At 37.3% G+C, this 72,089-nt stretch overlaps 2 protein-coding genes across 3 annotated transcripts; both read right to left on the reverse strand.

Moving 5' to 3' along the window:
* Positions 1-15,846: 15,846 nt before the first annotated feature.
* Positions 15,847-22,467, reverse strand: LOC133807411 (non-specific phospholipase C4-like). The gene is made up of 3 exons (XM_062245729.1): positions 21,539-22,467; positions 16,521-17,104; positions 15,847-16,397 (listed from the first exon to the last, which is right to left on the reverse strand). The coding sequence occupies exons 1-3, from the start codon at positions 22,165-22,167 to the stop codon at positions 16,036-16,038; spliced, it is 1,575 nt and encodes a 524-aa protein (XP_062101713.1). The 5' UTR covers positions 22,168-22,467; the 3' UTR covers positions 15,847-16,035.
* Positions 22,468-34,810: 12,343 nt separating this feature from the next.
* Positions 34,811-36,152, reverse strand: LOC133807412 (uncharacterized). Of its 2 annotated transcripts, none has more exons than XM_062245731.1 (3): positions 35,880-36,152; positions 35,568-35,636; positions 34,811-35,409 (listed from the first exon to the last, which is right to left on the reverse strand). In XM_062245731.1, the coding sequence occupies exons 1-3, from the start codon at positions 36,123-36,125 to the stop codon at positions 35,170-35,172; spliced, it is 555 nt and encodes a 184-aa protein (XP_062101715.1). In that variant the 5' UTR covers positions 36,126-36,152; the 3' UTR covers positions 34,811-35,169. The 2 variants fall into 2 exon arrangements, with proteins under 2 accessions (XP_062101715.1, XP_062101716.1); XM_062245732.1 differs by having other exon boundaries at positions 34,811-35,337; positions 35,880-36,144.
* Between the last annotated feature and the right edge of the window lie 35,937 nt (positions 36,153-72,089).

A 72,089-nucleotide genomic window follows, 5' to 3' on the forward strand; every position in this document is an offset into this window, starting at 1 on the left:
GCTCTAATAAATATTAGATTATTAATCAAAACTCTTTGATTAAATAATTACATTTATTAATCTCCTGATTACTCTACTATAAATGTGAGATTGAACTCTTGATAATTATAGATATATATTTACTGAGAACAAAGTGTCCATTGATATAATCATTACATACAACATTAATAATCTATTAATGGTTCATAATTAAAAAGGAAAAAAAAATACTAGTTTTACCCTTTTAGCTATATCTTGTTCTTAGGGTACCATTTACTTTACTAGTGAAGCTTATGTCACAACAAGTTTGCGACGTGATCGCTCATAACCTTTTCAGTTCCAAAAGTCAACCCAACAGGGAACCATTATTCAACCTATAAGAAGGTATAAATTCTATATCTATTTAACTATGTCCCCAGTCATATATATCATTGAGTCCCCAAAACAATTGTTCTTAGCCTGATCATTCTGACAAACATCAACACATGAATCAAATGATCAGATGACATATATAGGAGTTCATAACAACCTCAAGATTAAGATCATCGTGTATATAATCATCATTTGATGTGTTTGATTAATACCATGAAATGGTGTTTAAACAAGTATTAACAAATCACATCTGGTCCAGCTCTATATATCACTATATATAAAGCACCTTCACTAAAGTGTCCTACTACACTAGTGACCCGGATCTAGGTCAATTGTATTCATAATACTAGCAAACCGTACTAGCAATAATTAATCTAAAGATTCCATAACTTTATTTTACTGCGAACTGTTTTAAGTTTATTATCTTAATCTCGATCCTCTCATACCAATATGAGATTAAGACTACACAGATAAACTTTTGAATTTTCTGATATTAACTTAATATTATCAATATAATATCGGACATAGTCTATATATATAATAATTCAATTCAATTATTTATTTCATTTAAAACATTTTTCAACTACAATTGCTTTAAGGGCATTATTCCCAACAATAATATGAATACAAGTGACCTAGATCCGGGTCACTAGTGTAGTAGGACACTTTAGTGAATGTACTTTATATATAGTGATATATAGAACTGGACCAAATGTGATTTGTTAATAATTGTTTGAACATTGTTTCGTAGCATTAATCAAACACATCAAACGATGATCATATACACGATAATCTTAATCCTGAGGTTACTATGCACTCCTATATATGTCATCTGATCCTTTGATTCATGCGTTAAGGTTTGTCAGAATGATCAGGCTAAGAACAATTGTTTTGGGGACTCAATGATATATATGGTTGGAGACATAGTTTAACAGATATGGAATCTATACCTTCTTATAGATTGAATATTGATTCCCTATTGGGTTGACTTTTGGAACTGAAAAGGTTATGAGTGCTCACGTCGTAAACTTGTTGTGACACAACCTTCACTTGTAAACTCAATGGTACTCTAGGAACAAGATATAGTTAAAAAGGTACAATGGTAATTTTATTCCCTTTTAATTATGAACCATTAATAGATGATTAACGTTGTATGTAATAATTATATCAATGGACATTTTATTATTTAATAAAGTACTTTGTAAATATATGTCTATAATTATCAAGAGTTCAATCTCATATTTATAGTGGAGTAATCATGAGATTAATAAATATGATTATTGAATCAATGAGCTTTGCTTAATAATCTAATATTTATTGGAGCTTGATATTATAGGTCCATAGGTCCCCAGGGTGGCTCTATCAATACCATATGAAGGTAAGAGTTGATACAAGGATAAAACTGTAATTTTGAAATTTGAGAAGAATTTTATTCTTCGGGTCAAGTATACAATTATATGATAATTGAGATTGAATAATTAATTTGGAATTAATTATTAAAATTTTGAAAATATGTTTATTAATTTACATATATAAATAAATTAATTAATTTTTGAAATTAATTATTTTATTTGAGAGAGAAAATAAAATTGGTAATTCAAAATAGTTTTTTATTTATTGAGTTTTAAAATATGATGATAATGATGATCATCAATTTGAATTTTGAATTTTGAAATATGGTTGTAATCTTTTCCTTAAAAGATATACCATATTTTGTGAAATGATTGATTTTAATTAAATAAATAAATAAAAGAAAAATACAATATCCTTGAAAAGGGAATACTGCTATTCACGCATAACACAGTCCAGTGACCATGCCATGCGTGTAGTAGTATACAGATAATGTATCTGTGTTGTTTTTATTTTATTTATTTATTTATTTAATTAATAATTTAAAAATAAATATTTTCAAATTTGGTAAGTTAGATATTTACCTAAATCAATTCCTATCATCTTTATGATATTATTATTATATTACTATTATTATTAGGAATAATATGCTAATACATAATCTCTATATATATGTTATAGAATAACAAGAATAAAATGGAGAAATACAAATTAGTAAGAATTAAAAAAAAAATTCAGAATTTTTGTTAGACAAGAAATTGTCATCTTATTCTTTTATTCTAACATTTCTCAAGCCATAATCTAAGTTCTCATGTGTTGAGATATACTTGTGATTTCTAAATTATAAAATCATGTTCTCTATGTGCCCACACACATCTTGAGGTGTAGAGAACACTTCGAAAGATCGTGGTTTGAGCTCAAAGTGTTGAATAGGAAAATCGATATATATATATTTATATGAAAAGACTCAAGGACACTTGATAGGCTTTAAGAGGTAAATACTTTTGTTCTTGAATATTTGTGTACATGTGTATATGATATATATATGTGTATATTTATATATATGTTGCATGATTAATAATATTGTATACTAATGTTTCTGTTTGGATGTTTTCTTGAACATATAAACTGTTTATATGAGAGATGGGAAATTTTTTTGTGTTATATACACTGGGCCCACCATGCCCATTTCGCTGCGCACTCTGGTTGTTTTTCCAACAATTGGTACTAAAGTAGGTCATTAATCTCTGCATATTATTAATTATTGTGTGAGATGGCAGAAAAAAAAAATCAAGGTTGCATAGAGTTTCCACTATCTTACCATGCAATGCATCTAATTTTTTCATTTCTAATTTTTTTCCGCATAAATGATTGAAGAATATAGAAACATTTGTCAAACAATCTCGAACTTTTTTCAGTAAGACTAATTGGATGGCAAGTGTAGCGGGGTAAATCACATTCTGGGAAAGTGTCCATGTCTATATACTCTTTATAATATAACACACAATCATTCAAACATGCATGAATCTTCTCATACTTCAGCCCTATGCAATTTAAAGTTTACTTCAGTTCATACGTAGACTCAGGGAAGCAATTATTTGATGGAGAAATCTCCTTAAAAGTAGCTAAAAAGTTGACTAAAATATTTATCGCTCACTACATTTTCTGCTTTTATGTTGTAAAATTTCACCATCGTTGGTAATCTTTGATTCAGACAACCATTGAATAATGATTTATCTGTATCTCTAACCAATTTATCGCATTTTGAAGGATCATCAACAAACTCTTGTTGTGCTTCATCAAGAAATTCCGTAGGATGATTGTCAAAATCACTATAATCCAAATCATCAACACCTCGCCTCCCGAAGTGATAGGGACTATTATTTTTCAATGATTCCTCATGCCAATACCATGTACGATAACTTGTATCAAATCCCTGAAAAAATACATGAATCTTTATCATGGTAATATTTCCTTTTGATCCATTACCACAATCTATATATGGACAATGAATTATTTCCGGATCACTACAATTTATTTGGAAAAATTCTAAAAATTGGTTGAATTCGTCTTGAAATTGTTGCGTTTCTCTATTCTCAAGCATCCATGATTAATCCATAATGATAATATCTACCTAATTCCTAAGTGAATATTGAAAAGAAAATTAATATTGTAATTGAACAAAAATATGTTCAATTAATAAATTCTAAAATAAAATGGGCAGAGTTTCCTCTATTTTTATAACATATCCAAAATTCATATGTATTTACAATTTCAACATAAACAAACATAATTATTACATATACTAACCTATAAAACATGTTCAATAAATATATTAATCTTAAAAAAAATTGAGCAGGGTTTCCTCTGTTTCTATAGCATATCACAAATTATTACTACTTATAAATTCAATTTAAATAAAACACAACAATCAACATGCATAATTTCGTCCATAAACCACTGCAGCACACATAATTCACAGAACCTACTTCACTATGACACTCATGTTTTCAACCTTCTGTTATCTCCGAAACATTCAATTTTATCTCAGAAACCTACTTCACTACGAATGAATATCTAATATATTCAAACTCCTCTAATAATAGTTTGTATAATATAAAAAATAAAAATAAAACATTAAGTAGTAATTATTACTCACCTTCAAAATTAATCTTTAATAATTTCAACACACTTAAAATTCAAACAAGTATTTCCTACAATAAAAGTTTAAACAATGACTAGTAAATATGGTAATTTGTATGATTTAGAGTATTTAAAATTACTTATTAAATTAAAACAAGTAAACTCAAATTTAACTAGTAACTTTCTAATAAATTAGTTAAATCACTAAAAAAAAATTAAATTAGTGATAAATTAATAATAAATTTGGATTCCTAAAATAATTAACAAAAAATAACTTAAAAAAAATTCATTATGTAAATAATATAAAAAATTATGTAAAAAACAATATATTGTAAACAATTAACATAATTAATATTAAAATTATTAAAAAAAACAAATAAATTAGGTAAATAATATAAAAAATTCCTAAAATCTAAAATATTAAATAAAAAACAAAGTCAAGTTTAAGAGATCATACTTGTTTTGAAGCATGAAAATGTCTTCTAATCCTCCACAAATATTAAAAAACAATCAAAAATTGTAAAAAAAACCAACCTATAAACATACATTAAAACCCCATTAAACCCACTCAAAATTTCTTCATTTTTTCCCTAAAACTTCAAAATAAATCATTTTTATGAATATATACATGATTTAAGCATTAACATGGAAGAAAATTAAAAAAAAACACACATAAAAATGGTGAAGATTGTGATTACCGTGGCTGGGGAAGATGAGTTTTCCATTCTTGCGCGCAACTAGAATGAGAGACTGAGGGAAATGAGGAGAGTGAAGGATCGGGAATGAGTATATAGGGAAGGGGACTTTTCTCAGTGTTTATTTTGAAAAAACTGATAGACTTGAGAAAAGTAGTGAAATTTTTCTTTGCAGTTTTTTTTATAAAAACTACGGAGAAAAGTCTCCGATTCCCCACACTTGAAACTTTGCACTATGTTCTTTTTTAAAAACCGCAATAACATAGTATTTTTTTAGGCAGGTATTAAATGTGATATTTGAGAGTCATTCAAACATTTTCTCTACGCTTTTTATTTAAGTTTGAAAAAAAAAATGCTGAGAAAGCCTATATTTGTAGCAGTGTGAACACCATTATGTAAAAAAACTGGAGTCTACATATGTAAAAATGTACGATTCACCATTATAATCGTGCCCTATATATATATAAATATATATACCACATCAACATGATCATAAGCCATATAACTTATAGGGTCAAGTATCCATTTTTTCTCTTATTACACTACAAGAAAAAACGTTTTTAGAGACGGAAATATTACCGGCAGACCGGGTCCGCCGGTATTGTATAGGTCATTAGCGGCGGAGTACTGGATCCGCTACTAATAATGGGGAAACTAAATTAAAAAATTAATTTTTTTATTAGCGACGGACTTACCCATTATTAGCGGCGGGTAGTCCGCCGCTAATACAATGCCCGGGAAAGGAGAAAGAGAATGGTTTCAAATTTATTAGCGACGGGTATTTTCCATAATTACCGGCAGAATACCCGCCGCTAATAACATTAGCGGCGGGTCTATATCCGCCGGTAATAACCCTTGTCCCGGTGGGTTATAGTGATAGCGGCGGGTCCCGCCGCTAATAGTGTATTACCGGCGGGTGAATATTAATAGCGGCGGGTCCCCGCTGGTAATAATGTTATATAGGAAAAATTGGTTTGTCCGTCCCTTCCGATTCTCCTATTCTCACTCTTCCCCGATCTCTCAACTCCGGTCTCTCTCTCTCTCTCTATCACTCACAATCTCAAACTCTCATAACCTCAATTGACAACATAGGCTTCTGCGTTTGGTAGAGAAGTGCAGCGAACTTATGAGGTAATTTCAGTATTTTTGTGATTTAGTTTTAGGTATTTTTCTCAATTTGAAATTGGATTTGTTTTATTTGCTTTTCACGGGTTGTTCTCCAACTTTTAATATATTCTTATAGATTGAGGATTGGAAAACTCTATCCAATACGGGTTCTAGTTTGTTTGTCTAGCAATATTTGTGATAATTTTTTTATTTTGTTTCTTTTCTTTTTTTTTTGGTGGGAAAGCTTTATTTTTATTGAGATTTATTTGTTATGGGTTTGTGTTACTCTTCAGTAGCAGCGAATGGGTTGAATATTTGGGAATTGTTTTGGCTGTGTAATTGTTTGTATGAGTAGTTGTATATTTAGTCATTATATCTTGTTTTTTTTGTTACAATTTTGAGTAAATGTTTTCCTATTGAAAAGAATGAAGAGTGAATGGAGCAACTAAGATGGCGTGTTGAAGTTATTGGTTTTTATGATAAACTAATTTTATTTTTTTACAAATTATCATCAATTTTGATTGCGTTTTTAGAAGGTGAATGAATGAATGATGTGTATAGTGAGGTAGACCATTACATTTTGGACTGAGTACTGCCGTTTTTGGTTTCTATTTCTTACTTTCTATGTTTGTAGAACTTACAAGTACAAGAATTTTTTTACTTTGTTTCTGTAACAAATTATCATGATTTTTGCTTTCAGTGTCACTCAAAATTGTTGTTGAAGCTTTCTTGTTTTGTTTTTTTTACTTTGTGTTTTCATGTTTTTTTTATCTTTGACAGATAAAATAATTAAATGAACCTGTTGAGGTTAGAATTACAGAGTGGAATACTGGAGGCCTTCTAACAAGAATTGAGGTTAGCGTGTTGGGTTTCTATGTATTTGCTTATTCATTTAATTTCTTTTGTTGTCTAATTGGTACCACCTTGGTTATGTATGAAAGACAATAATTTGATGCTGACCATCCTTATTCCTGGTCCAAAATCACCAGGTAAGGACATAGATGTATTTCTAAGACCATTGGTCGATGAGTTGAGGGTTAACGAAGTTGTTACGAGAAATAGTACGACCAACACTATGTTCAAGCTGTGCGCAGCCCTTTTATGGACAGTCAATGATTTTCCAGCTCGAAGTAGTTTGTCTGGATGGAGTGGTCAGGGATACAAAGCTTGTCCCACATGTAATGAAGACACATCTTCCATTCGAGTGATCGGTAAGACATCTTATGTTGGTCATAGAAGATTCTTGTTCAGTACACATCGAATGAGAAGGGACACTGAGTTCGATGGCCAAATTGAGAGAAGACGTCCTCTGAGATGATTTACTTGTGAGGAAATATTAGAATAAGTGAACAACCTTCCACCCCAAGTTCCTGGAAAACACTTGCAATTTGGAGGTGTGAAACGTAGAAGAGTTGCGGAAGACAGAAATTGGAGGAAAAAAAGCATCTTTTACGAGCTTGATTATTGGTGTACAAACATTTTAAAACATAACATTGATGTCATGCATGTCGAAAAAAATGTGTGTGATAGTCTCCTCGACACAATCTTGGACAATGACAAGTCTAAGGACACCACTAATGCAATATATGATTTGAAGAAGATGGGAGTAAGGGAATCATTGTGGATTTATGAAGATGAGAATGGAAAGTGGATGAAGCCGCATGCTTCTTACGTGTTAACTCTTGCTCAAAGACAACAATTTTGTCAATTTATTAAAGAAGTGAAATTTCCAGATGGCTTTTGTTCAAATTTGAAGAAAAAAGTAATCGAGAATGAAACAAATATCATTGGGTTGAAATCTCACGACTGTCATGTTATAATGCAACGATTACTGTCAGTGGGTGTTCGCAAGTTTCTCCCAAAAGATATATCGACCACCATTTTTTAACTATGTAATTTTTTCAGGCAAGTATGTTCGAGGACTATAAATGTTATAGATATGGAGGAAGCACAAAAAGACCTTGTTCTGATATTGTGCAAGATGGAGTTGATTTTTCCTCCGGCTTTTTTTGATATAATGATTCATTTGGTCTTACATTTGCCTGAAGAAGCGATTTTGGGTGGACCGGTATTTATGAGGTGGATGTATCCTTTTGAAAGGTACATGAAAAAATTGAAGAACTACGTGGGAAATAAAGCTCGTCCTGAAGGGTCGATAGCTGAAGGCTATGTTGCTGATGAGGCTTTGACATTTTGTTCGATGTATTTCAAAGGGGTTAAAACAAAATTTAACCATCTTGATCGCAATGAAGATGAGGTGTATGTCCCACGACACCTTACTGTGTTTCAATCTCAATGTGACAAAGGGAACTCTCAAGCCTCTCGACCTTGCGACTCGTGAAATGGCTGAATGGTTCATACTTGAAAATTCTCCCGAAATTCAGGATTACTTAGAGTAAGTTTATTCCCTTTAAAGTGAAATTTATGTTCATTCCAAATTGTTTGATCTAATGTAGTCAAATCATTCAAATTTACAGCGAACACCTAGTAGAGATCAAACTAAAATACCCAGATGGTGATCATAATTTTTTACACAAGAAAAATTTTCGCCAGTGGTTTCATAAGAAGGTAAAATTGAGATTATTTTTAAACCTTTATTTTTGTAATGATATTTTTGTCATTCTAATATAGGTTTATTAATTTATTTAGATATATGACTTGCACAAACTTGGATCTTTAGAGAATGGTGATGAGTTGCTAGCTTTAGCATCTGGGTCAAATCACTTGGCAACCTACTACGAATATTGTATAGTTAACGGTGTTCGATTTATCGCTTATGACTGAGATCAAAAGCGCACCACACAGAATAGTGGAGTTTCTGTTGCGGGAACTGAAGGTTTTAACTATTATGACACGCTTCAAGAAATACTGGTGTTATCTTTCACTGGTGCATATTCAGTTGCATTGTTTAGGTGCAAATGGTTTAACACTGATCCAAGCAAGAAGAAAACAATCATTGAAAATAATATCACCAGTATAAACGTCAGTAGCGAATGGTACAACGATGAGCCTTATATACTTGCTAGCCAAGCTAAGCAAGTATCTATCTCGATGATCTACTTAGAGGCCGACACTGGAAAATTGTTGAGGATGTCAATCATCGTCAAATTTGGGACATCGAGGACGGTGAAGTTGATGCAGATGTTGATGTTGTACATGACAGAAGCTCATCAAATTTTGTGTTGACCGTGGATCTCGGTCAGTTGGTTATGGAATCTCATGAACCTGCAACATATATTGGCACTATACAAAATTCACCTACTAATTAATTGAATGATAATTTCATAAATGACGACTTAGGCGAAGAAGAAGTCGGTGAAGAAGATGAATTGCTAGTTGATATTTGTGAAGATGATGTTAATCATGTGTCTCTGATTGATGTTAATTTAATTAATGATGAAAGTGATAGTGATTATTCTACATAGTTTTTATATTTTTGTAATAAAGACAATCGTTTAAAATATAATATATGGGACTTGTAATCATTTTTTTCATTTCCATTGGTGATATTTGATACTAACTAATAATTTTTGTTCCTAAGTACAATGTCAGCGGATATAGCCACCTCTCACGGAGAAGATGGTGGTGGTCTAGACCCGCCAGATCCTAGTAGAGTACCATTTTCCTGCGAGTCAGGTTAATAATAATTTTCAAATTTTGTTCATAGCTTGAAAGTCAAGCTCAACAAATGTTTAATATATATTAATATTTCAAATTTTGGTTATTGTTGAAAATGTGGATAGCTGAAGTGCCGAGAAGAAAGGGTCGTGGCCTGGCTAATAACATACCACTTGAAATTCGAAGGCGGAATGCCGGGAAACCACTAGATCTTCAGCTTGATCCTAGGACGGACAAAGTGGTTGGCTTGGAGGACCAAGCTTTTGTCCACAAGATAGGCCTCCAAGTCACCTTGTTGTTGCCAGGACATTACTTGGATTTTGCTGATGTACCTTAACAATTTAAGGAACAAGTCGTACAAAAGATGAAGGTAAAAATTTAGAACAATTCTTGTGGTATAATTTTTTTATTAAAATCATTTACAAACTAAACTAACGTGTTATTTTTTAATGTAGCATTTTTATAATGTTGATGGTCATCCAGAACTCGAGAGAGTTATGAAAACTATCTACACAGAGATGCGCAAAAGATATTCTGAGAGAAAAAACATCAGATATACTCACTTCAAAAAATATTACTCTAAGTCGGAAGATTTGGAGAGTATTCTCATTGCCCCACCTGACCATTGCACCAAGGAGAGTTGGAAAGATATTGTTCAGTTTTTTTTTAGTCCAAAATTTATTGCGCGATCCAACCAAAACAAGAAAAAAAGAAAAGAAATGAAGTATACATCGACGCAAGGCACAAAATCGATGGTAGCTAAGCGTTACCAATTTGTAAGTAAAAATATTAATTTAATTTAAAAAAAATTTACATTATAACTTCATATCTCTACACTTGTATAGGCGAACCCTGATGAACATGTTATTGATACTTGGAAAGATAGCCATTTGAGAAAATCGACAAAATTTTTTGTCAACGATGCAACTCGATAAACTTTTGTGTTATTATTTTCATTAAACTATGTTATTGTTGTGTTTCTAACACTTTTTATGAACAGGAAAAAATGACGGAAGAGCTTGAGAGGGCACGACTTCAAATCCAGTCTCAAGGACCGACGGTGTAATGCCCCGAATTCTCCGATGTATTTAACGGCGTGAACAGTAGGCCGGGAGGGCCGTACTTGCTTAATTATGTTATTAATTGATTAAATGCATGTATATGTTGATTATATTATGATATGATGTGAAACGCATGCATGTGAGTCCATATTTGTTATTACAGGGGTGTGATGGTAATTTGGCCCGTTGAGGGTAAATTGATTATTTATTCGCATGTTGGTAATATAATTTGAGACCACATTATGATGTGGGTTTGTTCGAGCTATTTGGCATGAGACGATCAAGGAATGTTTAAATGTCGGTTTGGTCATAACGGGCTTAAGCTCGGGGCTCGGGGTGAGTCTCGGGGTGTTTTAATGATTGGAGTGTTACCGGGCATTAATGGGTAACGGGAGGTGAAATATTGGTGTTTGAGGATATTGAGATTAGCGGGAAAAGGGAAGCGTTAATTATGATCAACGGGTTTGGTAGAAAATACCAAAATTACCCTGGAGTTGGCTTTAGAAACCTTTAAAGACCTAGGGGTATAATGGTCATTTGTGTTTTGGATATATATGATGTATAGATGGCTGTGAAATAGAACCCAAAACAGAGTTCCCTTCTTCTCCTTCCCGTACCTTCTTTTTCCTTCATTTTTCTTGTTTCTTCTTTGGAGTTTTTGAGCTCAAGGTGTGGAATTAAGCTAGGGAACTTGGAGGTTGAGGTTGTAGACCTAGCTCAGCCATTGAAGAGGGTTTGGTTTCGAGTTTGAGGTGAGTTTTATCCATTGTTTTACTGGTTTTGCTCTGTTTTCGTTCATAGTTTTCAGCTTTAGAGTTTGGTATGGAAAGTTGGAATCAAGGGGAGTTCTTGGGATGTTTTACTTGGGTTATGATGAGGGATAGTTATGGGTGATGTTTGGAGGTTTAAATGGGTGTTTTAAAGAGGTTTGGGTGGTGTTTAAATTGGGTTTGAAGGGTTGGTTCCGAGAGAAAACGCAAGGGAAGAAAAACAGGGGTTTTGGCTGAAATGGGCGTTGCGCCGCGGCATGGCAAGGGTGAGCCGCGGCCTTTGGGGGTTGCTGGGTTTAGGCGCCTTTGTTTGAGGGGCGGGCCGCGGCATGGCCAAGGAGGGCCGCGGCCCTTAAGGCATTTTTGGCCAGAATTAGCTTTTTAGCATGGGGATTCAAGCCTAAGGCCTCGGGATTGAACCTACTACCCGGTTGAGTAGTGTTTGAGGTCCCGGAGGTTAGGTTTTGGTTTGGGAACTTTTTATTATTCATTTTATTGATGGAATCCCATAATTTGGTTATGACCAAGTAACCGCTAAGGGACCAAAAGGTCGATCGTTCTCAGGGTCACTCTTTTATTTGTTCTTGCTCGAACCGAAGGTAAGAAAACAGTGTATGAATACAGTTGCACCCTATAAAGGTATATGACATGCATGGCTTGATATTGAGGCATGTTGGTTGATTTATGTGGACATAGATTGCATGTTAAATGCTAGTGAACGCTGATTACCTGTTTGGGACACTAACTAGTCAGGGACCGACTCTAAAGTCGATGATCACGCATTGAGTGGCTCTATGGAATTAATGCGGGACCGACCCTAGGGTCGAGGAACTTACAAGCGCTTGCCTGGTCTACGACCAGATGATTATAGCCAAGGTATATGACCCCGGTGACTGTTTGTCACAAGGCTAAGGGACGTTGTCCATAGTTTCGACTCTAGGGTCGTGAGGAAGGTTATGTTGGTGACCAATCACCATGCACCTGTCCTGAACAAGCTTATGAAAGAAATCACCTATCAGTTAAGCCCTGATGACCCTATCGTCACATGGCTAGAGAGAGCGATGCTCATTATTGTGACTTTTGGCTATTGTCACCTATTTGTTGGACTGATAGTCCTGAATGGTTATTATGAACGTTGTTGATATTATATCATGTCTTGCTATGTTTTCTTGCTGGGCCTTGGCTCATGGGTGCTATGTGGTGCAGGTAAAGGAAAGGAAAAGCTTGGCCAGCCTTGAGTGGAGAGCTTGGGCGATGTGATGTACATACAGGGCCGCTTGACTGCCACGGTCAAGGAGTTCTCAGAGGGACTAGGGGTTTACCCTATTTTTGCCGCTTAGGCCAGCGGGGATTGTATATTTGGAACTGTAGCGACTCTTTTGCAATACAAACTACATGTAAACATTTTGAAAGGCTCATGAGCGGTTTATTTACTTAATGAAATGTACCATTTCCTTTTTATTGGTTTTTCACCTTAACCTGTTAATAGTACCTAGATCACGTTTTTAACCAAAGGACTCGGGTAGCGAGTCAAATTTCCGGTTCACTGTTCACCGTAACTGTTCTGGAGTAACCAGGGCGTTACAGACGGAGGGATCTGAAACTGGATCTGCTGCTGATTCCTCGTCGATTAATCAGTATGAGATTATGAGTAAAGTACTTGGGGAGAGGTCTGACTTTCAAAGAGGAGTAGGTTACAGCAAAGGCAAAGGGAAAAAATCAGCTTCCAGCTCCACAAGTCAAAGTCAGTCACAGGCCTAACCTGCTCATACGCCTCAAGAAGACATGGCTACTATGGCGGAAATGATGAAGTCAATGCGTGAAGAGATCCGGATGTTGAAATCTCAACAAGGTCCATCTAGTAATCCTCAGCATACCAGTACAGAAACTGAGTCGCGGTTTGAAAGCCTTCTGCAATGATATTTACCATCACAACCTGAAGGTGGTATATTTTCTCAAAGTCCACCTCCTTGGTCGATGCCACAACAACAACAACATTTTCATCCACCTCAACAGAATTATCCAAACATGTATGGACGCTCCTCCCAGTCCCCTCCTTTTTATTACCACGACGTCCCTACAGGATCTCAGACGTCACATCCTAGGCGTCATGATTTTGGGGATTCATCGCAGCAGCAGCAACCACAGCAGATATATGTTCAATTTGTGAGTTCGTCGCAGTAGCAGAGGTATGGTCAGTTTGAGAGTTTATTGCATCAGTCTCCCTCGGCGTGACCACATACTCGACAATTTGGATCATCTTCGCAGCAGCACTCTGGTTTTATTATGCTGCGAAGATGAGACAATTGATATTTTTATTATGTTAATTTTATGATTAATTATAATGCTATTTTTGTTTGATGAATATTAATTGTGTTATTAATTTTAATTTATGTTAAATATTATTATCTTTAAATAAGTATTATATGTATATTTATTATGAAATAAAATAAAATCAATTATTATACTTTAATATTAGTAATTTATTACCGTCGGATTAATAGAGGCGGAACCCGCTGGTATTAAATGAGTCAAACGAGGTTGACTGTGTTATTTTACATTGGCGGAGTCCCGCCTCTATTAATCCGCCGGTATTAATATAATACCGGCGAGTGTGTCAGTCGGCCGGTAATTCCGTTAATTACCGACCGATTATTACTAGCGGCGAATTACCGGCGAACTGCCGCCAGTAATATACATTACCGGCGGATACACCTATTATGACCGGCGGAATCCTCCGCCCGTAATACTACATTTTTTTTGTAGTGTTAATTCTCTTCAAAACATGCATTAGGGGTGCACATTTGGACCCGAAAACCCAACAACCCGTAGGACCCGCCCGACTCGCACCCAAGACACCCGAAAAAATAACAAAACCCGCAAAGTCGGGTTGGGCTAAGCCCAAGGGCTGCATCAGGTCGGGTTTGGGTGGCTAAATCAAGAAACTTCGGGTACCCGACCGAATTTTTTTAATTAATTTTTATTTCTTCAATTTTTTTACTTTTTTTAGTTTTAGTTTAGGGTTAAATAAAAAAAAAAAACTAAAAGCCCCCAACCCGATGTTAATAGGGAATTTGATGAAAGATTTAGGAGAATGGGGTGGAAGTGGGTGGGTTGGGTATAATGTTAAGATAGCTAGAGAAAACATAGATACATTCTAGTTAAGGTGGTGTTCTAGCCTAGGCCTGCTGCCACATTTCCATAATTGTACGTTGAAACTGACACATACACAATGCACTGACTCAAATAAAAAAATCTCTCTACTCTGTGTTGCTTTAACCTTTTTCAGCATTGTCATCACCAGAACCCGACCCGACCCGACCACTTCTGACCCTATTTTGGTTGGGTTCAGTTACACTTCTCCAACACCCGAACCCGATCATACCCGCATCTGACATTTCCCCACCCGACTCGATCCGAACCTGAAGAAAATCCAATAGTAATTCGAGCGGGTTCAGTATTAATTTCTTCCACTCGAAACCTGACAAACCCGAACCCGACAAACCTACTCGATGTGCACCCCTAGCATGCACGCAACATTCAAAACCAATAAAAGTGTTAATAAGAATATACTTCGCTCTTGAAATGATATCTCCCAAGCTCTCTCTCATTCTGTTGGTGTAGAAGGCATTGCACACGTTAATTGGGCGAAAATCAATGGCTCTAGTCTAGACGGCTCATTAACTTTGGGGATTAAAGTGATTAGTGTTTCATTAACAGAGGAGATGTCTTCACTTCATTATCATTTAAGAAATCCAAACAAGCCTTGCAACCATCGATATTCACAATGTCCTAAAATTTCCATATATATATAAATAAAAGCCAGCACTCACCCCATTTTTTCAAGTACGTACTCTTATTTAGGGGGGCTATTTTATAATATTTCTAAATATGATATTATTGATCTTATAAATATATCAACCATAATAATGTGTATATGAACATTATTTTGTTATTTATTTTTAATATTATATATTAATAAGTAGAAAAAAATTAATCAATTTAAAGCCTTTTGTTTACGTTTTTTATTTATATGTAAACAAAATATAAAGTGATTTTGATTCCCAGCTAATTAAACATCATCATACAAATAACAAATAATGATTCTCATGCCATTTCTCTCCACTATTTTTATATTCCAATTAATGCTTATCATGGTTTAAGTGATGCCACAAATCTTATTTCATTTAATTATTAATTAACACAAATTAAAGTCATTGTCCTATTTTAACTCGTGACACAAGATATAAGTACTACAAAAAAATGTTAAAATATGTAACACATGCATGCACGTGTTTATAAATTTGAAATAGAAGATTGATCCGTCATCAGAACTCAATTACAAAAAAGAAATAATAAAGAGAGAGAATGATAAGATTTTAATTTGATAATTAAATTCCAATATATCAAACCTTAATGAACTCTGCAGATCATCATCTATTAATGATCGCAAATTAAACAAGAGAAAATCTTTTGAGTAAAAGACTTATTAGAGGAGGGTCGTTTTGGTGGTGGTGGAGATGTTGATGAGGTAGCAAGGCAAACAACAATGTGGGATGCATCCATGCCACTCTGCTTGGCTTTATGGCACTCGTCCATGAACATGTTAAACGCTCCATCGCAGTACTTAACAGCCTCCGAAACAGTAAGCTCGTCTACCAATTTGTGATCAGGATACACATCTTTGGAATGGTCTCCATTCAAGGCTGCAGCCATCTGAACTAGCTCCGCTTGGAACGAACTCAGTTTGCTATCTTCTTTTGCTTCTCCATCACGTAGTTTCGGAGGTTCTGGTAAAGTAACTATATAACATGCACAAATATAAATATAAATATATAATATTCAGGATTATTAATTATTTATCTTTTTGTCGTAAGATAATTAGTCCTAACAAATTATACATACATACGTACGTACGTACGTACCTGGACAATCTGTTCTGGGAGTGGTTCTGGTCAAGAAGACAGACTCAAAAGTTCCAGCCCATTCATCGCGCTTAGTCAAGAAGTTCGGCAGACCAAAAATCTTCTTCACAGTTGCTGGGATTGAGGAGTGTTCGTATTGAGATGTAGGGAGTGGTCCTGTTGGATCATGCACAACGGTTCCTCGCTGTATCCATGGAGATATGAAGATGGCAGGAACCCTTACACCAAGACGATCGAAGCCAAAGTTGTAAGGCGCCGGCCCAAGAAGACCATCGGGGGAAGGGACTCCGTCGACAGGGGTTGGAACATGGTCGTAGAAGCCACCGTGCTCGTCGTACACAATTATGAACAACATTTCATTCCACTGAGGGCTACCTCTGAGAGCTTCGTACACATTTTTGATAAACCTTTGGCCTTCCGAGACATCGTGAGAAGGGTGGTCGTCGTTTCCGGGAATTGATAGTAAGTCGAAGTATCTTTGTTCAATCACAACGTAGTTTGGTAGCTTTCCCTCTTCGCAATCTTTTTTGAAGTGAATATCGAAGTTATAGAAGTTGTCTAGTTGTTTTAATTTTCTAAGGTTCCTGCCCATGCATATAATAATAAAAGGAATAAGTATAATTGCATAGATATATACTTCCACTCATAATTTAATGATCATATATGAATAGTTGTTTTTATATTTATTTATATATATATATATAAATTTTGTTTCTGGTTCTTCAAATTATGTCGGAATTATTGTATTTAATATACTATAATTAAGTCGAGTATGACTCAACATATCCAAAAAAGTTGTGAGTTAGTAATCTAACATGAGACAATGTTCCATATATATGTGAAGAACAATTATATAAATCAAAAGTGATAGAACCAAATATATTCCTCCTCACATTTACTTAGAAACTTGAAAAGAACATGAAATGTACATATTCAATATAATGGAATAAATTTCAGAACTTTTGAGGAAAGCATACTTTCCATTTCAATTTTTTTTTTTTTAAATTAAGAAAAAATATATATATATAATTAAGAAAATATAGGATTTCGGACTCATGATTAAATTGTCCATGCTAGCATCCGTGGTCAATATTGTTTGCAGTACTTATACAAATGTGTGAATAAATATTGGTTAAATATTTTATATTATAGGAAATTTCTTTAGTAGAGAGTTCAAAAAGAGCCCTATCGGTAGGGTTTTTGTGTTCTCAATCTGTGAATAGTTTTCGGCGCGATTTTTTTATGACTGTGTATATTGTAGTTATTTAGAGCATCCTGCAAATTTTCAGAAAATTCTGAATAATTTACAGTGCCGAAAACTAAGTTCAAACATGCTATTTTCTATGCGCATAAAAAAATTAGTCACGCGTGCAACAACCTGTTTTTATAGTAGTTTTCGGCACTGTAAATTATTCGGAATTTTCTAAAAATTTGCAAGATGCTCTAAATAACTACAATATACATGGTCATAAAAAAAAATTGCGCCGAAAACTATTCACGGGTTGAGAACACAAAAGAGCCCTACCGATATGGCTCTTTTTGAAGTCCCTACCATAGAATTATCCTATATTATAAATAGTTATTTCTTGTTATGTATTTTTTTATAACAAAATTAATAAATTCATAAACCATATTTTTGTTTTTGTTAATTTTATTAGTGCTACTTCTTGTTTGCTTGTTGAATACTTGAAAGGTGAAATATGATTAAAAGAAGAAAGATATAGGGGTGTAAAAGAGAAAATATAACATGTAAAGCAAATAAATGAAAAATGATATTTACGCAGCAGGGTTTATTACATAAAAAAGGAAAGGAGTAATTTAAGCATACTATTTTAATGAATAATCAAATGAGACTTTTTTCACATTTGGATATTTCATATGCTTAGTTTTATTTTAATTAATAAAAAAACATAACGCTGCTTCGCACAAACTTTTATAATAATTAAAAAATACATATTTTTAAATAAATTTTGGGAGATTTTGTAGTAGGGATTCCTTATTATCTTATTTGTATAACATCCTCCTTATATTATTTTCATTGTATAGCGAACTTCTGCAGGTTTTTGAGAAATTCTGAATAATTAAAGTGTTTAAAACAAAGTTCAAACAATTTGTTGTATGTGGACTTTTATTTAATATTATTTTTTTATATGCTTGCGTGGTTTTTTTTTATTAATAATAAGTTTAAATTATGTATAAGAAAATTAATGTTTTATGTAAGAGTTATTTTGGTCGATTACCCGTTTAAACTCTTTATTTTTAAAAATTAATTTTTGGACCTCGTGTTTTGTCAAAAGTTTAAAAAGAGGAATATATATAGAGATTGATTATTTGAACATTGTATTTTGGCTGATTACCCGTTTTGACTGGGCTCAAAGTATTATTTTGTTCTATTTTGCAAAACACAAGGTCCGAATTATTATTTAACAAAACAGAAGGTCTGATCGATAAATTTTGCATAAGATCCAAAATAGTATTTACCCTTATAATTATAATTAAAATAAAAATGAGAAAAAATAGAAAATATATTGAGCTTTTTCTTAATTAATTAATAGCTATAAATTAGAGAAGTAAAATAAAAAAAGTAAAAAAATGAAGTTTATTATTATATTTATATTTATAGTTTTATTAAACAGTCAAATTTGAATTCAAAATATATATATGTTGTTAAGATATATTTTGTAAAACTATTTGCATTTAAATAATTAAATTATTATAATATAGTTATTATTATTAAAATTAATTTACTTCTATTATAAATTTTATAAATTATAATTAGATATTTTAATTTTTTTCTTTAATTATTAACTAATAATCATAAATTAAAAAGTGTGAAAAAATAATAAAATAGAAAGAATATTTTTGAGCAATTTTAGAATGCAACATCATCTTTTGGAGACTTTCATTTATATAAATACTAGATATAAGTAAAGTGCAATGCACATTTACTTAGTTTTATTTATAAAATTTATTAATTATTTTGATTAAATTTGTATCATTGTCATATAAACTTTAAATAAATAAATAATATCATATATAAAAGAATGACATAAACATTTTAAATGAAAAATTAAATTAAAATATTGTTTATAATTTTTTTAAATATATATATAATATGATAACTTTTTTTAAACATGATAATTTTTTTTAATAAAAATTAAGATTATATATTATATATTATTATATAATGATATTTTATAATATTTAAATTTATATTAATATAAGTATCAAATATCTAGTTTTGTATTAAATATTATTATAATATTTAATTCATATTAATATATTTAGTAAAAAATTAGGATTATATAATATATTCATAATAATATTTTAAACATTTAAATTTATATTAATATAATTATTAAATATCTAGTTTTGTATTATATATTATTATAATAATGATATTTTATAACATTTGAATATAAATTTATATTAATATAATTATTATATATGTAGTTTAATATTAAATATTATTATAATAATGATATTTTATAATATTTAAATTTATATTAATATAATTAATAAATATTTAATTTTAATTAATTTTAAAAATATATTTTTTTAAATATTTAGAAAGTTAAAAAAAAATTGTTATATATATATATAGATTATAATAGGGCAAGTCTCGGAGCAAATCCCGCCGATTATAATTTATTTGACTGTTAAAAAAAGAATAAAATAATAAACCAATTAAGAACTTCTAGATTTTTAATTAATTAAAAAGAAGAGAAAGTAGTTGTTGAATTATTCCCACGATTACTTAAGCAATCCTCTACCACCAAAATATATATATATATATATATATAATAGATACAAACAACTTTAATATACAACTTTAATATGCACATTTTTATTTATAAAATTTATTAACTATTTTTATTAAATTTATATTAATGTCATATAAATTTTGAAATAAATATTCTATTTTAATTAAATAATTTATTTATTTTTGTTTAAGTTTATGTTTGTTTTAATTTTTGAATTTGGGAATAACAATAAGAGATTATACATTATATATTTAACATAATATTATATATTATACGTTGATTTTAAATTTAAATTTCTTACTAGTTTTTTTTTTTTTTTAAAAAAGCAATTTGTTGCTAATTCAAAATATATTATATTATATGTTTAATATGATATTATTCTAATAAGTGAGTTTAAGTTTAAATTTAATTAAATTTTATTTAAGTTATAAAACGTATGATTTTATTATTTTTAAATAATTATTATTGTAAAATATCTCAAATATATTATATTTTAATTTGTTTAATTATTTATTATTTTAAAATAATTATCATTGTAAAATATCTTAAAAATATCTTATTTTAATGTGTTTAATTATTTATTATTTTTAAGTAATTATCATTGTAAAATATCTCAAAGATATCATATTTTAATTATTTATTTTATTTTATTTAAATTTAAATATTTACAGTTAAATATAAAAATATTTTGTTAAATATAAAAATATTTCATTAAAATTAATATTAAAAAAATAAAAAACGGTTAAAACTATAATTTTTCTCATCTACCATCTTACAAAAGAAATATATATATATATATATATATATTCGTATATTTGACATAAAAACCCAACTTTATACTATACGAATATATGAATATTCTTTTGCCTTTTTATCTTATCATATCTATTAGTATTCAGTGCATGTGCATCAAACACCTTAACTTTTCTCGATAAAGCTAAATATAAAGTTTATATCATAAAAGATATATTATTAATTAGTCAATTCATCTTTATATTCTTCCTTAACCTCTAACTAATAATAATAATAATAATAATAATTAATAAAGAAAATCAAGCAAAAAAAATCATTTGTCTATAAGTTTTATGTCCCATTAATTATTTAAAGATATTTTATTTATTTATTTAATATATATTTAAATTATTTATAATTTTTTTTTTTCTAACTATACATAAATGTGTAGTGTCTTGTAATAATTGGTGAACAAAATTGGGGACAGCAGGTAACAACAAAGAGAAGAATATACGTAGGTACCTGTAGAAAAGAGTAGAAGGAGGGTAAGCATAGTAAATCCCGAAAGAGAAGCCAGCTTCATCCATGGACTCAAATATGGTTTTCTGAGGAAACCCTTCTATCAATTGCTTCCTGTCGTTCCCCGTCAGCCCATATGACGTCGCCGAGTGCACGAACAGCCTATTCGGCTGCGTCTCCGCCGGCACAGACGCGAACCATCGGTCGCACACCGCGAACTCCTTTATCAGCTCTCGGAAAACCGGCACTGACTCCGCCTTGAACCCGTTCATTACAGTCTCCGCCATCCCCGGTTTTGTTCGCTCCGCGTTCTGAGCGAACCCCTCCATGGTCGGAGGTAGTTTCTTGGCGGCGGAGGCCTCCGTCCAGGGCTCGCCGAAGACTTGCTCGTAGATGGCCTGGATTGAGTGGCCCGGGTCAGGGTCCACGTAGGCCGATTGGTCGCCGAAGAAGATGCGTTTGGAGTTGGGATCGGAGGTGGATATGGGATTGGACTCGGAGCCGGTGACGCCGTCGATCTCCGGGTTGACTAGCTTCATCCAGCCCAGCATGTGGTCGAAGGAGCGGTTCTCTTGGACCAAAACGACCACCGTTTTGATCGGGTAGCCGCCGCTGCTAGATTCCGCAACCATTGTGGTGGTCGTTCGTTGATACTTGATTAGTTGAGAAGAAGAAGAAGAGATATGAATGGTGGGTGGGCTCAGCTCAGCTGTTTATATTGGAATATTAAGGAAGAAGAAGAAGAAGACAAGATAAAAAGAATTAATAATAGAAAATTAAGTCAACAAAAGTGAAAGTAGAATTATTTTCTTTTACAGAAAAAGTAGAATTATTATTTGATTAATTAGGTATCCAATCCAATGGCTTTGCTATTGCTAAATGCTAATCATTTTATTAGCACATTGATTAAACTTTATAATTATAAAATGTACATTCTTTGATGTACTAAGGCAAGTGAAACTCAATGTGTTATATTATAATTACAATATTATATATATTAGATGGCAGGGTGCATAAGAGATATAAATTAATTAATGTATTAGTTATGAAGAGAGTTCTTATTGGAGTGCATGAATTTATGCAATGATCTGCTATATAATTATTTAAAAAATTTATAGTGGAACTCCACTATTTAAAAAATCATTTTAATATACTTAAAAGTGCACTGTTTTGGCAGCTTGTTTTAAGAAAAGGCTTAAATTAAGAATAATTATTGTGGGGCAGGTGAAACTCAAGTGAAATATTCAAAATGGTACAAATTACTTTGGATGTTATACCAGTGGTTCACAGACAAAATTTTTGGATTAGGTGATAAGACTATTATATATTAAAGGAGCAAAAGTACTCAAATTATTATGTTTGTAGCACTTAAGTATTCAAATTATTATTTTACCGGCTAAAGTACATTTTGTCCTTGTTTTGTTGTAGCTATCAGTTCCAACCATTAAGTGTGTTTGTGACATGTTGATGAAAGTACAAAATTAAATAAATATTTGTGGTGAAAATACATAATTTAATAGATTTGTGCATCCAAAGTACTCAAGTTATAAAATATTTGCAGCAAAAAGTACTTAGGTTATAATCAAATTTGATATCACGTAGTGGATTTAATGGCAAAATATGGACAGGATGTATTTTTGTCGGCAAAAAAATAACTTAAATATGTGCTACAACTATAATAATTTAAGTACTTTTGTCACAAATAACCTTATATTAAACAATGATATATCCCGTTTTATATAGTTGGAAAAAAAATTAACCAATAAAGAAAAGTAGAAATTTATTTTCATTTGTAAGAGTTTTATATCTCTCTCCACGTATGGATATATATAAAAATATGTTAGTTGAGATATAAGAAGACTTTAAAGAAAGTGGGATACCAAAGTTATTTTGTGTTTGTGGACCATATATGACAAATATGTTTTTTTCTAAAAGAAATGGATAACAAATATGGTTTAGGGGACAAAAGATAACTCGTGTACAAACCTATAGAATGTAATACTTAGCATCTTAGTACAATTAAAGTGTAACTTAAGGTTAGTTAAATTAATTAATTACTTTAAAGCAAGATTTTGATGAAGAATAGTAAAAATTGTCCTTGTTTCTAATTATTTATAGGGTTATGTTTTCCGATCGTACTAGTTTACAATCTCATTCTTATTTAATTTTTTAAATTGATTATTTATATAAAAATAAAAAGACTTAAATCTTTCCCACTTAAAATCTAACACCTCATCGAGTCTTGCCCAACTCATATCTCATATTTAAGCGATATTAATTTTAACACTTTCTGTTTATTATATTTGTTTTCTTAACAATTTAATAAAAGTATTATTTGCTTAATGTTTTTTGAAAATATATTTTTATATTTTTGAAAAAAAACTTGAATGAAAAATTAATAAATATATTTATAAAGAGAAAAATATTTTAAAAGTTTGTAAAAAATAATAAGATTAAGTAATGTGAAAGAAAAAGTAATGAAAAAATAAAGAGAGAAAAATTGAGGAAATAGAAAGTGATGAAAAAGAAAATGAGGGGAGAGAAAAAATGAGAAGAGAGAAAAAAATGAGGAAAGAAAAAATGATGATCAAAGTGAGAAAATCATAAAGTGATGAGAGAGAAAATAATAATAATAGAAGGAAAAAAATTAAAAACTACAAAAAAACAACTTTATATTGTTCTAAAAAAATTTGTTTTTAAACATTAATATATGTAGTTTCTCTCCCCTTTTACTTGTTTTTAGAAAATAATTTTTAGTTTAGGAGCCAAACATACTCTTATTTTCCTTAAATATACTCATATTTCTCATTCTCTCTCCTCCAAACGTGTAATTACTCTCACTTTTATCTCATCTTCCTTCTCTAATCATTGTGTAATTTCTGTTACTCTCTCTCTCTCTCAAAATCTCTCTTTTTTTGGGTGTGTTCGGTAATGTTTAGTATTTTTAAAATATAATAATAAAAATAGTTTTATTTTTTGTTTTATAATTTTAGAAAATAAAATTATGTTCATTAAACGTTCGAGTATGTTTCATATTTTAAAAATAAAATAAAATAAGCAATGCCAAGTAGCAAACCAGAGAGGAGGAAGATGGTGAGGCTGGAGAGTCATCGTCAGATTTTGAGAACAGTTTTTCCAACGACAACCATGGCGACATCGACAGTAACGACAAGCGACAAACCAGAAAGGAGGAAGACGATGAGGCATAAGAGTCGAAAGGAAGGAAGAATCGATCGTTGATCTGGAGAACACCTTTCCCCAGCAACCATGGTAACAACCTCAGTATCGGCATCAACGACGATGACAAAGGAGTAAAAAATGAATGAGATCTATTATGTGGAGGAGAAAAAACGAAAAAAAAAATGAAAGAAAAAAAAGTTGTTTAAAAAAATTTAAAAGTTTAAAAACCTTGTTAAATTTTTAAAATTTTAATTAAAAATTAAAAAAATATAAAACAAAAATAGTTTACGGAACAGAATTCTCAATTTTGTTTTCAGTATTTTAATGAAATAAATAAAAAAATTACTTTTTTAAAATTTACTGAACAACACCTTTGTTTTTTATACTTTTTTTTCTTTTATTTTTGGCGGCTTTAAAGATTGCAGAGGGTATGCTCCCATCAAGGAATGAGTGCTACCATTTTCATTTTGAAGAAAGCCAAAGCAACAGTGAGAATATGTTGACAGAAGTTATTGAGGTTATTATTAATTGGGTTTTTGGAGGCAAAAATTCCCAATGTTTTTACGTTGTTTCATTTTTACACTCAATCTTTATTTTTTGCGGTAAATATACCCAAACCCACATTAATAGTGTCTCTGTCACTACTCAACCCCTAACAGTTTTAAAAACGCTTATGAGGCCAATTGCGTGTACAAACCCAGACACATATGCTTTAAAATATTAATTGCAAAAAAAAAAAAAAGTTTTCCAGTGGCTTAAAAACCATATGCTTCCTTTATACCCACATTTCATGTAGAAAAAGCAAACCCACACTCAAAGTTTTTTTTTTTAAACTAATTTCTTGAGACTCTGTAGATTACGACTAGGAGCAGGAGGAGGAGGAACTGGAACAAAATGCCCGTGCTTCAGACTGAGGACGAAGAACCCCCTGAATATGATAAGCCACGAACGAACTAAGCTAAGCTTAATGCCAATGTTTTTCTGGGTTTTTCTTGGTATTGCAAATAGGTTTGTTTTGAGGAATGAAATATGTTTGTATATGGGCTTAGGGGAGATTTTTATAGTTGCTAGGGTAAAAAAAATGTTCTATATTTTATTTGTTTTTAGGTAGTTAGACATTTATGTCTACTTTAGAGAAACATTTACTTTGGAATCTTTTTTTGGACTTGTATGCTGAGCAAGTGGGGTTCACTTGTCTGACTGTGTTGTGCATGTACTTTTGTGGGATAATCTTTGTTTTGTTTGGATAATGTGCTTTGTCGTATATCACATGAGTTTGTCCATTTTCTCACTAACTTTCTTTATATTTTTTTATTATCTGATATGCTAGATTTGTGGTGGGGCCATTTTACTGTGGCAATGCACCATGGAGGAAATTTCTTCACTCCATTTGGCAACAAAAGATATCATGGAGGCAAAGTTTCTTTTTTTAACTGGAATCGCACTGATTACTTCAGTAGATATGAGTTGGATTGGATGGTGCAATGCTCAGGGTATAAATTGTCTGTGGGTTTTTTGTGGAAGCCTAAGGAGAAACATTTGAATTTTGCAGAAATGGTAATTGGTGATAAAGGAGTGATTGAAATGGATGAAGATATGATGAGGAGAAAGTATAGACAAATGGATATTTTGGTGGTCCAACCAAAAAGAACTTTGGAGTTGGAATGGAGTAAAGAGAAAGATGCAATTCCTTATATCCCAGAACTTGCAAAGATGTCCACTATAGAAGAGTTGCTTGATGATACCACTTGTAACGCCCTACTGCCTTAGAGCTGCTACTAAGTGAGTTTAAAATGTGCAACTAAACATTTGGACAAAAGTGTAATTAAATCATAATCAGAGTCATAAACTTGAGAATAAATCTTTTATTGAAAAGTTATAAAACATTTAACATTTGGGATCCCAAAAGATTGTTTAGAAGTATTTACAACTCAAAATATAACCAAAGTCGACTAAACGACAAAACTCAGGTTTTGTACAAACATCTCCCAAAAACACCTCTAGCTGTGGCAGCCAGACAGACCGGACATGTACGCGCCGCTCGTCCCGCTCGCCATACTCAAGGTTGATCGACCATCCCTTTGCCTTTACCTGCACCATAGAGCACCCGTGAGCCGAAGCCCAGCAAGAAAACTCCCACAAACAGATGATAAACACATATCAAACACTTAGTATTAAAATCAAGCCAACACCAGGTCATACAAGTACGGCCATGCCGTCCTAGGCACTTTACCAGGCCCTGGGTTCGCGGTCTAAACTGTAAGGATATCCCAGGTATCCCTTGGGGTCTCACCCTGGCAACTCGCACTCCGCGTGCTAAACGCTACTCCGGCCCCTTGCCGTTCTCAGCCTTCGCCGTTCCCGGCCATCGCCGTTCCTGGCCATCGTCGTTCCATCGTTAATACATACACATTATATACTAAACAGATATTAAAACACACATAAATCCAGTCGAGGGCCATGCCCCGCAACACAATCATATAGGGCCGAGCCCTGCAACACAATCACATAGGGCCGAGCCCTGCAACACAAGCTCTATGGGAACAGTAGTTTTCTTACCTGTGTCCCGAGCTTCCTAGGCACCGATGTCTCGAGCACAGTTCCCTAGTCCGAGCCTCGGCAAAACCCTAGTCATAACACATTAACAATATTCATCCATCAAGTTCTAATCCATTAAATGGCTTTGAGTCATAATTCTAGTCTCCAGAATCTTGAATTCTATCAATCCGGGTGATAAAATCCATCCCGAGCCTTAACTATTGAATTCCCGAGCCTAAAACTCCTCTAGAACTCAAAAATACATTAAGCGTCGCGGCCCGCGACCCTAGGGACTCATGCCAGGGCCCCCAACTCAACCCGAGGCCTTGCCTCAAAATAACGCACACGCGTCGCAGCCCTTCCTAAAGGGCGCCATGGCGCGCCTTCATTTCCAGGCACCCCAAGTTCTAAGGGGCCGCGGCTCATCAAGAACAGCGCCGCGGCCCGACCCCTCGAGCCCAGAAAAACTCACCATTTTCACCTCAAAAACCAGCCTAATTATCCCCAGAATCAAGCCAACATTCCAAACTAGTTATCACAAAGACTATACCATTGATTCAACAGCAAAACCCAACAGAAACTCAAGCCAAAACCCTTATAAAAATCAAAGTTGAATTCTTCATCCCTCCAACATGCAAAACTCTAATATTCAACCTAAAACCAGCTGCAAATTAACATAACTAAACATATTAATAAACTTACCTTTGCTTAATTAATTTCTGAGCTAATCCTCTAGATTCCAAGCTTTAATCTCCCCAAAAATCCCAGTTCCACTTCTTAGTCTTTAGCTTGATTCACCAAGAGTTTTCCCCAAGCTTCAAATGGAGAGAAAGTCTTCCAAAGAGAGATGAAGGAAGAGATAGAGTCGGTTTCTGAGTTTCTAAAGACTTTCTATGCTTTGATTTATTTAACTTAAGCTTTAAGGTTACCTCAAGGCTTGGGGTACCAAAAACATCCCCGAGGGCAAAATGGTAAATTTCCTCAATATTCCCTCCTAGACACTCTAACCTCAAATATATCTCCAAATATTTATTTCCAAAACCCGGAAACCCCATAAGATATCTCATACCCGGTATACCCCTCGACTCGCCCCGAGTCGGATTCTCAACCCCGTTGTGACTTTCTGACTAACGGCTCCCTAAAACTGTCTTGGTTCGTGCCACCCAGATATATCACAAACATATCACATTTATCACATTCATGCCCTCAACGGGCTTAAATCACAAACATACCCCTAATATTCAAACGGGGCCCACATGCATATTTAATTCAACTAGACATGCATCTCTATCACATATTCACATAAATTCACATATTATAACAATAATTCACTTATTGCCCTCCAGGCACACTAATCAAGGCCCTAAGCCTTATTAGCAAATATGGGTCGTTACACCACTATCCCAACAGATGTAGTGGTTAACCCATTATCAGATGATGAAGATCCTTGGTTTGATCACAATGAAATTAGATATGAGGATGGTCCTGAAGTTGTAGACATTGATTCTGTGAACTCTGAAGATGAGGAAAATGTAGATAATGAGGACCCTTTTTTGTTGTCAATATGCCAGAGGAATGGACACAATCTAGTTGTGTCATTGAAGACTTGCCTGATGATGCAAATATATTTGTCGAAGTGGTTGTCAATCCAAAACCAAATTATGCTGCAAAAGAGGCCCAAGTTGGAGAAGAGGCCAAATATGAGGGGCTAAATAAAGTGTCACAAACTGTTAAGGAGGCCCAATTTAATGGTGAAAATTTGTTTGGTGAGAATTTTGACCATGATTTTGGTGAGTATAATGATGTTGATGAGCATGCTCTAGAGAGTCAGCATGATGAAACTGATGTTGGTGAGAATATTTAGAGTGAAGGTGATGTTGATGAAGAGGGTCTAGAGAGTCAGCATGATGAAGCTGCTGTTGGTGAGAATATTCTGAGTGAAGATGATGTTGGTGAAGGGGGTGGTCAGAGCAGACAAGTGGATGGTGATTATGCGAATGGGCAAAATGAAGGTGAAGGTAATGAAGAGTCTGAATTTGTTATGGAGGAGGAGGAGTACATGCAGAATGAGGGTGAGTCCCAAGAGATGTTTGCTAATGCTAATCCTGCAACATGGTGGCATTCAGTTACAAAAGGTTGTAGCCAAGCTGATCCAAATGATGATCAAGGTGCTTATATAAGTGATGAAGACCTGCAAAGTTTGTCTAGTTCAGATGAGGATGGTAATGCCAGGAGGAGAAGAAGGTCCAATAACCAATTCAATCTTGCAACAAACATGGATAACTTCATATTTAAATTAGGCATGCTTTTTGCTACCGTGGACCAATTTAGGACTGTATTGAATGAGCATTTTATTAAGATTAACAGGGAGTTTGTTTGGCTGGCCAATGACCAAAGGAGAGTAAGGGCAAAATGCAAGAGTGCAGGCTGCAATTTGAACATTTATGCACGCGTCCAACTGTCAGACAAGCGCTCCTTCAGGGTAAATACATTGGTGGATAAGCACACGTGTGGATTGGTTTTCAACAACAAACATGCAACCTCCACTTGGCTTGCAAAGCATTATCTTGAACAGTTCTGTATAAACCCAAACTTAACTTACACAGGTTTCATGTAGCTAACAACACGTACTCAATTTTCAAGAACAACAAGATCAACTTTCTACAAAGCAAAGAATTGTGCAAAAATGATGTTAGAAGGGACTGTAAGGGAACAGTATGCCATACTGGAAGATTATTGTAAGCAACTGTTAGAGACAAATTAAGCGAGCACATCAATATTGAAAACCAGAATGCAGGATGGAAATAGGTTATTTGAAAGGGTGTATATATGTCTTAAAGCTTGTTAAGATGGATTCCTCAATGGTTGTAGAACCCTTATCTACTTGGATGGTTGTTTTTTAAAAGGATATTGAAAAGGAATGTTATTAACTGCAATTGGCATTGATGCAGCAAATGCCATGTTTCTAGTGGCTTATGTTGTAGTGGAGAAAGAGTACACAGGCAGTTGGACATGGTTTTTAAATTTATTGAAGGAGGATTTGAAGATTGATGAACTAGAGAGAATAACAATGCTTTCATGTAGGCAAAAGGGCTTAGAAAAGGCATTAAGTACTGTATTTGAAGTTTCGGAAGTGAGATTCGGTGTGAGACATATGCATGCCAATTTCAAGAAGCAATTTTGTGGACTCTTACTTAAGCAAATGTTGTGGGTCTCTGCAAGGGAAACAACTAAAGTGGAATGGAAAAATAGGATGAATGGAATTAAGCAGGAGAATGTCAAGGCATATGAATGGTTAATGAAAAAAAAAACCAGAAGAATGGACCAAGTCTCATTTCAGGGAGCATGTGAAATGTGACATTGTTATTAATTACCTCTGTGAAAGTTTCAATAATGCAATTCTTGATGCCAGAGACAAATCTATTATCACTCTGCTAGAAAATATTAGGCATTGGATGATGAGTTTGTTTTGCAATAAAAGAATGAGTGTCTCTAAGTGGGTGCATCCTGTTGCCAAAAGAATTATGGACATCATTGAGAAAAACAAGAATGTTGCTAAGCATTGTTTCCTTATGCTTGCTGGAGGTGGTAAGTTCCAGATAAATTTATTGCAAAGCATCAATGCTCAGTCATTTGTTGTGAACTTGGAAACGAAAACATGCACATGTAGGTTATTCCAATTGTCTGGCATACTGTGCGGGCATGCTTTAGCTACTATCTGGTTTTCAAACCTAGATCCAGTGGGATTCATAGATGACTACTATAAGAGGCAAGCATATGAAGCAACTTATGTGACACCAATCGAACCAATGCCTAGCCCAGATAAGTGGCTAGACACTGGTCTGAATCCGATACACCTTCCAACAGAGACAATTTTAGCTAGAAGGCCTAAAAAGTCTAGAAACAAAGAGGCAGATGAACTGCCACCTACTGCTGCAACAAAAGCTAGGAGAGTTGGCCAAGTTAATCACTGCAGCAATTGCAAGCAAACAGGCCATTCACGAGTAACATGCAAGAATGCAACTATGGAGGTAAACTTGGTACTAAATTTGTATTCATTTGCAATTAAAATGAATGTGATTTTCTTAAGTATGATGAGTTATGTTTTTGGTTTAATTACAACCTGCAAGGAAAAAAAAGAGAGGAAGACCATCAGCAAAGAATCCTACTACTCAAACTATTAAAAGGAAGGAGCGAGCTAAGAGACGGAAGCAAAGGAATGGTGGTTCCACATCTCAGACCAACTAAGAAGCTGCTCTTTAATCTTAAACCCTTTTGATGTAGAAAACTTGTTTTCTTTTTGGTGTAGTTGCCATACAATATAGGCATTAGCATATTTTTGACATGTAGATATTGGATCTGACTTTATCAATATTTTGGGACATCTTGGCCATTAGGAATACTTTTGACATGTAGACATTATGCTACTTAACAATATGTCATACTTCTGCACTGTAAAGTTGACAATATTAATCAATGACAAAATGCCATGGTTTGGTGCATCATTCTATTATGCTTGAAAGCAACACTAAATAAACATATTAGTCTCTTACACTATTTTAATGAAGCCATGATCATTACAAGTAAAATAAACAAGGAATGGTCAAACATTACATCATTTTTTTCGCCAATACACAATTACAAAAAAAAAAAAAAAAAACAACAACAACATCATCTTCCTCACATTCCCTTTACCAATCATGAACTTGCATGAACTCTTCCATCCAAACTTCCATTCATATAGCCACAATTTCGACATTGAAAAGGCTCCACACTAGGTTCAAAACAAGTCTCGTATCTATCTTCATATTCATAATATCTGCCCAGATCACCATCAAACTCACGTACTCTTCTTAGCAAACCAGGTATCACCATCTTTGACCTTTCACACATAGGAGATCAATCCATTGGAAATAGTCACAAATATTTTTCATGAATTAATTTATTTCCAAGCTAATAATATATAAAGGAAAAAGAAGACAAAAAATATAAACTGGCTCACTTTCAGCCTATAGCAAGATTTGAATTATCTCCTTGGATTATCGTCGGTCCATGATGTCCTATCCACCGTTTTCGCCCCACAATCACAACGCTTACGAAAAGCTTGAAATACACCTCATGCCATAGATCTCGATGACCTCATTTTGAATCCACCTCGGTTTATTGATTCGCCCAAAGACACACTTGTGTCTTCCCCTTTCATCTCTTCTCTCTTCTTCTTCTTCGTCTTTGATGGTTTACAAGAATTTCTGGGTTAATGTCAACAATGGAGATCTCTCGTGCATATGGTTTTTAAGGATTTAAAGCCTTTTTTTTGGCAAGGCTCATGTTCCCCGCCCCCACTCCATTAGGGCGGGTACCCTCGGGTTCAAGGGCGGGTTAAACTGACATCCCTACTTCTATTAGCATCTCTTCTTTGGACGAAGTATGGTTCGTATGCTTCAATTTCGGCTTGAATACGCAAGAAAAGATGATGTTGCATTAGGAATCCTCTACAAAATAAATTTGGCGGATACATGGGTGATTCAACAAAATAATCTTGAAAAAGACGTTGGTAGCTTTCACGTGAATTTCTTCAAATGAACTTTTGGCGGAGAATGGAACTACAAGACAATGTTGAGCCTTTTTCATTATCCAAACATCTTTCATCAATAATAATAGCTTAATTTAAATCAAACTCCTTGTCAGATGAAGAAGAGTCAAGTGCCTCAAGGGCGTAATCTATACAAACTATATAGAAAGAAGAAAAATAAGAATTGTGTAAAGAAATGAAAATAAAGATGTCGGTAAAACTTTGTAAAGAAATGATGTTATTTATAGTTGAAGTTTTGAGAAAATAAAAAGAAATATTATTTAGGGAAATTACACCCAAATATTTTTTTTTCAGCAAAAATACACCCAATTATTGCACGTGGCAAAAAATTTCAATCAATCATATTTATTCAAGATATGTCCCACCAAGTAAAAACATATAAGTATGTAATATTTGGGTGTGGTTAGTGTGTGCACATAATTATTAATAATTTGTAATTTTCAACCAATTATGAGTGATTTGTGTGAACATTCTCATAATATATTTTGAGAATTATACAATCTTTTATTTTATTTTTTGAATTAATTTGATTTAATTTACCTTATAAATTTAGACTAATTTAAAATATAAGATAATTATATAATAGGGGTAGATATTGTAAATATTAAAAGATATAAATATATTATTCATAATTAGAAAAAATATTAAAAAATATAATATAGAAAATAGAGAATTGATATATGATCTAATGTAATAGTTAGAAATAAAATAAAATAATAAAAAAAAAGTGGTGTTTTTATGATACATTTTAAAAGATGAAGTAGAAAAATTATTGGGAGTGCTCTTAGTCCTTTTCTATTCCTTGTCCTTGCAAGAATGCCCACTTTTTGAATTATCTCTGGTTGATTAACTTTTTCACTAACAATTAATTATAACAAAGCTTAAAGAAATGAAAGTTGAGACACGAAGATTTACGTGGTTCAGGTTATGAATAAACTATAGTCTACGAGTCGCTTGTATTAGGATGATAAAAGCTTAGAAGTATCAAACTTCTATAGAGATTTTCAGGCAGCATTTTGGCAATGCCATGAATACAAAAAATCTGGGATCATCTACAAAGTGTGTCATAGCCCTACTTATAGATGGTTGATGACATTTAACTCCATAATGAAGGTTTATTACAATTATCCTCCCTTAATGGAGTTTTAAATGGAAAATAAATGATAAATTCATTCATTTACAATGCTAGTGGGCCACTGCGTATCTCGGTAGGCCTAATTACGAGGTATAAACCCACTACTTTTTGGGGTAACACGCTCCTAACAGTGTCAGGAGGTAGGTGCACACTTTCCTATGTCAGGCGGCATCGTGAGACATCTTGCTTGTCACATATACGAAATCGACACCACGACTTGTGCTACAGTGAACGTCAGACGGCTGCTTGTGATCCAGGGTCACTAAGCTTGACACCTGATAGCTCTACTCCAGGCCCAGAGGAGGAATCTCGCAGACCTGGAGGACATGAGTGAAAGAAACGGCCATGCTAATGACTTGGAGTAACATCCTAGAACATCGTCCTCTGGAAGTAGCTTTTCCACAAGAACATGCTCCTCCGGTGGTGGTGAACGATGATTAAAGGCAAGACTTTCCTTCTGGGGAGCTCCAAGCGAGCTCCAGGGGACTTAAGTAACTTCTGTGAAGACTTAATTACCCTTTAATGTTTGCCACGTGTCATGAAAACACGGACAACATCTCTCACATAAGTCCACATAATATAATAACCCAAATTATATGAATAATTCAAGATTTTACACAAACTTTTGTGTTGGAATACTGTATACCGTAAATGAACATCTTATTAGGTATGAGGAAAAACTAAATTGGTCGAGGTTGGTAGGTTAATCACGGTGGGTTGAACAATTGATTACATACAAGTAGATTATTAATAATAACACCCTTGAAAATTATTATGAAAACAAAGGTTATATTTAGCTAAAACTTCACAGTAAACGACAAATGAAATGTCTGTCATCAAAAAGACTAACCCACAGTCTGAACTCTGTAGCTAGCATTGGCAAGCCCCTTTTTCTTTTGTCTATGGTAGCAGCTAAAAGTTCATAGAGTAATAAGCTTATGAACACACCAAAACAAGAATGTATAATCCCATAAAGAAGTTTAAAACAAAGAGTATAAGCAGCCTTTACAACTATTACATCAAACAATTACTCTAAAGTTTTAGTCCCCATAATGTTAAATCATCTCCTTTCGGTACAAAATTGTTATATACTAATGGTGAACAATGTTAGAAAGCTTGAAACCTGACCTCACTAGCCTTGTTCCCAGATCGAGTGGGATTATTTCAATGTTGGAGTTCCAATAGGTGTTACTCCTTGATTTCACTAAAAGAAGAAATGACACCCCTGACCGCTGCTACAACAGTATCCCCCTTCTTGAAAACTTCCTCAAGCTCCCCAACCTTCTCTGATAGTGATCTAACGTTTGAGTTAGTGGATTGGACCAACTTGTTTGCAGTTTCCAGACCAGAGCACAACTGGGTAACCAAGAACAAGAAAGATACACCATTTTGTAATGTCAGAGAAGACAATGAATATAAATTTAGGTCCTGAAAAACATTCACCGCTAATCATTTTGACATGTATAGCATAACGAGGTTTGCAATTTCAATCATCAGATGATAAATAGAAGAAAATATAATTTTCGAATCGGAATTGAACCAATCTACATGCTGTTTGTGGAATCATAACCAGTATGATTGATCACCTTTAATGTGAGACCGGTCCATGACTGATCTGACCCAGCAAATGCCTCATTCAGATCCTTGTAATTTTCCTGAAACAAAATATTGTTATATTTCACTAATTTGTTCAACACTAGTATTCTTGATCACGAATTTAATCCCACCCAGAACCAGAAGCCGGAATTTAAATTTGCAACTCAAAATAAGTATACATTTATTTAGACTTAGAGGGTTGAAGAACAAATCAACTGCAAAATCAATAATGGGATATGAGACAAAATTGAAACAATTAATTAAACATAAAAGAACAAATACGAGAAAAGAAAAAAAAAAACCTCGAAGAGTTTGGTGAGATCAATGCTGTGCGATGAGATGGAAGTAGAAGAAGGAGGAGGAAGGTAGAGATGGAGCTCGGGTTGGGAAGTTTCAGGATTTGATTCTCCAACGTCGTTTAGAAGATCGCCTATGCAAAGAAGAGGTCCTCCAACCCCTCTCATCTCTCCTCTCTTCTCTTTCTCCTTCTCCTTGGTTAACGGCCTAGAGAGATCGCAAAGCGTTTTGCCTGTTTTGGAAAGTGTCATGAGCCATATATGAAGTGCCTTTTTAAGTGTCTTTGAATTTGATGTTATACACTAATTTTATTATTTTATTTTTTCTGAGAGAGAGATATACACCTATTTAAGCTGTTTATGATTTAGATTTAGAATTTCTACACCATTTGATATGTTTACATTGTATATTTATTATTATTATTATTATCATAATTTTAAATTACTATAATTGTAAATTGTATAACTAAAATAATATTGAAAATTTAATGAAATTACTTTTAGTCTTTTAAGTTTATTAGTTAAATAAAGGGTTTATTAATTTTTGGACTATGTAATCTTGTTACCTGTTTAGACCATGTGTTTTGATAAATTACTTTTTGAACATTGTATTTTGTAAAATGGTTCAAATAAACCCGATTTTGATAAAAAAAAATTCAATAAAATCACAAATAATTCACTAAACTAAGAACTCAGAACAAAAGCATAACCATTATGCCAAACAACTGTTTTGTATATTCAATTTTTTGTTCATCAAAATCAAGTTTAGAGGTCTATTTGAATTATTTTATAAAACACAAGGTCCAAAAAGTAATTTGCCAAAACACAAGGTCCATACATGTAATTGGACAAAACACATGGTTCAAAAAGGTATAACCCTTAAAATCATGTCTTGTGCTTTAAAGGAGATAAGAGGGTCCCGAGCTTAGGTTGCAACCCTATAGAAACAGATCGCTGAGGACTAGGCTCGTCATGATGACAAGGAGAAACAAGACTCGAATCTTGCCATCAATAACTTTCGCCAAAGGGAGTAGTTTAACAGGGCAACGGGCTCAACCTTTGACACAAGAGTGGAGAACTCCCTTTATATCATTTGGTGATAATATCCAAATCTAGATTACTAATTTCTTGGAAAGCTGAAGCAGGTGGTCAAAAGGTTTGGGAGAACAGATTCGAGGCAAGGTCAGGCAACTAGAGTCGTTTATGGGGAGACTTATATTACTGACCCAATGATATCACCCAATAATTCACCTTGCATTCGTAGTAATAAATGGGCTATGTCGTATCCATAGAGAGGCAAAATACAAGTAAAAAGAAAGATTAGTAAATTAAAAATAAGAAACTTGAAAATATTGTAACTTTGAGAAAAAAAAATGATTTTGTAAAATTAAACACTAAATTAAGAAGAATTAGAATCATAAAGAGAATATGGAAGGCACAAGTTTCATTCATGAAAACATATTTATTTTAATAAAATTGATTCATTCTACTCAACTATAATTCTACACCATTAATTATAGTTGGAAAATATATATTGTTATATCCAAATTTCGAGGATGAATAAATGAGTCTTGAATAAATGAGTCTCGAAATGTAGGCTCGTAAAGCGTAAGCTCGAAAGTAACAAGCATTGGTTGAACACTTGAATAAATATGCATGATTCCTGAAGCATATGGGTATTATTCGAGCCTTAATTGCAGGCTCGAGGGCATTGGTCTCCAAAGACTGAGTTCGATGAAACCACTAGCTGAGGAGGAGGTTGGCTGGAATAACAAGCTCGAGCATAGCTCGATCTCGAAAGCGCGTTAACCTTGCATTCGAGATCAACAACGCGTTTTGCACACTGCTATTAAGAAATCCCTATTCCTTAGGAATTTGTTGTTATCTGATATTAAATCTCAATTATCATGAGATATTATGTATTTAATGTATTTATTTACATTTATTTCAAATTTGAATAGTTGGTTGTAACTTCCCTGAATCAGGGGAAGATATTCTCATAATCATGCCTATGAAATAGCATGGTAATTTTCATTTGTGGGCACGCACAAAATGGTACTGAGAATACTCTGTCGAATTGCTCTGAGAAAGCATTGACAGAGTATCAAGATAAATAATATTGACTCGTGGACTAGGCAGATTTTAACTGCTGAACCACGTAAAAGTTCTTTTGTCTTTTATTCTTTTTGAAATATTGTTTAGTGCTCTTTAAATTTAAGTTGACGAAAAACAACGTCAACATTTTGTTGCTTTCCTTGAGAGCATTAAGAAAATCTCTGTATTGTTTAATCAGAAACCTCCTGCATTGCATTAATGGTCGCCGCAAACAACCCAAGAACTGGTGGGCGACCATTGCCCCAAATACCTGAGGAACATGTTGGGTTTTATGCCCTTAATAAAACCATTTTTCTTATGTAACACGTTATTATTATCAATAAAAGAAGTAGAAATCATTTTGTTTATTCAATTGCATTGTTCGCTTGTTTTATTACATGTTTATTCAATTAATACAAACATTCATAAAATCCTGAACATATGGATAGTTACAATTATGGTGACTAGGTCACAATGGATTATAGTTGTAATTATATGTTCAAAAGAACAAGTCCTAGATTAGATCAGTGCATTGGATTTTCACTGATTAGGAAATCTACGATATGATCTACTTACACATTAGGAGTGTGATGTCTTGTCCAAGGCATTGACCAAGTAGATATGATCGGATGTATTTGGTTACATCGGACTAGGACCGATATTGATTATTGATTGATAAATAAGTATCGTTGTTATCGAATCTAATCAATATCACAACGTTGACCATAGGTTAAGTCGATCTTAATTCTGAGTGATAATATTCTGCTAATTATATTATTTAAATCTTTTGACTTGTTCGTTACCAGCTTACCCTACGGTCTAGCCCATACTTACATCTTGGAGATTTAGTAATGAAATTGAGTGGGAGTATTATTCATAGATATGAAATCTATAACTTCTGTATGAGAAGTGAAAAGATGATTTCCTTAATTGCTTTGTTCAAAAGGTTAAATGATTGAGATCTCATTTCTGTGATTAAGTTCACGGAAATATCATTTATAAGGAACTTAGTGGGAGTTAAGGATAAAATACTGATGAGGGGTAAAATGGTAATTTTCACCCAGCTTGTTAGTAAGTCATTGATAGAGGATCGACTAACTGTAATGGTTATAACAATGGATAACGTATTTATGCTTTGGAAAATACGTTCTATGAATTCAAGAGTTCAATTCCAAGTCTATAGTGGAGTCACGAGGAATTAATAAGGTAGTGAAATTATTCGTAAATAAATTCACGGTAACTTATTGGAGCTTGATTTCATGGATCCATGGTCCCCGCATCACCTTTGAGTAAATCATCTAGAATGTCTCAATTAATTGATTTAATTATCAATTAGGATTTTTTTAAAGTTGACTAGGTCAATTTTGGAAAATTTATAGAGATATGAGATTTAGAGAATAAAAGAGAATCTTTGGGTAAATTTATTAATATTGATAAATTGGTGTCAATATAAATAAATAAAAATTAAATCAAGTTTCAAATTATAATTAGTTAATTTGAATAAGGATTTAGTTAATTAATTAAAATAAATAAATAAATAAAAGGTTTTGAATTTAGGCCCAATTGGGATTTAAATTCAAAAATAAAAGTATTGGGCCCAAGTCCATTTGTGGGAGCCCAAGGCTTTTATCTTTTTGTTTATTAGTTTAATTAATTCAAAATTTAAATTTAAATTTAAATTTAAATAAAGCCCATTAAGTTGTCTATATAAGGAATATGATATCTAGGGTTTTCATAAGTCAGTATCAGTTGATTCATTGGGTAAGTGAAAAACCTAGACACTCTAATCCTTTCTTAGCCACTTTCTCTTCTTCTTTTCTAGATCTCAATCTCATGTGTTGAGAACCAGCCCACACTAGTTCTAGATTGATCAAAGGATTGGTGAGGAAGACTGTGTTGCTGATCTAGTTCAATCTCTTGATAATACTCTGCTACAGAAAGGAATCAAGGGTTAGAGAGATTGAAGGAAGGAGTTGTTCCAGTTCCGCTGCGTATTCGTAAGTTTCTACATCATTATGTTTATGTTAATTTACGAATCTAATGTTCATATGTATGTCGTGTTATTCTATGTTTCTATTATGTGTTTGGAAAATTAATAGGAAGCATGCATCTAGATTTAAAGTTTAAGATCCTACAATTGGCCTCAGAGCCTAGGTTGTCTAGATCTAGATGTTAAGAATGCATGATTATATATGTTTGTTGACATGTTTAATTTTAAAAGTTTAATTGGATGGTACATGAAATTTGATATGAATGTTTTGAATGTTTATGTGTCATATTGCTAATTTAAGTTGTCATTTTTTTTTCCATGCATTTTCAGATCTTAATTGGTGCTTGATAAAATGCTCATTGAAAAATTGCACAATTTTTTTTTTTTTTTTGGTAGTTGCCCATTTTTTTAATATAAATGTTTATATATATATATATTATTTAAAAAAAAAAAAAAATCTAAACCGTATATGTATATATATTTTATATATATATATATGTTTATATATATTTTTTGAAATTACCGTATATATATATATATAATTTAAAAAAAAAAAAAAAAAAAGTTCTTAACCGTATCCACGTATATATATATTTATATATAATATAAAAGTTAGTTAAGATATTTGTTTTTGTTGTGCTAAAGAAATATCTAAGTATCCATTTTTAAAAATTTGAGATATTTTCTTTAATGACAATTAAATTAATTTTATGTTTAATTAATTATATGGTAAGTTTTCAATTTGGTAAAACTTTATGGTAATTAATTAATAAGTAAATTAATTTTGATAACTCAATTGATTGTTTTAGATATTGATTGATTTATTTATTTTAGCAATTAATTTATTAATTTTGGGAATAAATGTAATGATACATAAAGATGTGTAACATGTCATATAGGTTTTCATGTTAGGCCCATCCAATTAATAAGAAAATTAACATATCTAGAATCATTATTAAGTTATTTTTTGCTTTTGGGCTTTAAATATAAGTATAATGATGGCCCAATTTTTTTTTTGTTTTGAAAAATGTGGGAAAAATCAAATAAAACTTTCATAAAATGTTAGGTTTTATTTGGGCCCAATTGAACATGTAAAGTTTAAATTCCTCTCTTGTGGGTGGTTCCACTTGTGAAGGCCCATTTGCTTTGCATTACTAGATTGGACTTAATCAATTGAATAACAATTAATAAAACGAAGGTTCAAATTCCTGTCTTTTTGGGCTTTGTGTGGAAGTTAGGGAGCCTTAGTAATGGGTCCGACATACTGAACCCAGCTCTCCTCCATGCAAGCTCGAATTGTTAAGGCCCATTTACCTAAGTTGGACTTAATTGTATTAGGTTATTCCTTTTAGTTGGACCTAATAATTGATTAGAAACAAATTAATTCTAATTGTTGGATTAATTTTCAATGGGTAATTTTAGAATTAATGGGAAAATTATAAACTATGGTTTATTGATTATTTTAATAATTTGGCAAACATAAGTTGGTAATTTTCAAAAGAATAAAATACTAAATCGAGAAAAATTAAATAATGAGTTTTTAAATTTTGAATTCGATCTCCACCGTTGATTTAACGAGGTTAGGGTTTAGTGGGGCCTAATGGCGCTTTGATTTCGTCTCCCTACGGAAGGTGTTCACTAGACTCTTAACATGGTTAAATTTCTTAGTATAGATGGTTATAGATGGGCCTTCTATAGACTCATCCCTACGGTGACTATAGGAATTAAGTCTATAATAATCAAAATCGTGGGTCAAACTCATAAAGTAAGAAATATTTGTGACTCTCGCCTACCGGGACACATGTGTTTTCGTTACTTTGATCGAATGGATAGGTTATTAATAAAAGTCTGGGACGTTTTATTAATTGAGTTGTTTCTCTATTTGACTAAGTGAATATTTGTGACTCTCGCCTACCGGGACACATAGGTTCATGGCTAATTGAAAAACCTAAGAAATAGAAAGATAAGTTTTTAGTATTTACTTATCTTCAAACATTGTTTATATGTTATGCTATTTCTGAAACTTGTATGAATGAATGTTTGTCGAACAATGCATTGATTTCTCCTTTATTGATAATTGTAGCTCTATGGCCTCCAACCCCATTATCTCTCTTCTGTCCAAGGAGTTGTTAACCGGCGAGAACTTCATGAAATGGAAATCTAATATCAACATAGTGTTGATCGGCGACAACTCAAAATTCGTGATGACTGAAGCTGAACCTGACTTTCCTGGAGAGAACGCCTCGAAGGCAGTGAGGGAGAAGTATGATCGTTGGACTGCTGCCAACAACAAGGCCAAGGCCTACATGCTCGCCAGCATGTCAGAAACGCTAAGGACTAAGATGGAAGATATCGAAACTGCTTACGACATCATGGAGCAACTCCAAGAAATGTTTGGACACAAGTCAGCGCAAGCTAGTTTCGAGGCTACCAAGAAGTATGTGAACTGTAGGATGGCACCTGGCCAACATGTTCGTGATCATTTTATTAAGATGACGAACTACTTCCAAGAAGCTGAGTTGCATGGAGCAACAGTAGATGAGAAGACTCAAGTTGGAATCATTCTCAACAGCCTTGCACCTAGTTTCCTTACGTTCACCACGAACTATTTTCTTAACAAGTTGGACTATGGAATGACTCAGTTATTGAATGAGCTCCAGATGTATGAAGGAATAAATGGTGGACCGAGTAAAGGACCTGAGAAGAAGGCTGCTACTACCGGGGGTGCTCAGGGTGAGGCTAACCTAGCCTCTTCCTCGAAGAGCAAGAAGAGAAAGGCAAGGAAGGACAAAAAGAAAGCTAAGAAGCAAGCAGCTGGAAAGGCACCAACAACTGAAAAGCCTGTTGGAGCAAAGCCAACTAGCAAGAAGGCTAAAGGACAATGTTTCCATTGCAAGGAGGAGGGGCATTGGAAGCGTAATTGCCCCGCCCTCAAGGCAACTGGAACCCAAGGTAATAATAATTTATTAGTCTTGGATGCATGTGTTTTAGAGGATGATTCTTCTGTTTGGATAGTTGATTCAGGATCCACTAATCATGTGTGTATTTCTTTGCAGCTACTTAGCAACTGGAAAACGGTGAAGGAGGGCGAGTTAAAACTTAGAGTTGGAAATGGTGAATTCGTGGAGGTCAAAGCGAAAGGACAAGCCCGTTTAAATTTTGGAAATAAATTTATGTTGTTGGATGATGTTTATTTTATTCCAAACTTTAGTAGGAATTTAGTTTCAGTTTCTTTATTACATCAACAACGATTTGCTGTTACTTTCACAAGTTTTAATATATCTATTTCATTTAATGGATGTGAATTGTGTGTTGGATGTATGGAAAATGGCTTGTATATTTTGCGACCTAATGAATCACTCACGCTTAACAATGAATTGTTTAAGGTAGCTAATCCTAGGACCGCCAAACGACAGAAGATCGATAATGATCACATGACATACCTTTGGCATCTTCGCCTTGGTCATATTAACTATGATAGGATTAAAAGACTTACAAAGGCTGGGCCTTTGAAGGAACTCACAATGGGTGACTTACCTGTCTGCGAATCTTGTCTGGAAGGTAAAATGACCAAGCGTCCATTCTCTGCAAAAGGAGAAAGGGCCAAAGTACCCCTAGGGCTCGTTCATACTGACGTCTGTGGACCGATTAATGTTCAGGCAAGAGGTGGTAATGAATATTTCGTCACTTTCATTGACGATTATTCTCGATATTCATGTCTTTACCTAATGCAAAGAAAATCTGAAACTTTTGACAAGTTTAAAGAATTTTTAGCAATGGCCCAAAACCAGTTAGGTAAAACTTTAAAGATCTTGAGATCTGATAGGGGTGGAGAATATTTGGATAATCAGTTCCAAGATCATCTTACTGAATGTGGAATTCTGTCTCAACTCACTACCCCAGGAACTTCGCAACAAAATGGTGTTGCTGAGCGTTGGAACCGTACGTTGTTAGAAATGGTGAGGTCAATGATTAGTTATTCAACTCTATCACCGTCTTTCTGGGGGTATGCCATTCAGACCGCTAATGACATTTTAAATGTTGTACCGTCTAAGGCTATCTCCAAAACGCCTCTAGAACTATGGAATGGACGTGAACCTAGTCTACGTCATTATAGAATTTGGGGGTGTCCTGCTCATGTCCTGAGGAAAAAGGAAGGAAAGCTAGAATCACGAACTGAGGTTTGCTTGTTTGTAGGCTATCCTAAAGGTACTCGGGGTGGTCTATTTTATAGTCCAGCAGACAAGAAAGTGTTTGTTTCAACAAACGCTACTTTTCTAGAAAACGACTACATGAAAAACTTCAAACCTCGGAGTAAAATATTGTTGGAAGAAATGCAATCAACAGGAAATGTTCAACCCATACCAATGCAAATCAACAAGAACGTTGAAGAAGAACAGACAGCTGGTCCAAGTCAGACAGTTACGGTGCTTCGTCGTAGTGGGAGGGTTTCTCGGAACCCGGAACGCTACGGGATGGATGGTGAAACCAATATGGTAGTAACTGACACTCGTGATGATGATCCATTGTCCTTTAAACAGGCAATGGTTAGTTCTGAAAAGGATTTGTGGCTCGAAGCCATGAACTAGGAAATGGAGTCCATGTACTCAAATTCCGTCTGGGATCTTGTAGAAGCGCCGATGGACTTTAGGCCCATTGGATGCAAGTGGATCTACAAGAAGAAAAGAGGAGCTGATGGAAATGTTGAGACATATAAGGCTCGACTTGTGGCAAAGGGTTATACCCAAAGAGAGGGAGTTGACTATGAGGAAACTTTCTCTCCAGTGGCCATGTTAAAATCCATTCGCATACTTTTATCCATAGCTGCAGCTCTTAATTATGAGATTTGGCAAATGGACGTCAAGACAGCATTTCTCAATGGCTTTCTTGATGAGACCATTTATATGGATCAACCAGAAGGATTTGTAGTAGCTGGACAGGAAAAGAAAGTATGCAAGCTCAATAGGTCCATTTATGGTCTTAAACAAGCTTCGCGCTCCTGGAACTTAAGGTTTAATGAAATAATTAAGACCTATGGTTTTGAGCAGAACGTCGATGAACCCTGTGTTTACCAACTAAGGGAAAATGATGTGAAAGTGTTCTTGGTACTTTATGTAGATGATATTTTACTCATTGGCAACAATGTCAAGAAATTATCAGACATAAAGAACTGGCTCGGGACCAAATTTCAGATGAAAGATTTGGGTGAAGCTAGTTACGTTCTCGGCATCCAGATCATTCGGGATAGGAAGAACAAGATGTTGGCGCTATCTCAAGCAGCGTACATAGATAAGGTACTTGAACGTTTCTCTATGAAAAACTCGAAGAAGGGACTGTTGCCATCCCGACATGGAGTTTATCTTTCTAAGAAGCAGTCTCCACAGACTCCTCAAGAGGAAGAAGAGATGAAACAGATTCCCTATGCATCTGCAGTTGGAAGTCTTATGTATGCTATGTTATGCACTAGACCAGACATCTGCTATGCAGTGGGAGTTGTAAGCAGGTACCAGTCAAATCCTGGTAGACAACATTGGGCAGCGGTCAAGCACATACTGAAGTATCTACGAAGAACAAAGGATTATATGCTGGTCTATTCGGGAGGATCATTAGACCCGATAGGCTACACTGATTCTGATTTTCAGACGGATGTCGATGACAGGAAGTCTACTTCTGGAATGGTGTTTACTCTTGGGGGTGGAGCTGTGATTTGGAGAAGCGTTAAGCAGTCTGCCATTTCAGATTCCACCATGGAGGCTGAGTACATAGCTGCGTCTGAAGCGGCTAAGGAAATAGTCTGGCTGAAGAAGTTCTACACGGATCTCGGTGTTATTCCAGGAATGGATAAACCACTCATATTGTACTGTGACAATAATGGGGCTATAGCAAATTCGAAAGAACCTCGAAGTCATAAAAGAGCAAAGCATATAGAGAGGAAATACCACATCATTAGGGAATATGTGTCCAGGGGTGAAGTCAAGGTGATGAAGATAGCGTCGGAAGACAATCTGGCAGATCCTTTTACCAAGACTTTGGCTGAGAGTGTTTTCGTGAAGCATGTAGAGGGAATGGGTTTGAAAAACATGTCTCATTTGTTTTAAAAGGGCAAGTGGGAGTTTGTTGGGTTTTATGCCCTTAATAAAACCATTTTTCTTATGTAACACGTTATTATTATCAATAAAAGAAGTAGAAATCATTTTGTTTATTCAATTGCATTGTTCGCTTGTTTTATTACATGTTTATTCAATTAATACAAACATTCATAAAATCCTGAACATATGGATAGTTACAATTATGGTGACTAGGTCACAATGGATTATAGTTGTAATTATATGTTCAAAAGAACAAGTCCTAGATTAGATCAGTGCATTGGATTTTCACTGATTAGGAAATCTACGATATGATCTACTTACACATTAGGAGTGTGATGTCTTGTCCAAGGCATTGACCAAGTAGATATGATCGGATGTATTTGGTTACATCGGACTAGGACCGATATTGATTATTGATTGATAAATAAGTATCGTTGTTATCGAATCTAATCAATATCACAACGTTGACCATAGGTTAAGTCGATCTTAATTCTGAGTGATAATATTCTGCTAATTATATTATTTAAATCTTTTGACTTGTTCGTTACCAGCTTACCCTACGGTCTAGCCCATACTTACATCTTGGAGATTTAGTAATGAAATTGAGTGGGAGTATTATTCATAGATATGAAATCTATAACTTCTGTATGAGAAGTGAAAAGATGATTTCCTTAATTGCTTTGTTCAAAAGGTTAAATGATTGAGATCTCATTTCTGTGATTAAGTTCACGGAAATATCATTTATAAGGAACTTAGTGGGAGTTAAGGATAAAATACTGATGAGGGGTAAAACGGTAATTTTCACCCAGCTTGTTAGTAAGTCATTGATAGAGGATTGACTAACTGTAATGGTTATAACAATGGATAACGTATTTATGCTTTGGAAAATACGTTCTATGAATTCAAGAGTTCAATTCCAAGTCTATAGTGGAGTCACGAGGAATTAATAAGGTAGTGAAATTATTCGTAAATAAATTCACGGTAACTTATTGGAGCTTGATTTCATGGATCCATGGTCCCCGCATCACCTTTGAGTAAATCATCTAGAATGTCTCAATTAATTGATTTAATTATCAATTAGGATTTTTTTAAAGTTGACTAGGTCAATTTTGGAAAATTTATAGAGATATGAGATTTAGAGAATAAAAGAGAATCTTTGGGTAAATTTATTAATATTGATAAATTGGTGTCAATATAAATAAATAAAAATTAAATCAAGTTTCAAATTATAATTAGTTAATTTGAATAAGGATTTAGTTAATTAATTAAAATAAATAAATAAATAAAAGGTTTTGAATTTAGGCCCAATTGGGATTTAAATTCAAAAATAAAAGTATTGGGCCCAAGTCCATTTGTGGGAGCCCAAGGCTTTTATCTTTTTGTTTATTAGTTTAATTAATTCAAAATTTAAATTTAAATTTAAATTTAAATAAAGCCCATTAAGTTGTCTATATAAGGAATATGATATCTAGGGTTTTCATAAGTCAGTATCAGTTGATTCATTGGGTAAGTGAAAAACCTAGACACTCTAATCCTTTCTTAGCCACTTTCTCTTCTTCTTTTCTAGATCTCAATCTCATGTGTTGAGAACCAGCCCACACTAGTTCTAGATTGATCAAAGGATTGGTGAGGAAGACTGTGTTGCTGATCTAGTTCAATCTCTTGATAATACTCTGCTACAGAAAGGAATCAAGGGTTAGAGAGATTGAAGGAAGGAGTTGTTCCAGTTCCGCTGCGTATTCGTAAGTTTCTACATCATTATGTTTATGTTAATTTACGAATCTAATGTTCATATGTATGTCGTGTTATTCTATGTTTCTATTATGTGTTTGGAAAATTAATAGGAAGCATGCATCTAGATTTAAAGTTTAAGATCCTACAGAACAAACCCCTCAAACTAAGAATTATCCTCGGAGGCCTAAGAAACAACCAATGGTAGACCACGGCCCAGACGAGGGGAGTGCGTCATCAGACTCCAGGGGGCCACTTGCTCCAACCCCCAAGCCCGACGAGGACCTCTATTATAATCCTGAGAGGTACATACCCATTTTCGAACTAGAGAATCGCCAACTGCGCCAACAATTGGTCGAAGCCACAGGTGTAATGAAGAATTGGCTAGGCAGGCCGCCAAGGTCCAGGCGCCACCCCGGAGGCCCAGAGGGCATCCCTGCAGGAGTACGGCCGCCAGGAGGGCTGAACAAGGGGCCCAACAGACCCAGCTAAGGCCCAGGGCAAACACTGGTGACAATTTCCCGGGGAGGAATACTCAAACTAATATTTTTGGTAATCTGACGGTGAGTGTAACTGCAGGAACAGGAATAACCGAGCTCCTCCAGCAGCTCATAGCACTAACCTTGAACCTGTCAGAAATAATCCGGAGCCAGTCTGGGCCAAATCTGGACCTTCCAGGGCCAATAATGGAAGGTCCCCACCATAAGGCATCCACTGTCTCCCATAAGGCACCCATCTCTGGTCAGAGAAGCACCCCAACCAGCTCCTAATAGGAACCAAACGGGGGAGTGTGCACCACAAAGGCCTTCTTGGATTAGCAGCCAAGACGAGAGTCGTCGAGCTTGTCCCGGACACGGGGGCAAGCGAGAGGCAACCCGAGGACATAGGGCAGCCCAACCAGCAAGAAGTCACATGTTGAGATCAAAGACAATTGGAGCAAGAGGGCCGCTGGAAGATCCACCTCGCAACCATCGAGTACCTCAACCAGAAAGAAATGCTAGTTTTATGAGTGGGAGTTTGGACCTCACTAGGTCTGTAAGTATATATAATACTAAACTGAGGAATACTAGTGCTATTCCTAAAATTTCAGTTCAATGACGTGGCAATCAGAAGTGACAAGTGGCAATGCATGGTCATCAACTGGCACAATAATGGTCAATGAACATGTTGGCCAAGGGAAGTGTAAGGGTTATAAGATGACCTACAAAGTCGTCATGTCACTGGTCAGAAGAAGATTGGCCGAAAAGATGGTTTTACCTGGTCAGGAAATGATTTACCCGACCAGGTAAGAATTTACCTGGTCAAGAAATGATTTACCCGACCAGGTCTTACCTGGTCAAGAAGTGATTTACCCGACCATATATGAATTTTCTTGGTTAGGAAGTGATTTACCCGACTAGATATGAATTTTCCTGGTTAGGGAGTGTTTTACCCGACCAGATATGAATTTACTTGGTCAGGAAGTGATTTACCCGAGCAGATATGAATTTGCCTGGTCAGGAAGTGATTTACCCGAGCAGATATGAATTTGCTTGGTCAGGAAGTGATTTACCCGACCAGATAAGAATTTGCCTGGTCAGTGAGTGTTTTACCCGACCAGCAACATCAGAAATGAGATTTACTCGACCAGCAACATCAGAAAGAAGATCTACCTGACCAGCTTCATCAAAAAGGAGATTTACCCGACTAGCTACATCAGAAGGAAGATTTAGCCAACCGGGTATGTCAGAGTCTCAAGATTTAGTTGTCCAGTGACTACTTTACAGAATCTCAGTAACAACTACAACCAGAATTTACTGTAACTACCGTGCGAATCTCTCAGATATCCCGAAGTAATAGCTATATTGTTGTAATTTGAATTTGTTTATTACTTTATTAAAAAAAATTGGTTAAAACAACCAAGGGCTCTGTCAAAACGGGAGATTTTTCATGTACGATCCATGAGCCTATAAATAAAGAGCTCATGGCATCATTTTAGGGGATCTGATCTTTTTGGGACTTTTGAATCCTTCTTTTGGAGATTCTTACTTGGGGATTCTTTGGAGTATTTTCTGAGAGAGCTTAGAGAGAGAAAGCTGGTATTCTCTAGAGAGAGAAACTTTGTATTTTCCTACTTACACTTAAGAAACTCAGTTGGCTCAGCTTCATCTGATCTTAAGTGTAGGCTTCATATATCACAACTCCAAGTGGATTAGGTTATTACCAATAAATTGGGACTGAACCACTATAAAATTAATTGTGTCGTTATTTTTTATTCAAGGCTTACTGTCATTTTGACGTCTACTTGTTGCTGGCAAAAATCGTGGTCAACATTTTTGGTGCTTTCATTGAGGGCCTAAATAAAAGAAACACACTACTATCCTACCAATATGACGCCCAGGAAGCCTGGTACGTCAACTGCAAAAGAAAATATTAGACCAGAAGGTCCTGCACCTAAGAACCTTGACACTGAGCCCGGGGTCTTTCTCGAGGAGACAACTCCAGAGGTCGAACAACTCCAGGAAGTCATGGGGGATTTCCAGGAAGAGATGATGCAATTCAACGCTCGACAAGAGTCTTTCTCTCTTGGAAATGGCCAGGCAGAAGGCTGCATTCGAGCAGCAAAGACGGGATATGGATGCCAGGAGCGGAGAAATCAGACGACGGCGGCAGGAGGAGGCCGACCGGCGACATCACGAGGCAGCACTTTCTCTAGAAGCAGCTTCTCAATTGGCTCAGGCCAATGCCCAAGCTGCAGCACGAGCAGCTACCTAAGGAGCAAGAAGCAATGATGCTGGTCAGAAGTTCCCTGCTGGCAGGGTCGATTCTCAGGGACCAGAACGAAGTCGGAGCAATCCCACTGATTGGGCAGATGATGAGGTCCGCTCTAGGACCGCATCGACATAAAGGGAGAATTCTAAAACCCCTTCCAGAAGCCACCGCTCAGAAACTTCTCGATCAGGAAGTCACCAATCAGGTAGTAAGAAGACTCTGCCCGGGAATAAACAGACCAGAGATCCTCGAGAAAAGAAAACTCCACAATATAAAGACGGATATGGTCGAGATGAGGCTAATAGTCGTCAAACTGACCAATCAAAGGAAAAAGAGCGCAACGACCAACAAGGAGGAAATGACCGCCCAGGCCGTTCCGAGAAGCCGCCACTACATCCTGGCCAGCATCGTAGTGGGAAGGAGCAGGTCCCACGTAGAAAACCCTCTGAAAAATTGAAGAGAACGGTGTTCAATCTATTAGGAGGACATGCTATCCTTTTCGGATCTAAGGGACGTTATCAACAACAACAACAAGACTGCCCAGTTCGCCCTGAAAAATCGCCCTTACATCTCGGCCAGCAGCATAGTGGAAAAAAGCTGGTCTCGCGCAATGAACCATTTGATAAGGAAAAATAAAAAAGTACAGTGTTCGACCGGCTAAGAGGACATGCTACCCGAAGAGATTTGCGAGATGTCATCAGCAACAAAAAGAAGATCCCCCTAGTCGAAAAGCAGGGTCTTGTCCGCCCTGACGATCAAGTAGAAATACTTGACAGAAGTACACCGGTCGGGAATGCCCAACCAGTTATTCAAGCTCATCTTGACATATTGGTGCCCGCAGAGCAGAGCTTGAAAAATTGTTCTACCGGGTTGCATGGCATCAACCATATGAATGTTAGCCCTTTCGGTAAAATCAAGTAGTGCTCAACTGGTCGGTAAAATCGAGCAGTGTTCAACTGGTCGGTAAAATTGAGTAGAGTTTAGCTGGTTAGCAAAATCAGGCAATGTTCAACTGGTCGGTAAAATCGAGTAGAGTTTAGTTGGTCAGCAAAATCGAGCAGTATTCAACTAGTCGGTAAAATCGGGCAGTGTTCAACTGGTCGGTAAAATAGGGCACTGTTCAACTGGTTGGTAAAATCGGGCACTGTTCACTGGTCGGTAAAATCGGGCAGTGTTTAACTAGTCGATAAAATCAAGTAGTGTTCAACTGGTTGGTATACTCGAATAGTGCTCAACTAGTCGGTAAAATCAAGCAGTGTTCAACTGGTCAACATACTTGAACAGTGTTCAACTGGTGCGTAGATTCGATCAGTGTTCAATCGGTCAGTAAAATCAGGCAGTGTTCAATTGCTAAAAAAATTTCAATATATTCCCATGTGTTTCACAAGTAATTAACCTTTGATCACTTGGGGGGCACATAGAGTATATTAGTATATAAAGTATCTCGCTACTTCAATTCCAGGGTGAAAGATCGAAAGTTCCAGGTCGAAGATTTTGTCCTAAGAAAGGTGTTCGACAAAGACCCATCAGCTGGAGTGCAAGGACCAAATTGGGAGGGACCTTACCAGATCAAGCAAGTTTCTCCTCCTGGTACTTACAAACTTTCTTGACTAAACGAACATTGATCAGGAGCTACTAGAATGACAAGCATTTGAGGATACATTATCAATAAATACCACTTTTAGAGTGGTAGCTTAGTTTCAAGTGTTCAACTTGTTATTTTAGTTTGTCGAGGGGCTGGTCATTAGCCGACCAGTCGCCTATTTTTTGGTTAAGACTCATTTTTAGACACGTTTTGTCACTTTTATATTACGAGTAATAAAAGAGACTACGCGCAGCGTGGTCAATTCTTGCTACAAATATGCATGTGTTAATTATTCGAACAATGTTCAACTAGTCGGTAAAATCGGACAGTGTTCAACTGGTCAGTACGCTCAAGCAGTGTTCAACTACTCAAATATTTTTCATATATTCTATGTGTTTCACGAGTAATTAACTGCTCGAATAGATTCAGTCAAGTAGCAAGTGACCAAGGATCTTTCAACCCTCGATCACTTGGGGGGCACATGGGGTATATTGGTATATAATTTAACACAGGAAATAAGAGCACGAGTTAAGATATTTGTTTTTAGGTTGACTTGTAAATTTTCGTAGTCAAAAAAGGCCAATAAGCTAACTTGTTTGACAAAGCTTAAGTAACTTGGAATTTTTCAAAATTTCAAGTTAGAAGCAGATATTCGTGTGAAAATAAACATTATGCTCATAAGATGTTAGAGCAATAAGAGTGTGAGAAAGTATACTTAGTAGGGACTTATGAAATGTCTATAATTTCTACGTTAGAAAACTAAGTACTCATGTGAAAATATATAAGGCATAAATTAGAGTGACTTTACTATTCACAAAAAACTTCTAATGTTTTAAGTCTAAAAAGACTTAAAATGTTTTAAGTTAAAAAAGAAAAGTAAATATAAATGCCAACATCATGGTCGTACGAGCAAACCATCCTGATAAGTAGCAGATGTCTTCACAAAAGTATAAGAGAAAAGACTAAACTACTGGCCAGATACAAAATTTTACTGGTCAGGTGCAAAGTTTCCATGGTCGGTTGAGCATGCATCACTAGTCGGGTAGGACGCCCCTTTGGTTGAGTAGCATGTTTACCGGTCGGGTAAACTGGTCATTGGCTGGTCAACACCGTCATCAACATCCGAAACCTCCTCTGGTCGGAATGATAGAGCAGGAGAGGCAGGCACAGCTCCAGCTGGAAGGGCCGCCTCATCAACAACCTTGGCTTCACATTTGGCAAGCTCTTCTGCCATTGCCACTTCAGAAAGAAAGTCGAGGTTGAGAGGCTTGTTTAGCTTCCATATCAGATAGAAGCAGTTGAAGCAGATCTCTTCATAGCGAGTCATATTAGCTTCCTTGTCTTGTTTCAACTCTTCATTCTCTTGAGTCATTTTCTCTAGCTGGTCAGTCAATGTCTTGTTGGCCTGGATCTGCTTGTTATTTTCATCAACCAACTCCTTCAGAGATCTGTCCCGGTCGGCAATTTTTTTCTCTGTCTGCTCAGTCTTTTCTTGAAGATCTTTCTTAAATTTAGTCAGAGTTTTAATCTTTGCTTGGGCTTCCACCAATTGATCATTCAAGACATTGACCAGCTCGTTATAGTCGACTGCAAAGGCATTGAGCATGACTAACAGTGATGAGTCCCTGGAGTAAATAACCAAAAAAGTATTCAGAATAAGAATAATAAAAAAGAAAGTGAGTGTTTCTGATAAGATGCTTACACTCATAATTTGAGCAAGGCCTTTGCAAATGACAACTTCAACGCTTTGCCAGGGTAGAGTCTCAAAGGCCTCAGTTGTCGTTGAGTGGTGGAGAGTATAGTATAGTAACTCTTTGTCATACTCACCAGCAATGCAAATGGGCTCGCATAAGCAGGTTGATCGAGCAGTTTGTAGGCTGGCAGAAGAAGGAATTGATGGAGGAGTCAAGCGTGGGATGGTGACTGACTGATTAGATGGTCTCCCCTGGTTAGGTGGTGTAGTCCTCATGACCTTGCTTGGAGGATTCAAGCTCCTACCTTCACCAGTTTTCCTCTTTTGGGTAGAGGGAGTGTTGAACTGCTTGAACATGGTTGGATCTGCATAAAAGTAAAGCAAAAACCTGGTTAGTGGAAACAATAAATGAACATAGGTGAAAAAGAAAATTCTATAGAATTTCATCACAATCATTCTCAAAATGTAATTATGGTTACTGTTAGTAAAACCTAAGTTCAGAATTTCATCGAAAATCTTATCCTTGTCTTCCAACGATGAACTATCTTCTCTAAGGAGCTCAATGTTTTTACCTTTGCCAGGCCTAGTAGGGAAGGCGGGTCGGTGAGGATTTTCAAGAAGAGGCTCTCTAATGATAAGACCACCTGGTCGGCATGGCTGAGGAGATGGTTCAAGAGAAAACTAGTCAGTCACTACTTTGGTATTGACATTAGACTGATCAGTCGTATCTGCTTCATCAGTTGTGCTGCCCACAACAATATCTTCGTTGTTTTGTAACAACCCCACCAATTGGAGATTTTCCAAGGTGACCAACTGCTCAACATCCTTCTCCTCAATGGGCATGTTAGCAAGATGCACTGGCCGGGAATGCATTTCCCTGGTTGGGAGAGGTTGATCAAAATGGCCTGCATGCGTAAAAGCCAGGTTGTTAGCTTTAATGTGTGGAGTAAGAAAGTATTTCGTATAATACTTTCCAGGATTCAATCTATGGGCAATGCCATGAAGATACTTAACCCCTTTTTGCCTATGAAAGAGGTGGAAAAACCTGTATTCTTGTGGCTAGGGTTAGTCCTAAGATCGAACAAATAGTGTACCTCATGAGGGGTAGGTGGGTTCCAACCCTGGAAGTGGTAGAGAATGTATGAGGTAGACAATGCTTGTATCCCATTTGGAGCAATCTGGACGGGAGAAACATTAAAGTAATCCACTATTGACCTAAAGAAAGGATGCAAAGGGATAGTAGCTCCTACATAAATATGATACCTAGACCAGGCACAATAGGCTCCACCAGGATTATTGGCTCTCTAGTTTGGACGCGGACATACCACATTCATTCCTTCAAGCCCAAAGTCTGAATGTGTCTATCAAGCATTTTTTAGTTTAGATTAGAAGCCTTAGCTATGAACCATGAAGGCACACGATCCTCTTCTTTCCTCGGTTTGAGTGTAGCAGTTTGTTAGAATTCTGTGGCAAAAGTCTTGGTAGCCTTTCTCTTGGGTTTACTAGTTTTTTGTGCTTGGTGAGGAGTCTTTGAAGAGGCTTCAGTCTCAACCTCCTCTAATAAATTTTCTCCCACAAAAGGCACTCGTTCCACCACCTTTTACATTGCTCTACGAGCTACTTAGGGATATTGTTCCTGAGGGAGTCGATTGAACTTTTCCACCCTCATTGGTTGTGTAACACCTCGGTTACTCCAAGACTGTTACTGTGGACTTTGAATAGTGCTTAACTCGCTAAATGAGTCATTTGGTTATAAATGTGCATCTAGGTGTCATTAATAGGCCAGGGTGAAAAATCTCGGTCAAAAGGAATGGATATTTTTTATTTAAAACATTAAACTGTACATGGGCCTATAAAGGTGTTTACAAAGTTATTTACAATCCAAAATGGTCATTACAGTATAAAAGTTACAACCCGCTGACCTAAGCGGCAAAATAGGGTTAAACCCTAGTTCCTCTGAGAAACACTTTGGCCGTGGTGGTCAAGCAACTACATATGTACACATCGCCACCTAAGCTCTCCACTCAAGCCTGAGTGAGTTTTTCTTTCCCTTTACCTGCACCACATAGCACCCGTGAGCCAAGGCTCAGCAAGAAAACTTATTACTGCATGTATGTAATATCAATAAATGATTCTGGTAATTATTCTGGGGCTTGCAGCCCTGCATAGATGACTAATAAGTCTATCTCTAGGGATCTGCTCCCTGAATAGATGACTAATAAGTCTTTCTCTGGGGATCTGTACCCTAAACCATGTGACGTTTCAGTCACCTGAGCCTTTTGGCCCTAGCTCTACGTAACTAGCCTTTAGACTAGACAAGCGCTTTAGTTTTCTTCGACCTTGGGGTCGATCAAGCATTTAATGCTCATGTTGATTAGATCTAATAATTTTAGCCTGTGTTAAACACATTAATGTCGCTCTTGACTCTTAAGCCAATACCACACGACCAGTGCTCAGTATCACCGCCGATCTTGACTGATAAGTCACAGCTTCACGATCAATACTAAACACCAATGTCGTTTCCTGACTAATAAGTCAGTGATATTCACAAGCAAGCAAAGCTGCTATGCATTTACAATGCAATCAATGTCCATGTATAGAGCACTCAACATGCCTCGTCAATAACCATACATGTCACATACTAGGTGCAGTTTTCTTACCTCAGGTTCGAGCGTGAAACTATAAAAGAACGACCCTTGAGAACGATCGGTCCTTAAGTCTCTTAGCGGTCACCTAGTCATAACCAAATATGAAATCCCATCAATAAAAGTAAATAATAAAAGGTTCAAGGTCTAAACCCCGCTCTCGGGGCCTTGAATCGTACTAAAACAGTTAGTAGATTCGATCCCAAGCCTTAGAAAATGAAAACCCGCGCTTAAAACCCTTAAAAAAAAACCCATTCTCGCACATAAGGGAGGGGCGGGCCGCGACCTGCCCCCTAGGGCCACGACGCATCCCCAAGATAGAAACCCCTCTGTTTGGAAAACCAGGGGCGAGATGCAACTTGACCTAGTGGGTTGCGGCGCGCCTGCTAGATAGAGGGGAGGCTCTGGAATGGGTTTAAGTCGCGACTTGCATGAAGTCGCGACTTGACCCTGTGAACCCAGTTACTCTACCTTTCTCTCAATTCAAAATCAGCCAAATCCTCAACAAATCAATCCCACAATCAAAACCAAGCATCAACACAACATATCCACCAGTTTAACAACAAAACCTAAGCCTTAAACCACTCAAAACATCAACACATATCCAACTCCATGATTAAAACCTCAAGCTTGAAACTAACCTTAAAAATAGAGTAAAAACTTGGAATTTAAACTGAAAACCTTACCTTAAACACATAATTGAATCCTTTTCAATGGCTGAGCACAACCTTAAGCTCACAAGCCTTAATCCTCAAGCTTGAATCCTTAAGCTTAGCTTCAAAATTCCAAACCTGTGAGAGAGAGAGGATCAAGAGAGAGAAGGAGAAAGTTACTCTGATTTTTCCTTAAGCATCTACAGCCTTCCTAGCTTGAAACATATCCCATGGTCAAAAGACCAAAATGCCTCTTGGGTCAATTAATTCCTTTATAGCCACCCAAGGGCAAAACAGTCATTTCTCGTCTATCCCATTAATCATAATTGACGTTCTCCAATTCCCATTATTCCTAATATTCTCAAATAATAATTAAATCATATCCCATTACTCATTCATTCCCAGTAATGTACTAAGCATCAAATTACCCCCAGACTTACCCCAAGCTTGGAAATTAATCTCGTTATGACCAAACCGCTAATCTTGCTACCTAAGATCGTCTCATGTCGAATAGCTAGAACACATCCACATAATAATGTGGTATCATCCATAAATCACCAACATGCACATAAATATACAGTAATGCCCTTAATGGGCCAAATTACGAAAATTCCCTTCTAATAAGAAGTGGGCCCACATGCATGCAATTATCATCATATAATCATGCATTTAATCACATAATTGCATAATAAATCAATTATGGCCCTCCTGGCCCCCTAATCCAAGCATCAAGCCACATTTGGGAGTTTGGGACATTAGAGGTTAATGCTGACGTTGCTGCTTAAGGAACTAATCTTCGTGAAGGAAGTATAAAGCTGATCGCGGAAGGATTTTCTTGAGACGACGAAGATGGTCTTCTGGAGTTCGTTTGCTTGGAGATTTGGAAGAATCGCTGCTCGGAAGGGTATCACTTGAAGCAGGAAATGAGGAATCAGAGTCTATTTGGTTGTCACCTCCCTTGTAGTCGAAACAATTCATCTACAAAAAATACGGGGAGGTGAGTAAACCAGACATAAAATGAATGTAAAGTAAAAATATTTACTGCCCAGTGAAAAAATTTCTGAGCAGTGAAAACATTTTACTGCCCAGATAAAAATGTATGTGAGCAGTAGTGATAATTTGATGCAGTACACAAAGAAAAAACTTTTTAGTGTCACACGACACATTCCAAGGCCAACCCGATCGGGTGTTGTATGTTTTTGTGCTCGGGTGGTGTTTGGGTTCCAGAAGATGGGTACATACCTGAACGGCTAAGCATGTGACCGAGCGGATGAAGGGACACCAAGGAGCCAAGGCATCTCGAGCGGCAAAGTGTGTGACCGAGCGAAACAGTGAGCAAAGTCCGATCAGGGCCAATGTCAATTTGATTCACTTATGTCACCCGAGAGGGCAGTACGGTACACCCGATCGATGCCAACATGAATCGGGGTTACCCAAATTGTTCGAGGAGTTAGGGCCTACCTGACCAGTTAGGCATGAGTTCTGACCAGCCAAGGCAAACCTGAATCATCACAAACACAACTCCAAGCATCTCACGCGTGTTCCGAACAGTGATCACGTGTTCTGAACAGGCAAGGAACCCGATCGGAGCAATCCAGTTCGAGTGGAAGAATGCCTATCCGATCGCTCACACACACGAATCTGAACAGTGATTTTTTATTTTATTTTTAAAAAAATTCATCACTCGGCAAGCACAAGTTTACTAAAAAACATGGTGCACAAACACGTTTTCCTATTTATGGAGTACAACAACAAGATCAAAGAGGGAATTTCAAGGGTTTCAAAAAGTTTCAAGAAAACTTCAAAGTTCACGCAAACCCATGAACCCGAATATGCAATGGAGGATGGGAAACTTTTTTTCCTTCAAAATTTCATGAAATTTAAAGTGAAGTTGGCTAACCTGAAGCCTAATCTACATCAAAACAACCACAAAAGCACTATCCTACAAATATTCATCACAATATTCCATGGAAAGAAAATCAAAAGTGGGTTGCGGCATTCACCTATTCTACTCAATATTTGGGCCGAATTTTAAAGGAAAAAATGCTTAAAAATAAAGCCAAAGGAGGAAGAGCTCAATTACCCTAAAAACTCTTAGTATTCTCTTTCCCACGATTGGGAACTAATAAGTGTCATTCTCATGGCCTGAAAAGTTCAGTTTTAACGTCCCAAATTTCCTAATAAGGCTTAGGGCATTGATTAGGGGGTCAGGGTGGCAAATTATGAAATTATGTGATTATATGATATTTATGTGTATCATTATGTATTATGTGAGTAATATTATAATATGACTTGATATGCATGTTTAGGTGTATTAAATATGTAGGTGGGCCCATTTCTGTTTAATTGGACAATTTTCATAATTTGGCCTGTTATGGGTATATTTGGCATATATGTGGTACTACATTATTATATGGTTATGTTTGGATTACTCGGCACAAGACGATCCTATGGAGCAAGCTAGTGGGTAGGTCAGAACGGGACCCATACTTGACTCGGAGTGAATCAAGGGATATATTGGGTATTTAGCACATTACCGGGATATTGGGTAATAGGAATGATTATTTGATGATATATTGGGAGTTAGTGAGATCGTGGGGAAATTTTTGGGAATTTTGATTATTTTACCCCGGGGGCGTTTTTGGGACCCCGAGCATTAGGATTTGCTTGAGGTTACTTAAGCTCGAAGTAACCTGTCAGAATTATAAAAGAACGTTCAAAACGTTCTTTCTCTCCCATTCCCTTTTTGACGCCCATTCGCATTTTCGAAGAAAACTCGAGTTTTAGGACTCAGATTCAATCAAGGATCAAGGCATAGCGATTCTAGGGAAGATTAGAAGATTATTAGCCGGAAGATTTAGTTGGAAAATGACTCAATCAGAGGTAATCCGAGTTCTAAATTTTTGAGTTTTTAAGCTTTGATTGGATTTTACGTTTTGATGAGTTTTTGGATGGATTGAGACTTGGGTTTTCATGGTTTTGGGAAATTAAAAATGTTTGGGAACTTTGATTTTGGGATTTGGATATGTTTGGATAGGTTTTTGGAGGATTTTAAATGGGAAAAAACGAAGAAAATGGATGGGTTCATGGTCAAGTCGCGACCTTGTTCTAGCAATTCGCGACCTGGATGAACCCAGAGCCAGGAGGAGTCTGCCTGGGGGGCGCATTGCGACTCAAGGGGGTCGCAACCCACACTCTGAAGCCCAGCAGAGGCTCTCTGTCAAGGAGACAAGTCGTGACCCTCAGGGCCAAGTCGCGACCCGCTAGTGCATTTTTGGCCAGATTTCGTTTTTAGTCATGGGAACTTAACTATAAGGGCTTGGGATCGATCCTACCACCTAGTTTGGTAGGATTCGACGTCTCGGAGGCTAGGACTCGGTCCAGAAGTATTTATTTACTCATTTTTTATGGGATTTTATATTATGGTTGTGACTAGGTTGTCGCTAGGGGCTTGGAACAAGATCGTGCTTGATGGTCGTTTATTAGTAACCTGTGTTTAGATCGAAGGTAAGAAAACTGCACCCAGTATGTGATGCATGTGATGCATGCGATACATGTGATTATGGCATGGCATGAATGTGAAATATGGAACTGATCAGAGCTTGAGTCTTTGTAAATGTGCAGGATTATGATTACATTTGTGATCGTTTAGTAAGCATGTTGAATGCCTTATATTTGGATATTTGACATATGATATATGCCTGGTTGCATTGCTTACTTGTGAGTGGCACTGATTTATTAGTCAGAAACGACAATGCTATTTAGTACTGGTTGTGAAGCTCTGACTTATCAGTCATGATCGGCAATAGTACTAAGCACTAGTCGTATGGAATTGACTTATGAGTCAAGAGCGACATTAGCGTATTGAACGCAGAGCCGAAATGATTAGATCTAATCAACATGAGCATTAAATGCTTGACTGACCCATTGGTCTAAGAAAACTAAAGCGCTTGGCTAGTCTAAGGCTAGTTACTCAGATTCAGGGCTAAAAGGCTGTGGTGACTACAAAGTCACGTGGCTTAGGGCGCAGGTCCCTAGAGATAGACTCATTCATCATCTATTCAGGGAGCAGGTCCCCAGAGATAGACTCATTAGTCATTTATTTGAAGCGTAGGTCCCCTGTAACACCCTAATCTCCAGGGACCGTTACAGTGTGCATTTTAAACCGTGCTAAACTTGCTAACCGAGTCATTTGGCCATAATCGTGTAACTAAGTATGATTAGCGATTTAGGGTTAAAATTTTTGGTTAAGATGTAACATTTCACTAAAACGTTTACTTTATACATTGGGATCCCAAAAATATAATTTAAAGGTTAATTACAACAAAATATTTACAACCAGCCGACCTAAGCGGCAAAATAGGGTTTAACCCTAGTTCCTCTTTCAACCCTTGGCTGTGGTGGTCGAGCAGTTTCATATGTACACATCGTCACCTAAGCTCTCCAACTCAAGGATGGTCCAGCTTTCTTTTGCCTTTACCTGCACCACATAGCACCCATGAGTCGAAGCCCAGCAAGAAAACTCAATATGCTCATGAACAGTAATAACATGTCATCAAATCATAATGTGCATGCCTAGCAATAATAGCCTTAATCACGCATGCAAGCAGGTACAAATAAATGTTTGTGGAGTCCTGCGCTCTGAGTAGATGACTAGTAAGTCTCTCACTCTGAGGTAAATGACTAGTGAGTCTATTTCGGTTAGATGACTAGTTAGTCAATCTCGGTCAGATGACTAGTAAGTCAATCTCGGTCGGATGACTAGTAAGTCAATCTCTGTCAGATGACTAGTAAGTCAATCTTGGTCAGATGACTAGTAAGTTCATCCCGGTCAGATGACTAGTAAGTCAATCTCTGTCAGATGACTAGTAAGTCAATCTCAGTCAGATGACTAGTAAGTCAATCTCGGTCAAATGACTAGTAAGTCAATCCCAGTCAGATGACTAGTAAGTCAATCCCGGTCAGATGACTAGTAAGCCAATCTCGGTCAGATGACTAGTAAGTCAATCTCTGAGGTCCCATACCCTCCTAGCCATGTGACGTGTAGGTCACCTTAGTCTTTCCGACTCTGGCTCTAAGTAACTAGCCTTTAGACTAGACAGGCGCTTTTAGTTTTAATCGAACTTGAGGTTAGTCTGACATTAATGCTCATGATGAGTCATCCAATGCAGATGTCGATTAGATCTAATCTTTTATTGACTCTGCATTCATGACACTTATGCCGCTCCTGACTCTTAGGTCAATAACACACGACCAGTGCTAAGTACTACTATTGAACTTGACTAGTAAGTCACAGCTTCACAGTCAGTTCTGACACCATTGCCGATTCTGACTAGTAAGTCAGTGCCACACACAAGTAAGCAATTGTAACGCCCTACTACCTTAGAGCCGTTACTAAGTGAGTTTAAAACAGAAATTGTGCATTTAATTGACTCAAAGTGGTTTCTAAAACCAAAAGTGTGATTAAACCAGAGTTTAAGGCTGTATTCTTTTAAAATGGTCAACTTCATTGAAAACGTTAAATATAAAACATCTGGGATCCCAAAATAAGGTTTACAAAATGTTTACAACACAAAAATATATTTACACTTGATCAGCTATCAAAAGAATGGTTAAATACAGCCATATACAAAATGCCCCCAACCAAAGCAGTCGGGCAGGGCGAACATGTACGCGCCGCCCCCACGCTCTCCATACTCATGGCCGGTTGACTGACTCCTTGCTTTTACCTGCCACACGGAGCACCCGTGAGCCGAAGCCCAGCAAGAAAACCCAAATAACACATAACATATGCAAAACAAATAGCTGGCAATAATTCACTGACACATAGGAAAACCATCTTAATAAACAAGTATGGCCATGCCGCTCCCAAGGCCTTACCAAAGCCTGGAGTTTCGGTTCTCACCGCGAGGATAACTCATGTATCCCTTGGGTCCCACCCTGAATATAAGCATCCCATGTGCTGTGTGTTACTTTCGGCCCCACGGCCGCCCCGGCCTACGCCGTACCCGGCCTTTGCCGTTCGTTTCATCATAATCACACATATAGTACATTCAAAATAAACATTCACACACATCACGGTTCATTTAAGGTTAAGCATTTGCACGTAATACAATCTGGGGCCATGCCCTACAATCACACAGTGGGGCCATGCCCTAAACTCGGGTGTTACGGTTTTCTTACCTGTATTCCGTGCCTTCCGATGCACCACGGTCACGAGCACGGTCCTCTAGCACGAGCCTCTCCGAAATCCTAGTCACAACACACATAAAACACTTTTAATACTAACCAAACCCAAAACCACTTCCCGGGACCAATCCCGCACTCTCGGGACCTCTAAAACCTTAAAACAACACCCCGGAGGCATCCCCCGAACCCTCGGAGCTAAGACCTAAAATTGCCAAAAAAGCTATCCTAAAAATTGCCTTGTGCTGCGGCACCACTTCCTTGTGCCGCGGCACCCATCAGTCAGAAGCTCCCCGCCGCCGCACGAAAAACCCCTGCCGCGGCACACCTTCGCAGACCCAGAATTCTGGGTTTTTCCTGCAATTTTTCTCGAGCTTTAACCTCTCCAAATCACCCCAACCAATACCTAAGTCTCAAAACTCAAATCCAAACCTCATATGAACAATCTAACACCCTACAAACACTAGGATCAAGGTCAAAACATCAACACACCCAAGATCCACACCATTAACCTCAAATTCAGCAACTCAAACCAAAACCCATAAAAATCTTAACTCAAGCATTAAATTCCTCAACCAACACAGAAAACAAACTTAAATAAGCATAAGATCCTTACCTCAAGAGTAGAATCCACCCTAAAAGTTCCCTTGATCTCCTTCTAAGCTTCCCACTTCAGCCCTTTCTACACCTCTTCTTCTTTCTTCTTCTTGCCCTAGCCTTTCTCTCCTCTTCTTTTCCTTCTCTTCTAATTTTATCAAAGCCACAAGTGAACCTAAATGCCCCAAACCGTATACCCCATATACCCAGCTAAAACTTGCCTAATTGCCTTGCCAAAAGACCAAATTACCCCTTCTTACTAATCCTTCTAAGCTAAACCTTCAAGGGTACTTAAGTCTTAACACTTTCATTTCAATTCTACCACTTCCTATCTTAAAACTTGTTACTCACAGCAGTTACAAATGGTTACCAAAATACCAATAACTAATCACTCGTTCTAAACTCAACTTATAAGATTCCCGAAGTACCCCTAGGCTCCTCCCGAGCCGGGTACAACATCCCGTTGTGACTTTTAGACTAACTGGCTCACTAGGACCGTCTCGATGCGTGCATCCTGATAAAAACATCGCACTCACATGGCACCATTCACATAGTACAATTATCACAGATATGCCCAAACATGGCCAGATTACAATCATGCTCATTCTAAGACAATCAGGTCTACATGCATACTAATTCACATAGTCATGCATCTCAATTAATCAACTAATCACATAACGTGCAATAAATCGTAATCATGCATTAAGCTCATTAAAGTCACACACAAAATCCCATTATGCCCTCTAGGCACACTTCCCCAGGCCCTTAAGCCTAAACACTGAATTTGGGTCGTTACAGCAATGCTACCAGGTATATATCATATGTCAAATATCCAAATGTAGGGCATTTAGCATGCTTACTTAACAATTGCTAGCATAATTAAGATCATGCACAAACACAGAGACCCAAGCTCTAATCAATCTCATATTCAACATTCATGGCATGCCCTAACCACATGTTTCTCGTGCATCACATGCATCACATACTGGGTGACGTTTTCTTACCTCTGGTTCGAGCGAGAAATAACAAATGAACAACCCTTGAGAACAATCGATCCTTTAATCCCTTAGCGGTCACCTAGTTATAACCAAATATGGGATTCCATCAGTAAAATCAATCAATAAAAGGTTCCCGGACCAAGACCTAGCCTCCGGAACATCGAATCCTACTGTACGCCCTAAATATCCACGAGTTATTAGCGAGCTGGAAAAAGGCATAATTCAATCCGCCACGTGGAGACCGTCTACCCGGAGCTGCTGTTACGAGTCTTCACCTCTTTAGCCCGAGCTAATCAAAGAGTTAGCAAGTATACTCAAAGGCAACCGGTCAGCAGTATGGATATCACGAGCTGGCGCTACATCAAGCTCGAGGTGCGGCATAGATCTGGCACCCCCGACCATTTGTGAAGTCAACCACGCAATGTAAACGTGTGCATATCAGACATCACGTGTCTACTCCATTCCTGAATTCTCGGACACGCAGTATAAACGTGTGTGTTCAGGCACCCCACGACTGGTTTGGGCCATGCGGCCCATTATCTCTCTTACCTATTGATTAGACAACACTTCATTGTCAGGTTTTAGGAATTAATCATAAGTGTCACAGAGGTGACATGATGGGTAAGGAGGTCACGGGATGACCCCCTTTACCAACACCCAGATATCCTCTCCCTATAAATATGGAGACCCTGGGCGTTGCAAGGGGTTGGTGGGGTTGGTGTTTTGATTGTAAAGACACTCTGTAAGGAATACTCGAGAGATATCAATAATATAGACTGGTGGACTAGAGGGATTTTAACCTTCGAACCACCTAAAAGGAAAGGAGTGATAACCTTACCACCATACTAATTTCGCCAGTTTGGAATATAAATATTTACATATTATGGTTCACTATTTAGCACTAATCCATCTCGTTTATTCGTATAATTATCTGTTGGCGAAGAACCGCGTCAACGGATTGGTGCTTTCATTGAGAGGATTTAGATTGGTGCTATTGCAGAAACCTAACCATGGTGGTTACTCGTTCGAGGCATGGTAATGAAGCGGATCAACATGATGGGCAAGAGGCCCACCATGCCACCATATCCGATGAACAAAACCCCGAGGTTCAGCAGCGACCAGGAAAGCAGCCAATGGGCTAGGGCGACACCGGAAGTTCGGCTCCCCAGCTGCCAAATTCGAACCCGGATTTCTACACAGCGATAGAGATGGAAAATGCACAGTTGAGAAGTCAGCTGTCAAAAGAAAACAAGCAAATTGAAGAGGTCTTGGCCCGGTTATCCCCTCTTACAACCGACGCTAACGTCGGAAAAAGGCATAGTGAAACTCATAAGTCCCACCGAGATAGCCGGTCGGTCAGAACCTTGACTCCGAATTCTACTCCCACAACGCACCACCACCAGGAACCTGTGTTTAAGGAACTTCCTAGGGCCGATCAACAATTCAGCCGATCGGTCCGGACCTCAACTCCTAGCTCGATTCCACCCTCGAGCGCACCCAGAAGGGCCCGAGGTAGCTCGCGGAGGAGATCCGGGGAGGGCTCGCGATGACAGCCTACCCCGGCCAGCCGTCCTGCACCACGGTTAGACCGCCGAGCGCAGGACGCGAGGAATGGTAGAGTGCAGCGGCCGCGACCTAGCTTAATCCGCCCAGACGAGACTAGGATCGCGTCACCAGTTAGGCATCCCCCATCACCAATAAGATACCCATCTCCTCCCCGTCCAGTCCGAGACATTCCGGCTCATGGGAGCAGCAGGAGAAATCCTCCTTCCGCCGGTCCTTCCCGTCGCAGCCGAGCGCACGGGGAAGTCCCAGATCCTCACCCTCAGCGGCGGACTCCGAGTTTTTCAAACGGGAGTTACTGGACCGGGAGTCATTGAAGTGGCATGTCCAGCGAAGACCTGCGCCATCATTTGAGTTTGGCTTAAAGCCCCCGGGCCACCCCGAGGGCCGACCTTCGAGATCGCCTCAATTCTCAGAGAGGAGATCCAACTAGATATGGTAGTCGTGCTCACCAAGGGGAGGGTCTGTCGGAAGTACGTGACAGTGGGAATGTCCCACCTAACCTAGCTCAAGCTTGGAGGGACAATAACCCGCCTAACGCTTACGATGGAACTGGAGCTGTTGAACAGCCCCAGAACAACCAAGGAAGTAAGGACCAAACCCTAGAGCGTCTAGCTCAGATGGAGGAGCTGATGAAGAAGCTCTTATCGGAAAAGGAAAAAGATGAGTACGACTCGGGGGACGAACTCGAGCTCTTCACCCCCAGCATAGCAGCCACGGCGTATCCACCTAGTTTCCGTATGCCCCACTTGTCCAAGTTCGATGAAGATGAAGACCCATCGGATCATTTGGGTATGTTCAACACCCTGATGATGGCCCACAACATCGGTCCCGAGCTAAGGTGTTTGATATTTCCTTCCACCTTGATTGGCCGGCCAGGAAATGGTTCAAGCAGAATAAAAAGCAATCCATCAGCTCGTGGAAAACCTTTTCTGCCGACTTCAAGACGACATTCTGAACTTCTCAGGCTGCCCGCGTCAAAGCCGACACCCTGGCAAACGTAAAGCAGCAGCCCGGGGAACCTTTGAAAGCTTACCTGAGCAGGTTTGCAAACGTCGCGGCTCGAGCTAGGGACGCAGACGATAGTTCCAAGCTTATGGCCTTGAGGATTGGGGTCCTCATTGGAGGCGGACTCTGGAAAGAGATACAGAGAAAAGATGTCAGCACCGTGGACGAATTCCTAAACAAGGCCCAGGGATGGATAAACCTGGAGGAGGCACGAGCATCGGTCGTGGGAACCAGCCAAGCCCCTGATCAGCCCGCTGGAGTGGGAACGGATGTTGTGAAATGACTCAAACCGTTGCACAGAATAACAATTTGGGTGGAGGTAAGAGAAAAGGGAGCAGCGAGGGCGGCCAGCACGACCCAAAGAAGAAAAAGCCCTTGGAAAAATTTAAACCAGTCTACGCGACTTACACCGAGCTCACAAACACTAGGGAGAACATTTTCCTAGCGAACTTTGCTCGCCTTCCCTGGAAGAAGCCGGAGCCTTTGAAGCACCAGAAGGCCAAGCGGGACCACTCCAAGTTTTGTCAATTCCACAACGACATTGGCCACAACACTGACGATTGTAGGCATTTGAAGGATGAGATCGAGACTCTCATCAGAGCCGGACCCTTGGCTCAGTATGCGCAGAATAGAGTTCCTGCCGGTCAACCGGCTCCAGAAGCTCCGATAAGATCAGGTCGCTACTCGAGATGCCCTCACCCCGGTCGCGAAAAGACGTTCAAAGTCTGACAGGAAGGGTGGCAGCCCTTAATCGGTTTATTTCCAAATCTACCGACAAGTGTTTGCCATTCTACAACCTGCTCCGGGGAAATAAAAAATTCGAGTGCACCGAAGAATGCGAACGTACCTTCCTCGACCTGAAAGCACATTTAGCCGAGCCGCCCGTATTCTCCAAACCAATGGCAGGAGAACCTCTTTTCCTTTACCTAGCTGTCACAGAAGATGCGGCTAGCGCCGTACTGGTCCAGGAAGAAGACTGGTCTCAAAAGCCAGTCTATTACATCAGCAAGAGGCTTCTCGGAGCTGAATCCTGATACCCGTTGATGGAAAAGATGGCCTTCTGCCTTATTACGGCCTCCCGAAAGCTCATACCATATTTCCAGTCCCACTCAATACACGTCATAACCGATCAGCCTTTAAGGCAGGTTTTGCAGAAACCTGAAGCATCGGGACGTCTGTTGAAGTGGGCTATCGAGCTCAGCCAATTTGAGATACTGTACGTGTCGTGAACTGCTATAAAAAGCCAAGCCCTGACTGATTTTGTGGCAGAATGCACATGATTTCGAGAAGACCCGATGGAAGAATTAGCTCAAGCCTCATGGAAAGTCTTCGTAGATGACTCGTCTAACGAGAACGACTCTGGGGCTGGAATCATATTGATATCCCCAGAGGGACATTGATTCCACTCGGCATTACGATTCAGATTCAAAGCGTCCAACAACGAGGCCGAATATGAAGCTTTATTGGCTGGGCTAAGGGTGGCCCAGGAGCTGAGGGCCAGCTCCGTCCAGTGTTACAGCAATTCCCAGCTCGTGGTAAACCAAGTGTTAGGAGAATACCAAGCACGGGGAACCAAGATGGCTGCTTACCTAGCCAAGGTAAAGAAAGAGCTATTCGCATTTGAGCACGGCTTAATCGAGAAGATACCTTGGGAGCAGAATGCCAACGCTGACGCCTTGGCAAAGCTCGCCACCTCCGGGGAGGCAGAGACTTTGGGGCTGGTGCCGGTAGAGTTCTTGGAAAGACCAAGCATAGATGAAATCAGGGCGGAGGTCGAGATGATTGACACCAGACCGACTTGGATGACTCCCATACTCGAGTATCTCACAGCAGGGAAGTTACCCGAGGAGCGAAATGACGCAAGGAGGGTACTTTACCAGGCTCCGAGGTATATAGTGATAGACGGGATATTGTACCGGCGTGACCTCTCTTTACCCCTTCTACGGTGTGTTCTGCCAAGCGAGGCGAAGACCATTTTGCAGGAGGTGCACGAGGGCTTTTGCGGACAAGTGACAGCGATTCGCCACAATTTCCCGGGCTCCTCCAGTCGAGCTGAAGATGATCTCGTCCCCATGGCCATTTACGGTCTGGGGGATTGACCTAGTTGGTGCCCTCCCCACTTGAAAAGGAGGAGTTCACTACGCGGTGGTAGCTATCGACTACTTCACAAAGTGGGCAGAAGCAGAGCCCCTGGCGACGATCACTTCAAAGAGGGTCCTCGACTTCGTGGTCAAGAATATTGTTTGCCGATTCGGGCTGCCAAAGAAGATCGTGTTAGATAACGGAACGCAGTTTGATAATGATCTCTTCACCAAATTCTGTGAGAGGCACAACATAGTTAAAAGCTTCTCCTCCGTGGCCTATCCCCAGGCCAATGGGTAGGTCGAGGCTGTCAACAAGACACTAAAAGCAAGCCTTAAGAAAAGGCTGGATGAAGCCAAGGGAGTTTGGCCCGAACAGCTCCCCCAGGTACTGTGGGCATACCGAACCTCGCATCGAACTTCGATGGGTCACACTCCTTTCTCCCTGGCTTTCGGGAGTGAGGCCGTCCTTCCTATCAAAATAAAGGTAGCCTCGCATAGAGTCCAGACATTTGACCAAGACTGGAACGACAAATTACTCTACGCGTCCCTCGACCTAATTGACGAAAAACGAGAAGCTTCACAGCTGTAGCTCGCGCATTATCAATAAAAGATCACTCGTTATTTCAACTCAAAGATCAAGAAACACATCTTTAGCGTATGAGACCTGGTACTCAGAAGAGTCTTCTTAGCCGGTACGGATCCCAAGGACGGAGTGTTGGGACTAAACTGGGAAGGGCCCTATCAAATAATAGAGGTTGTGAAAGAAGGAACCTTTAAGCTAGCTTGGCTTAATGGAGAAGCGGCCCCACGGACTTGGAATGCGATACATCTGAAGAAATATTATCAGTAGTACTTTTGTAATGCTTAATTAGAAAAGCCACCTTTGTTTATAATGAGAGATAGTCTTTTCGCGTTGTCGTATATGTTTGTGGATGTAATGTTAAAAAAAAAGGGGGGGGGGGGGGGGGGGGGCACGTTTCAAGTAACCACGAAAGGTCCTTTCCTAATTACTTGGGGGGCATATATCCTGGATACAACCAGGTCCTAAACTTAGAAGTTGATTCAAATTGAATAATCGATGTTCTTCTTAAAAAGCCCGAGATATCAATAAAGGATTAACGCGAACTAAGTTTTTAAAGTTAATGTCCTTAATACGACCAGGTCCTAAAACTTAGAAGTTGATTCAAATTGATTAATCGATGTTTTTCGTAAAAAGCACGAGATATCAATAAAGGATTAACGCGAACTAAGTTTTTTAAAGTTAATGTCCTGGATACGACCAGGCCCTAGAACTTAGAATTTAGTTTAAATTGATTGACCGATATTTTTCTAAAAAAGCACGAGATATCAATAAAAACACTAACAGAAACTAAGTTCTTACCAAATGCGTTGAAAATGAGTAACAATAAAGGTAAGAAATAGATTAAAGTGAAATCTGGGGAAACCAATTGTCTCAAGGAGAAAAAACCTCGTGGTAGAAGATTACAAATAAAAAATAAAAAAGAGAAAAGGATCAAAAGTCCTAGGCCCCTTCAGGCCGCTCCGAAGAAGTCACCCCTTCGGCATCCTGCTCGGCCGCAGCGGAAGTCTCCCCAGTCTCAGAGGGGGCCTCCTGTTGAAGTCGAGCCTTAAACTTCTCGAGGAAGGGCTCCCACACCTCCGGTGTCAGGAAGGAAAATTCACCATCCTGGTTGAAGGCCCAGCAATGATAAAGCATGGCCTCCATGGAGGTGCTGGAAGATGCCCTCTCTGCCACAAGGACGGCCTTTTCCTCCTTAAGCTCGGCCTTCGCAGCATCCAAGGCGACTTATGTAGCCTCAGCCTCCAGTAGCTTAGCCCGGTTTGCCTCCAGATCAGCCTGCGTAGCGACCAAGGCGGCCTGCGTGACCTTCTCGCTTTCCCTGGCAGCCGTTAGGGCAGCCTTGGCATCTCGCTCTTGTTGTTGAGCAAACGTGAGAGCGGCCTGAGCAATCTGGAACTCGCCCCTGACCTCCTCAAACCTGGCCCTGGACCGAGCTATGCTTCAGTGTAGGGCCAAAGCCGCCTGCAAGGTCAAAAGATGATAAGGCATGTGCTTTAGAAAAAGCAAAGAGAACCATTGATTAAGCAAACTTACCGTGAGGGTCACCCCCAGTGAAGACTCCATAACGTTCTCGGGGCTCCTCGTCTCAATCTCCCACAAGTCCCTTGGGGTGGCCTTGTAGCAATGATCCACCATATAGGTCGCGGTTTCGTAAACCGTCCCTCGAAAGGCCTAGGGGATTTTCTCCAGGGCCTAAGTGTTGACCGGGATGCGCACAATGGGAGTCGAAGATGGCAAGGTCCCATTTGGTACCTCCAGTTCCCGGTTAGAGACCGGAGGTCGCGAGGGAGGTGGGGGCATCTTCTCTGCGGCGGGAGGATCCTGGCCCATCCCCTTGGCGAGAGACTTGGAGGTGGTCTCGGGAGGGGGAGTTTTCTTGGTTAGCCGGGGCTTCTTTACCAATGGTCCAGAAGACCCGGAGGAAGGATTCCCCCCCTGGAAAATGGATCGCAGGACGTTGTCCCCG

Source organism: Humulus lupulus, chromosome X (assembly GCF_963169125.1).
Source record: "Humulus lupulus chromosome X, drHumLupu1.1, whole genome shotgun sequence".
NCBI lineage: Eukaryota > Viridiplantae > Streptophyta > Magnoliopsida > Rosales > Cannabaceae > Humulus > Humulus lupulus.

Excerpts from the sequence above, each read along its gene's own strand:
- LOC133807411 (XM_062245729.1), bottom strand. The coding sequence starts at position 22,167 with ATGGTTGCGGAATCTAGCAGCGGCGGCTACCCGATCAAAACGGTGGTC. Across the intron at positions 17,105-21,538 it reads CCTTCTACTCTTTTCTACAG|GAACCTTAGAAAATTAAAAC; the intron begins GTACCTACGTAT and ends ATGCATGGGCAG. Across the intron at positions 16,398-16,520 it reads TCCCAGAACAGATTGTCCAG|TTACTTTACCAGAACCTCCG; the intron begins GTACGTACGTAC and ends CATGTTATATAG.
- LOC133807412 (XM_062245731.1), bottom strand. The coding sequence starts at position 36,125 with ATGACACTTTCCAAAACAGGCAAAACGCTTTGCGATCTCTCTAGGCCG. Across the intron at positions 35,637-35,879 it reads ATCTCACCAAACTCTTCGAG|GAAAATTACAAGGATCTGAA; the intron begins GTTTTTTTTTTT and ends ATTTTGTTTCAG. Across the intron at positions 35,410-35,567 it reads GGACCGGTCTCACATTAAAG|GACCTAAATTTATATTCATT; the intron begins GTGATCAATCAT and ends AATGTTTTTCAG.